The 71,930-nt window shown below is 42.9% G+C and overlaps 4 protein-coding genes across 5 annotated transcripts in view; 2 read left to right on the top strand and 2 right to left on the bottom strand.

Moving 5' to 3' along the window:
- The window catches only part of ttc3 (tetratricopeptide repeat domain 3), a 46,619-nt gene extending 39,779 nt beyond the window's left edge, over positions 1 to 6,840 (top strand). For both annotated transcript variants that reach the window (XM_063202918.1, XM_063202919.1), the window contains exons 38-45: positions 1 to 60; positions 1,061 to 1,145; positions 3,019 to 3,120; positions 3,437 to 3,586; positions 4,357 to 4,506; positions 4,878 to 5,069; positions 5,466 to 5,558; positions 6,261 to 6,840. The exon at positions 1 to 60 is cut by the window's left edge and continues 141 nt beyond it. In XM_063202918.1, the coding sequence (XP_063058988.1) occupies positions 1 to 60; positions 1,061 to 1,145; positions 3,019 to 3,120; positions 3,437 to 3,586; positions 4,357 to 4,506; positions 4,878 to 5,069; positions 5,466 to 5,558; positions 6,261 to 6,374 (946 nt within the window). In that variant the 3' untranslated portion in view covers positions 6,375 to 6,840. The remainder of the gene's footprint in view (positions 61 to 1,060; positions 1,146 to 3,018; positions 3,121 to 3,436; positions 3,587 to 4,356; positions 4,507 to 4,877; positions 5,070 to 5,465; positions 5,559 to 6,260) is intronic.
- A 1,282-nt stretch (positions 6,841 to 8,122) lies between these two features.
- On the bottom strand, positions 8,123 to 15,029 carry vps26c (VPS26 endosomal protein sorting factor C). Its single transcript, XM_063202920.1, has 8 exons — positions 14,898 to 15,029; positions 14,012 to 14,155; positions 13,616 to 13,765; positions 11,963 to 12,043; positions 11,404 to 11,478; positions 11,055 to 11,205; positions 10,311 to 10,463; positions 8,123 to 9,274 (listed from the first exon to the last, which is right to left on the bottom strand). The coding sequence occupies exons 1-8, from the start codon at positions 14,952 to 14,954 to the stop codon at positions 9,192 to 9,194; spliced, it is 894 nt and encodes a 297-aa protein (XP_063058990.1). The 5' UTR covers positions 14,955 to 15,029; the 3' UTR covers positions 8,123 to 9,191.
- Positions 15,030 to 19,965: 4,936 nt separating this feature from the next.
- Positions 19,966 to 65,256, bottom strand: kcnj6 (potassium inwardly rectifying channel subfamily J member 6). Its single transcript, XM_063202917.1, has 4 exons — positions 65,205 to 65,256; positions 36,313 to 36,467; positions 34,482 to 35,263; positions 19,966 to 21,497 (listed from the first exon to the last, which is right to left on the bottom strand). The coding sequence occupies exons 1-4, from the start codon at positions 65,232 to 65,234 to the stop codon at positions 21,130 to 21,132; spliced, it is 1,335 nt and encodes a 444-aa protein (XP_063058987.1). The 5' UTR covers positions 65,235 to 65,256; the 3' UTR covers positions 19,966 to 21,129.
- Positions 65,257 to 70,338: 5,082 nt separating this feature from the next.
- Positions 70,339 to 71,380, top strand: kcnj15 (potassium inwardly rectifying channel subfamily J member 15). Its single transcript, XM_063202378.1, has one exon. The coding sequence runs from the start codon at positions 70,339 to 70,341 to the stop codon at positions 71,356 to 71,358; it is 1,020 nt and encodes a 339-aa protein (XP_063058448.1). The 3' UTR covers positions 71,359 to 71,380.
- The last annotated feature ends 550 nt before the right edge of the window (positions 71,381 to 71,930 follow it).

The raw sequence follows: 71,930 nt of genomic DNA, 5'->3' as shown, positions 1-71,930 counted from the left end.
GAAGAGGTGCGTCTACCGGGGGAAATCCATCCTCAGGCGCATCTCCGAACTCACTTCCAGGTAAACGCTGCTGTGTGTGTGTGTGTGTGTGTGTGTGTGTGTGTGTGTGTGTGTGTGTGTGTGTGAGCCATACAGAGAACAGAGTTGCGCGATTGGAGGACCAGGAATTAAATTGCAGCCCCGCCTTTCAACGAGATAAGGTCGTGCCTAAAGCGGCTGTCTTCCCATAGACTCAACATAGAACCACCACATTAACAGCCAAAAATAAGGACTAACAAACTATACTGCGGGGTAATCACCACGAATATGTAAACTATCAACTGTCTCGGTGGTGATAATCACAACAGTTTTACCACCTGTGATGTTTATCTGAAGTTATTACTACGAACAGCAAGTCTTGTCATATTCCCTGCATTGCATCGCATCGCATTTGCTGTGTGCTACGCCCACTACTAGGCACTAACATTCGCAACGCTGAGCAGTACTGAGAAGCTAAAACAGCTAATTTTGCTAATGAGGAAATCGGCCCTAGCACACAGCGGAGATCGCCTGACTCTGTTCTCTGTATGACTCTGGTGTGTGTGTGTGTGTGTGTGTGTGTGTGTGTGTGTGTGTGTGTTCATTTATTGTACAGGGGTGTCGATTCTGAGTTCAAATTAAAAAAGGAAAAACCAGTCATGAAATTTAATTCCAGCAACCTCTTTTTATGTTTTGATGATTTGTGGTTAGGGAGGCGGACTGTAGATCGCAGGGTTAGAGGTTCGAATCCCGCCCTTACCTCGCGCTACACCTCCATCCATGGCCAAAGTGCCCTTGAGCAAGTCAAAGTATTAATGTACCCCACTGTAACTAATACCCTGTAATATCTGTATATCGCTTTGGATGAAAAAAAGCGTGAGCTAAGCGTTTGTAATGTTGATGTAATTTGATCCTATTGAGCACTTTTAGATCAGCCCGTTAGTGGTGGCCCGTCTGGGTTTTCGCTCTCTGAACTTGTTATACTATACTAAACTTAGGCTGTGTTGATATGTATTCATGGTTATTTGTGTTGTGGCCTCAGGTACCCTGCTTCAGGTCTTGAAAGGCTCATTGACTCGTGGAAAACCTACACGCACGACGCAGAGCAGAAAATTGCCCAAACTCAGGTGTGTGTGTGTGTGTGTGTGTGTTTTCTTCTCCATTTGAAGAACAATTTACCTTAATTTCTTTGTGTCAGCATTGTGTAAATCAGTGTTTCTCAAACTTTTTCAGACCGAGGACCACTTTGTCCCCCCCAAAAATTATCGGGGACCACCTGTCACCTGAATTGGCAGTTGATGGATGCTAATTTGAAACTGCTAATTTTTATGCAGATCACTTACTTTTTATTCACATTATAAGCTTGTCTTATTGTGTTGAAAACATGAAAATGTTACAAATATAGCCTACTGCTAGCTTATCTTGGGAAAAGTAGAAATCCCCTCGCGGACCACCTGAGCTCTGTCGCGGACCACTAGTGGTCCCCGGACCACACTTTGAGAATCACTGGTGTATATGGATGGATATAGATTGGCATTATGCCAGACTTAAACCAGCCTCGAACTACACAACTCTGTGTCTGATTTTGACGTCGGGTTGTGCCACACATATTAAGAGAATCACAACTGTCAATCTAGAAGTTCTAATATCTTATCACTAGTGGTGGGCCGTTATCGGCGTTAACGTGCTGCGATAATGTGAGACTCTTATCGCGCGAGAAAGAAAATATCGCACGTTAATCTATTCTCAAAGTATGGATTTGGGGTTTGGAGATGCGCGTCACCATAGCGTTCGATTGACAGACGCTTTCAGACTGCCCTCCAGTCGCTTCACCTCTCCACCTGTTGCTCAGCAGACCTACTAAATATGAACAGTGTTTGCATGCTGTAAACATTAATCTCTCTGTCGTGGTAGGTGTTGTTTTAGTGCTTTTTCATAAGTGGTAGACTAGAGAGACGTTATTGTTTGAAGTAAAGCAGACATTATTGTGTACCAGCCCGACATAGCCTAGGCTACATTTCCTCACGCATTGCATGGAACACAAACAACAGTCCTGTTCCAGAAATCTTGCCTGTGCCATTATTGCAAAACATTCCGTCCGTGTGATATACATTTTGAAGATTGTCAAACTGAAACTGTCAATATCTACTCTCGCCGAATGTTTGTGTTCTGATCGCGCATTTGCGACTCATGTCAGAGGGTAATACACCTCGCGGTTGTGCGCTTGATATAGCCAAACTCGCGGTCGTCGCGCTTGACTTTTTTTTTTTTTGCAAACTGAATTCATTTGGAGTTGTAACTCCGCTGGCATTCTAACGCAGAGAACAACTGTCAGGTTTAGGCCAAATCGATGTAGGCCAGTGCTTTAGGGTCTAGAACTAGCTCTAGAAATCTAGTAGCCTGGCTCTGACTTTGCTGTACCCGCTGCGCAGCTCCTCCCTCTCTAAAGGAGCCGCTGCCCTTTTTAACAGTCAGTGGCAGATTCTCTCTCTCTCTCTCTCTCTCTCTCTCTCTCTCTCTCTCTCTCTCTCTCTCTCTCTCTCTCTCTCTCTGCCCATTAGAAATGCTGAATTGTTGAGGTCATTTTGTTTAAATAGTTTAAATGTTTGATAGTTTTATCTGTATTTGCCACTACAATTTACAGCACTGTTCATTTTGAAATGTCAGTATATTATGACTATAAATGCTTCCTAACATATTCGAAACACTTTTCAAATATTGCAGTGATTTTTTTTTTCATCACCAAATATCAACCATTTTTTTGATGATGAGATGCATTTTGGAAAAAAGAGATGGACTCTGGTCTAATGCGCCATCTTAAGAAACCCCCTAGGTTTTTTTTCGTCATTATTTCGCTAGCGTGCCTATTCTGAATGACCCATTTTGATATAGATTAATCTAGATTAATCTAGATTAATTTCATAATTACAGTGAGATTAATCTAGATTAAAAAAATTAATCTATGCCCACCCCTAATTATTACTGATTCATGTTCCCCAGACTCAGTTCAGAGAGCTGATTGAAATGGTGAAAAATGGGAGCTCTCTAAGCAGCCTACCTCAGCTGCCTGTGCCCACCTGTCCCCCCACCCCACCTGAACCGGTAAGCAAATGATACCTGAGGATTTTTCTTGCTTCCATACCGTTGACACTGTGTGTGAATCAGCCCCATCTGATTGAGGCATAAAAAATAGCCGTTGTCTAATGTAATGTAATGAAATTAAAACAATCACTTTTTAACCAAATCGACTTACAATCGAGGACATAATCATAGTCAACATTACTAGCAGATACAAAGTGCACAGGATTCCAAGCTCAATGAATATAGGAAATCCATCCATGACATCAGGTACATTGTGTGTCTCTTAACTTGTTCTTTTTTGTTTGTTTGTTTGTGTCTGTTTCTTTTCCCTCTTAAGATTTTGGACCCTCAAATACCAGCACAGCGTTTTGGACCAAGACCAGGCATCTCGCAGCCCCTAAATCCCCAGATGCCGTTCCCCTTCCCGATTCACAACTCTCTTCAGCTGCTTGACACGTTGGACTTCTCAGAGGACCAACGCTCAACGGTACATAAAAGCTTCACGTCTCTCTGTGGTTTGGCTATGCTTCCAACCTGTAAGAGCAACCAGTGACTGACTATAATGACAGTTGGTATTGCTATTACACTTTCATTTGATGGACTATACTACTACGACATTACACAATAGATAAATTAAACCATAAATAGTACAAGAAATGGCAAAATGATCGTTGTATCATGTCATTACACTTGTCATTGAATAGACTTTGCTACCATAGTACTACACTACTACAGCATTACACAATAAATTAATTTAACCATAAATGGTACAAGAAATGGCAAATGTATCTTAATGTCATGTTTTAACACCCTCTAAGGGTGCGTGTTTCGGCTTCGCCTTGGCTCAGACGGTAGGGCACTGCACTGCTACGCAGGGGACCCGGGTTCGATTCTGGCCCAAGGTCATTTCCCAACCCTCCCATATCTCTCTCTCCTTCTCATTTCCTGCCCCATTCTTCACTGTCCAAGTTGGAAACCGTCAAAAATATGTTTTTAACCCATTTTAGCCTATGCCCTTTTTGGAACAGGGTGCCTTCTGTCTATAAAATCCTTAATATCTCAGCCGCCGAAGCACTTACAAACATGAAATAACTTGCATTTAAAAGCTAGGGCCCTCATTTTGCACTTGAATGTGTTCATTCAGCTGAAACATACCCACATTTTTAATAAAAATCCCTAAAATCTCAAGAGTCTGAATGCCACGTATATGTGTCTCCAGGCTAAAATGGGTTAAAGGATGTGTGTTTGTGTGTGCAGGGTCCGAGTGAGTCCTCTAGGCACCAGGCGAGTTCCCATCAAGCACCAGGCTCCCCCATCAGGCCCATCGCCAGGCCCACTCCATCACATTCACACACGCTCACAAACACACCAGCAGCTGCTGTCTCAAGGCCTACCAACAGCTCAGCAGTAAGTACTGAAAGCCACCTGCATTTCATAAAATATGTAACTATCCACTTTTTATTGTTGTTGGTCAATGTTTATATTGTGTTTTAATTCCGAAATAATAAAGTTCACATTGCTCTTTCATTTAATTCAGAAGTGTTTATTACATGATGTTTTCAAAGCGGAATTAGGTTTTATTCTGAATTACGGAGGCTCTTCCCAAGTAGAAATTTCCTGTTCCAATCCTACTCCTACTCCCACTCCCAATTGTGTGTTTTAAATCCTGGAAGAATCTATTTGTTTTTCCCCATGTCGTCTAAGGGATTTTAAAACCAAATGGCTGCCTAGTTTTTCCACCTGAGACTGACTGTGATGGTTCTTGTGGTTATGTTCAGGAGGATCTTCACCCAGCTGTGGGCCAGTCCGGTGTGTTTGGGGCCCAGTCAGCTGTGGGCCAGAGGGCCCCTGGACCTCACCCATCCGCCAGGCAGCCTGGAGGGGCTCAGGCTCAGGCTCAGGCCCAAGCTCAGGCTCCTGTGTGGCAGTGTGAAGCGGCGCAAAGACAGGCCATACGCATGCCCAGAGCGGTAGGTGTTTGGTTTTCTTTCCTTTCTTTCCTTTCTTTCTTTCTTTCTTTCTTTCTTTCTTTCTTTCTTTCTTTCTTTCTTTCTTTCTTCCTTGTCTTTAAAGGTGTTAATATACAGTTGTTGGCTTAGTGTTAATATTGTGGATTATGGTCAAATTGGCTAGAGGCCTACAGGAGGCAAACTTCTAAGTAAAATAAAAAATGGTGGACTATAAACTAATTGTTAAAACCTTTCTTTAACCTCTGGTACATATGAGCAACATTTTGTATCTACTTGCTATTTGTCTCTTGCGTAGATGGATCACCCTTAAAATGTCTAGAAAGTCAGGCAATCACAACACTGATTTATTCTCATTTGAACTTGTAATGTCTAATCCAATTTGTTTTTTCCCCTCAGTTGAATGTAGAGGATCCATGTATAATTTGTCATGAAGAGGTGAAGCCTGAGACCATGTGTGTGCTGGAGTGTCGACATGCATTTCACAATGAGGTATGTGGACTAGTGAGTCATTGTGATTCTGCCTTGTATATGGGTCAAAGACGTCTTAGTCATTCAGTGTTACGGACACCTTCCGCCAACTGTAACTGCAAAAAAACAGCCGAGGCTTTCATGAATTCCCTGTAACAATAAATAAATAAAGAGTCATGTTTTTTACAGTTACAGTCAGCAGAGGGCATCCGTTACACTGAATGACCATGACCTTTAGCACGTCTTTGACACAAGGGGTAAGATTAAACAAATATGGTATCGTGCACTTGTACTGATAATAGTTCAAAACATCTTGCATAAGGAGATGGGCTTACTTACAGAAAGAGTGGAGGGGGGAAATCTGCTTTTACTGGTAGAACCAGTGCTTGGCGTGGCAGTGCATGGCAAAACCTTGGTCTTCTGAAAGCCAGAATGATGCACCTCAGGAAGGCAGAGAGATACGAAAGTTTTTCTCAGCCCTCAATTTAAAAAAACAAAAACAAAACGAGGCCCTGCCGTGGCCATCCAGTAGCGCACTCGCCTTCCATGCGGTTGACCCGGGTTCGGTTCCCGGCTCTGGTCTTTTGCCAACCGCTCCCTGTGTCTCTCCCCATCCGCTTTCAGTCTGTCTCTCATACTGTTCTGTCCATAATAAAGTCTAAAAAGACCCCCCAAAAAAGAGGAAAAAAAAACCTGAAACATATGCTCCATTTCTTTTTGCAGTGCATCCGATCATGGCTGAACACACAGAGTACGTGTCCTACCTGCAGAAAACATGTTCTGCAAGTGGACGAGTTCCCTGGGCTTCCTGTCCGACCGGACCGACCCAACGAGTAGCCTATCGCACCATTCCATGACGCTGGACATGCGTTTCCCTTAAACCACAAACTGGACCACTGTTTACCTTTTTGTTTTAAAGAATGTGTATGTATGTTGCTGTAACACTTCATCATTCCTGCTGTCTATGCAAAAACCAATTCCTTGCCTTGACTCTTTTTTTTTATTGTTTAAATTTGTTTTAATAGGTTCTTGATTTTGTTTTGTTTTTTTAATTGTACGTTTTTCCACAAACGCATGCAATCATTCCAATAATTTAATCAGTTTCACTGGCGCACAGGGTTTACCTCAAAAGCAAAAAAAGAATTAAATCATTCCCAGGTGATGGAAAAGGTTTTTTTTTCCCTTTTGTGTTTACTTGAGTGAGGAAGACGTGCCTGTTACTTGCTGGTATTTTTCATATTGTTACACGGTTCACATTTGGTCAGCTTGCTTGCTGAAAATAAACTTAACGTTTTAAAAAAGACGAACTGCATTGGGTGTTCATGAGACTTCACTTTAGAACAGGGCAGGGGTGGGGAATCTATTGCCTGAGGGCTGTTTACTGCCTGTGTCCGGGCCCCCAATATAATTTTTATGTTATGCAGTTTCACAGGAACTATGACCTGTTTTGTTCTTAGAAATTACATTTGCAATACAAATAAGCTCTATTTTCAGGGGACCTAGCAAAGGTGGGGTCTGATGTTACGGTGGACGAGTCCTTCAATATAGGCCTAAATGCAGAGGGAAATCCTGGTTTGTGTTCATAGTACGACCCTTGGAGGACTTTTGAAATTTGAAGTGGCCCCTTGAATGAAAATGGTTCTCCACTCCTGCTTTAGAACATATCCGGTAAAAAATAAAAAAACAAACCTGTGTAACCAAGCTTGAATTCCAATTACCAGTAATGTGCAAATGATAGAATCGAAATAAACGTGAATGTGTCCTGTTGGTGTTTTTGAAGATGAATTCATAACAATAGGACAAAAACATTGGCACACACTTCAAACAGGAGACTTAAATTAGTTAAGTTCTTAGATTTGGAAGATTTCAGTGTAGGTTTTGCGCTCTAGCCAGTCAGTGATGCTTCCTTTTAGTTGTCGGTAATGTTCACGTAAGAAAATCTTCCCGTTTTAGTTTGTGACACCAACATGACGACTCCACATTTATTAAAATCAGAGGGCAACCAACCATAGGCTGTGCCTCTTTTTGTTTAACAATGTGCCAAGGGGCCAGCCAATGGTTAGAGCCAATGGCTCAATGGTTAGAGTGCTGGCCTTGAGAAGAGTTTTGCAGGGTCAAATCCCACCTTTACCAGCATCTTCATCCATGATGACTGACGTTCCCTTGAGCAAGGCACCTAACCCCATATTGCTCCAGGGACTAACCAATACCCTGTACCTAAATTAAAGTAAGTCGCTTTGGATGAAAGTGTCAGCTGTAACGTAATGAGTGATCATGACCACCACGGCACATGTCCTTAGTCCAGCAGTGGCAGTCAGGCTAGAGGTCGCTCCCTCTGAAATGTTTTTAAGGATGAATTGGGTGGTTGTGATTACTTGCGAGGGAGATTGAGTTGGTAATTAAATACAAGACGGTGTGTTTTTTTCTGTATTTATGTATTGTAGTGTGTGTGCCCTTGGTTCAAAAGCTGAACAGTCAAACATGTTTCGCTTCCTCTCTGCATCCACTGGCTTGTGGCAGGAAATGCTGCGCAGAATGGGTGTTGTGTGTGTCTAGCATTGCAGGAACTTTGAGAGCACCACAACTTCATCTCAAAAAGGTGGAAAAGGTGTTTTAATAGATGAAATAAAATACATATACACAATGTGGTCACAACATGCTAGTCAGCCTGGGTGCTGAAAAGCAACAAAGGCACAGTCCATGGTCCTGGCTGAATCTTTTGATACATGCTCTCCTGCAAGTTAAATACTATAACACACTGAACAGACGGTCCAGTCACTGACAACAAAATTAATTAAATATCTTGCAAAAGCACAGTTCTAATGTCATTTTCTCATTTGCAATTGTATTGGGATGGTGTATGAAAAACAGTCCCTCAAAAGTTGTTGTGGCTAAGCTGACAGCTGGGAAACTATTGTTTTCTCCATAAAGGGGGTGCGGGGCGAGGCCACAAGCACAAGTGGAGGACAGGAGTGTGCATATTGGAGTGCACTCAGTGATGATGCGGTACATATCTGTGCACCAAGAAGATGGGCAAAAAATGTCCATGAAGATTCTCATTTGTCCTGGCCATGGTTGCTTCAAAAGAAGTCAAGTTGAATACAACTTTTCTCATTTGGGCTGCAATTAGATGTCCTGTGTTTTCACTATTTAGAGGATATTCCAAAGTCTTACCAACATCATTACATTCTTTGTAAAACTAAGCGCAACAGTTGATATACTATTTTGGTGAAATCAGATGAAAGGAGACAGTTGGTTTGAATCAATGGTAAATGGAATCAATGTATATAGTCCTGTTGTTTATGACCACCTTCCGCTGTCTGTAGGAGAGAACAATTAGAATACAACCATAGATCCAAGAGCTAATCTGTAATTAAAATGAATTAAATGAGGCATATGGCAATTAAACTGAAAGCTCTCTCTCTCTCTCTCTTCCCCAGCCTGGGATGGGTACCAGTTCATCACTCAGTTCACGCTGCATTTCTTTTTCCTGTTCTCCATCCTACTGTACCATCAGCATCCACCCGCAGTCAATGGGGACTACTGATTCACATCTAACGACTCATTACGATTAACTGACCATCATAATATACACAATTAAATGGCCGTCGTTTTGACACATGAGTGAGGCTGTTTTGCCCATTGGTCGATAAGTCACACTCTGCAGAGTTTGAGGGGGAAGTTCTCAGTGATGAGGTGGTCGTCATGGAGCACAATCACAATATTCACTTCAAACTCTACAGGGAAAGGAGAGAGACATAACGTGTTGATTATTTTCCAGTGATTCTCTATGCCCTCTAGGGGAGTATACCAACAGCCTGGCTAAGCAGTAAACCAGGTTTAAAGGTACACTGTGCAGGAAATGGTCAAAAAAGGTACTGCAACTATGCTGCTCATTGAAACGGGGCTGACAATTTAATTGCCCAATTTGATCTTAACATGAAAGTTTTCTAAATAATAAACAAGTATTTTCTAGTATGGTCCAAGTAGAGTCATTTTTGCAGCTAAAAATGGCTATTTTTGGTAATTCAAAATTGCGGACCATGGAGAAGATCCCCTTTCCATGTATGAAAAGTGCAATTTCATAATGAATACTTAGAATGTGATGGTGGTGGTAAGTATTCATGAAAAAGGTAACATTAGTGAATGGGCAGCATGTATTCTGAAAATAAACAACTACAGTGTCCCTTTAAAGGGAAAGAAGAGAGGCAGACTGTGCAGATTATTTTACAGTGTTATATTTCCAATGATCCTCTAGCTGCCTTTTAACCATCTCTGCTATTACTACTTACAGTGTCTATATATCAAGTTTTACACAGTAGGCCTATATCAATTAATTATACCTGTAATACGTACTACCAATGACACAAAGACTTTCATGTTCATGCAGTGGCATGCACAGACGTTAGCTTTAGCATCACTTAGTCCCTATCTGTGCACCGATGAGTGCGTTCCAATATGCGACCTTGCCTCCTCCGCTTGTGCTTGTCTCCTCGTACCAGGAAGTAATTTGTCATGATGACATCACTGACAACAGCATATTTCAATATCTTGCAAAAGCTCAATTGTAGAGTCTTTTTCTCATTTGCAATTGGGATGGTGAATGAAAAACAGTCCCTCAGAAGTTGTTGTGGCTAGGCTGACAGCTGGGAAACTTTATCGTTTTCTCCACGGAGGAGGGGCCAGGAGGCGGGACGAGGAGACAAGCACAAGTGGAGAAGGCAAGGTCACATATTGTAACGCAGTCCATGTGTTGTTGTTTCTCTAACTTACCGACTTTGAAGTTGGTGGTTTCGAGGGTGGGGCAGGTGAAGAGGCGTGGGAAGACCATGTAGATCGGGATGGGGAGGCCGTGGCACACGTCACCCTCGGCTATCTGGATGTTCTGGATCTCGGTTGCATCTCGTGCGTAGCCCTCAGCACAGCCTGTCATGCATACACAATAATGAACTTCTCAATATTCAGTAGCAGCTCATTTTTAAGATGGCCACATCTGCTGGCTTGTTAAATAGGCAATGACAACAGAATGGCTGTTGTGTGTCTGGCACAAAAATGTTATCCCAAAATTCAAGTGCACCAAAATTGAATTTCCAGATCATCTGTCTCACATGTGTTGTTAACTACGTTTAATGCAAAGTAAAGGACATTTCAGAGATATAAATGTTGATTAAGCAAGGCAGATTACACAACATGATAAAGTAAAACCTTGAACAGTAGTAACCAAAGACTCTAGCCCAAACAATACTCTTTTCTTTTGAGGCATGCAAAATGATGCGCTTAAGCGTCATTGACATCAAGTGAGTCAACTCGTTAAGACACAGCGTTATAAAATTGCTGTTACCAGAATGGCAATGACCAAGTCATAGTGCATTACTAAAGGCCCTGTGTTGTGTCACAGTAGTGTAGAACTACGGTACTTAACTTTTCAATGACTATTTACAGCGTGCCACTGGTGGAACTGCGTACATTAAGGGGTTACCAAACAACCTAAACAAGTCGCTAATCGATGTCTCTCACCGCATGTCTCGACTCTGACGAGCTGCAGCTCGATGCTCTTGATGGGCACAGAGGAGCTCTCCACCACCAGCTCTCCCGTCAGAGGCTGCGTGATCACACAGTTGGTGGCGTGAAGGTTACCCCTTAATAAGAACTTGGGGAGCGACGTCCTCTGGGGTACAGAGAGAGAGAGAGAGAGAGAGAGAGAGAGAGAGAGACCATACGCCAGAGAGACTTGGTATACTTGGGTACTGGTATGCTTGATATGCATGCAATATTTGTGTGCATGACTTCAGAAACAGTACTATGGGGCCATTAAGGCCTATATGAAAGAATTAACAAGCACCATTGGTCAGTAAAGACTTATTACCTCTCGAACATTTTGCAGTGTGTCCGGAGTAATCGTGAAATCTACTGGCGTTGGTAATACTTTTGCTTTCTGTGGCTTTGCGGGTGAAAGACAAAACATGATTATTGCACGATCAACATGATTATTGCACCATATTTTGCATACATGACGTTGGATAGCCCAGTGTTTCTCAACAGGGGTGCCGGGGCACCCTGGGGTGCCGTGGGCCCCCCTCAGGGGTGCTGCAGAAACGTGGATGATAAATAAATTATGTAATATAAATTTACATATTTGTCTAAATTGATAAGTTAATGCTAGTCAGTGGAATCTTTCATCTGCCATTTACGCACAATAAAGTAAATATAGGTCGCCCCAGTAAGCTGCAACTTCAAATGTAGGTCGCATGACGTCTCCAAATGTGTTACTTTTCTAAGCTTGTGTAGTATCGGATGCGATGCCATGTTATGGCTTGTTGGTCTGGGATGCCTTGAAATGTTTCATGAATTGAAAGGGTGACTCGCCTAAAAAAAGGTTGAGAAACACTGGGATAGCCAACACCTTGAACAGATGAAGTACAGACCTGGCAGTGGATCATGAACTCACAGGTCTTGGTTAAGTCCTTGGCCAAGAGGGAGCGCTTCATATCACAGCGTAGTGTGTACTGAAAATTAGCACAACATGAAGAAATGTGAGTGTGCATGTGTTGCGTGGCTTCCAACACATATCAGCTACACTGTAGATTAGAAGAGGTATAAACCATGATGACCACCCGCTCAGTTCAAATTGTGGAAAACGTTCATTCCTTTCACGTTGTTGCAACATTATTGGTGATTACATCACATTGCATTACATTACATTACATTAGTATTTAGCAGACGCCTTTGTTCAAAGCGACTTACAAGGAGCAATTTAAACAAGAACAGGGTAAGGCACAGTGTACAGTTGCAACACTGATAGCATTGTCCTACAAAGAGTAAAGAAGAGGACAATGCATTAAAAAGTAGCAAAAAGTAAACAAAGACCTCAAGGTGCAGTGTACAGTTGCAACACTGACAACATTGTCAAACACAAGGTAATAGAAGCAACATTAAATAATAGGAAGGTCACAAGGCAAATTGGATAATAAGCAAGACATCTAGGCGCAGTGTACAGTTGCAACACTGGCAACAATGTCCAACATACAGTAGTGATAAAGAAAAAATAAGTAACGGATTTAAAAGGATGTTAAAAGCAAATTAGGTACATAAAGATGTTAGGTACATAAGAGATGTTAATAGCAGTGGCTTAAGGAAAGACCTGAGAGACTAAGACTAAGGAAAGAGACTAAAAACTAAAGGCTACAAGGTGAGTAGAATTAGTTATGTTAGAGTGTTAAGCAGGGAAGCTTTCTCGGAAGAGGTGAGTCTTCACTAGCTTCTTGAAGGTTGTGAGGGATGACCCTGCTCTTGTAGCAACTGGTAGCTCATTCCACCATTGAGACACAATGACAGAAAACCGTTTGAACTGGGGTTGCCTTGTGTGAGTAGAGGGCAAGGCTAAACGGTTGGTATTGGAGGAACGCAACGCCCTGGTAGGAACATATGGCTTGAGCATATCCTTTAGGTAAGCCGGAGCAGAACCTGCTTTAATTTTGTAGGCAAGGGTCAGAGCTTTGTGTTGGATTCGGGCAGACACTGGTAGCCAATGCAGGTTGACAAAAAGTGGCGTGACATGCGCCCTTTTGGGTTGGTTGAACACCAGACGCGCCGCCGCATTCTGGACCATTAGTAAGGGTTGAGGGTTGAGACCCTTACTAATGGTCCAATGGTCCAGAATGCGGTGGCGCGTCTGGTGTTCAACCAACCCAAAAGGGCGCATGTCACGCCACTTTTTGCACAGGCTGGAAGACCAATCAAGAGGGAGTTGCAGTAGTCGAGGCGAGAGATGACCAAGGCCTGTACCAGAAGCTGAGTGGCATATTGGGTCAGGTACCGCCTGATCTGTTTTATGATCACACACTCTTCATGTATTTCAGTCTGAATATGGCTTATTTTCTGCTGTATTACTCACAAACGTTTTGATCACTGAATGCACAGTAAAATGTATAGTAAATCCTTGATCAATATTGCGCCGCTGACTGAACCATTTGGGGGACTTCAGCATTCTGAATGTTCAGTTAGTTTGAATGATGTACAGCTGAATGGACAGAGCTAACATACAGTACCATTATTACTAATGCAAATATTTTACTTACCTGGATGTTGACAAAGACTCCATGGTAAGTTTCGTAAAGCAACTTGTTTCCTTTTGCATTGAGAGGAAACTCAAAGGGGATCTCAGTTTTACCACTGGGAACTTTTCCCGGTTTGACAACTTCTATATTGCTGGTAATTAGTTGGATAGGCTGTAAGATCAACATGGCACAAACGTTATGGTGTAATACTCTTGGGAAGAGACTTGGACTTAGACTATAGTAAGACTTTGTGATGTAGCCTACAGTGCATATCAATCAGTGATTCAGTAAAATGAGTGCGAAGTGCACAAGTCGCTAAATAAATCACCATTAAATTAACACATATCAGCATATAAATTGAATCAATATAGATGTATAGCATTTAATATGTAAATTGATTCCATAATCCATACTTGCCTTAACGGAATTGTAGAATGCTTCAAAGACTCCAACACTTTTCGAGCTGAGTTGCAGATTGACAACCCCCTCCATGGTTAGAGATATCCCCTGGTGCTGCACTGCCTCCTTGCTCACGAGCACCACCACTCCAGCCAGTACATCCTGATAGAAGGACATTGCATTGTCAAAGCCAGACAAACACACTGGGTAGATGAGCTGGACATGCAGTGGAAAAGGTAAGGTGACAGTCATGTAGTTTATTCCCACATTGCAAGTGGGAGGTTATGTTCAAAAACAGAAATGGCTTCTTTCTTCTACTATCAATAATATTATGTTGTCCTCTTCTGCCTGACAGTATGCATCATCTTAAAAAAAATAAAAATAATAATAACCCATGACATCACTCCAGACCTTTCTCTGCCTGCTGCTGCGTGTAGCAAAGTTATCCAAAAGCAGGGCACTGGAATTAATTTACATGTTGTTAATAGTAATATGCCTGGAATTAATGTAGATCAGGTCAATGCACTTCCATTAATTGGTGTGACAATTGTATGTAATAAGAATATAGCCTACTATGGTAAGGTGTTTAGAGAAAACTTCACAGGAAAAGTTTCAAAACAAGGCAGTAGACTGCATGTCAACATTCTAATATTATGCCTAGCATAACTATTTCATTATGTGCCAGAATTAAACGTGCCGCTGGCAAATGGCAATTGAAAAAATAATCCATTTAATGAAGCATGAAAGCATATGATTTCAGGGGAGAACGACCCTCCAAATCGTGCTACCCTCCGTGCTTTGACAGCTTAAGTGCTCGTGCTAGGCGACTACTTCAGTGGATATAGGCGCACGGGGCAATATTTTGAAATCTGCTGTCGAACTGCAAGGAAAATGTTCTACTTACCCCTTCATGGTAAACCTTGTTCGCACGCTTAAGCCTAACATCGAGGCTGACACTCATATTTGCAACTTAGAGCGTGCGATTTGCCAAAGAAAGCGACATGCAAAAGAAAATGTATTTTACTGAAGCAGGAATGATCATGTGATCTTCCGCATATGTCACATGACTTATGACACAACACTCCGATGGAAAAGGGGAGAGTTCAATGTGAGGCGTCACTGCGCTGTTCATGTAAACTGTTGTAGGCCTACTGTGGCCCTATTTATTCCGAACAGATACTATTGTATTCTACTTGAAAGCAAGCCGTTTTCAACTGTTCAGTAAACGATGCAGGCATAAGGTCCACACTGCACATTAGGCTACGGCATAAACCAATTAAATTTAAAGGTATCCTACACTGTGCAAGAGTTTTAGTTGTTTATTTCCAGAATTCATGCTACCTATTCACTAATGTTAAATTTTTCATGAATACTTACCACCACCATCAAATTCTAAGTATTCTTTATGACTGGGAACATTGCAATTTTCATACATGAAAAGGGGGATCTTCGTGGTCCGCCATTTTCAATTTCCAGAAATAGATATTTTCAGCTGCAAAAAATGACTTTACTTGGGCCATACAAAAAATCTTTAGTTTGTTACTTAGTAAATGTTCACTTGGCAATAGGTAACCCAGTTTCAATGTGCAGCATAGTGGTGCAACTTTGGTGGTGAGAACAAATTTCCCCTTGGGGACAATAAAAGTCCAAAAGTCTATCTATCTATAGTTGCAGTATCCTTTTTGACCATTTCCTGCACAGTGTACCTTTAAGACTAGAAAAATATTGTGTGTGTCAGGATGCTCTAGCCTACATCCAGTGTGTGTGTGTGTGTGTGTGTGTGTGTGTGTGTGTGTGTGTGTGTGTGTGTGTGTGTGTGTGTGTGTGTGTGTGTTCAACTTGCACATTTTGCTCCTCTGTGTGAGGGCTGGGCTGGGATCCAAAAACCACCTGGGCCTTTTTGCCTTAAACTGGCCACCCACATAGGCTACAAGCTGTTTTAGTGCTATACTATCCTGCTAGACTTAATACATTAGACCGTCGTGAAACAGGTTAGTTTTACCCTGCTCAGTTTTATCCTGCTCAGTGCAAGACGAACCGCAGGTTCAGACATTTGGTTCGTGCGCTTGGCTGAGGAGCCACTGGTGCGATCTGCAGGATTATGACTGATACCCGGGGCCCGCAGGCAGTGGTGTAGTCTACGTAGAACGCGGGTATACGGAGTATACCCACTTCTAAATTTCAGGGATTTCAGTATACCCACTTAAAATGGATTGATCCATTGTTTTAAATAGCACATATTTATACAGTATACCCACTTCAAAAAAATGCTCAAACATACAGTATACCCACCATGAAAAAGTAGACTACACCACTGCCCGCAGGTCTCGGTGAGCAGAGTCATGTGTGACTAGGTTGGGGTGCAGCCAGAAAAGCACTGTAGCCTACCTGTTCTCTTTTTTAATATATACATATTTAGACCTTTTATTATATCTTTATTTTTAACAGGATAGTGGAGGAGAGACAAGAAATGAATGGGAAGAGAGAGACTGGGAAGAATCGGCGAATGTCCCGGACCGGAATCGAACTCGGGTCGCCAGAATAGTAACCCAGTGCCCTACCATTAGGCCCTGGCCCTTTTCTGACACTGCACCGCATGCTCATGACGAACCTGGCCGTGAATAAGATCATTGGGCCACTCCCAGGAATGGGACAGGACCAAAAAAAAAGGCCAGGGCATTTTTGCACACCGCCCTCTAAATACAAGAACCCCAACAGCATCAGGCCCTGAGGGCTGTAGTAGGCCAACTGGGAAGTGCCCTGTATGCCATATTAGGCCAGTTATACACAAGAGCGTGGCATGGCGGCAGCGAGAAGATGCCTGTCTTTCTGCCTAGTCTCGGCCGGTGCGTTCTACTCAGCCTCTCACACTGACCGGTCAGCATGCGCAGTTAGTCCTGTTCAGCATGTAAGGACTGTAGTACCACTAGGAAAAGGTCTGAACTGATAACCTGTTAGGGCATTTTTAGGGGGCGATGCTACTATGTTTGTTTCACTGTTTTGTTTTGTATTTTTGCTTGTTTTTCCCATAGAGACAGGCGCACCACCATTTGGATGTGATGGCCTATTGGGCAAACTTTAACCCCTTAGCGCAGCACTATGGCTCTCTGTAATGTCACAGCAATGTTGTTATGATGTAGTTAAGCATTTTCAGCAAGTGAATAGGGTCGCCGGCGACCCTTGCTGCAGTAAGAGGCTACCGTAGACAATAAATTTAGCAAATTAAAATATCATAGGGAAAAAAACAGGGGGCTGTGTGAGGTGCTGGCTGGTCTCACCAAGAATGCCCTGGTCGCTTCTTGGTCCCAGCCCAGACCTGGCTGGGAAAATGCCCTGTAAGACTACCAAACCAGCCCTAACTGTGAAAATGCCCTGTAAGACTAACCAGCCCTGAAAATGCCCTGTATGCCAGATGACCAGTCCAGCCTTGACAGGGAAAATGCCCTGTATGACAGATTACCAAACCAGCCCTAACTGTGAAAATGCCCTGTAAGACTAACCAGCCCTGAAAATGCCCTGTAAGACTACCAAACTAGCCCTAACTGTGAAAATGCCCTGTATGCCAGATGACCAGTCCAGCCCTGCTCTGTGTATGCCTTTAGCGTAACAGAGTGAACTGACAACAGAGTGCACTTTGGCTTTGACAAGTCCCTTAAACTAAGAATGCTGAGCATAATCTAATATCTTTGTTTCTGTACGTGTAGGCCTATATCTATTCTATCCGTCTGTATTCTATATGCACATACTGTTATTTAAGAGTACAGTATCATTTATTGATCCCGAGGGAAATTTGTCTGAAACTTTGACTGACCTTGGCTAAATGTATTTGCTACCAGTCAGAGCAGGGCTATATTTGTCAGTGGAGTAGTGTAAGTGGTGGAGAGCATTTAACCGTGGCATTTCAGTATGCTACTGCAGACTACATCCTTTTAGTCATAGGCTTGCTATTGGTTTAAGGCAGGTTCAAGTTACTTACACTATTAACACTTCACCCCTTCAGTGCTCATAGGCCCATGCAGTCAGAAATCATTCATCTTAACATCTTTTTTCATATTTTATCCATTTATTTAATTTCACATTATTTATGATAATATAAACTGGCATTAATCCGACATGGTTAAAAGCCATTCATCTGGCGTTCTGGATACTGCTGGACTATTGCCAGTTGACTCTCCTCTATTGCGCCACTAAGGAGATGAAATTGGCTGTAGATAAAAACAAAGTAAAACTCTATCAAATAATTAAAACAGCAACATTTACACCGCCAACCCAAAAGTTTGGAATTTACAAATAGTGGTTTTGTACGTGTATACCTGCATACAGTACATGTAGGCTAAATTTCCAGTAAAACATTTTGTTAAAATAAAACTGAGCTTCAAAACACTTGGTATATAAATCTTGAAATCAGATGTGGTCAGCTCTGTAATTCAGACTGTAATGATTAAGAGATGAGTGGAGACCAATAGTCTGAAGTCGTAATTTCAGAGCCTAGCAAAAATATTCTGTCTGGGATTTATCAGAAAGCAACCCTATTTTGAAACATTTATCACAATTTTGAATAGCAATATAAATTTAAAACATAAATAAAAATGTGTATAATTTCAAATAATTTATTCCAAATTTTATAGATGACGTGTAAATGTAGTTACATAGGCTATAAAACCACAGCTTTCCCCTTCCCCTTCAAATGGCTTTTTAAAAGAAGAAGTACTTTTTGATTTGTTGATCTTACAGACCCTGTAAGAGCACAGTCATAACTGTCCCTTGTGCCCTTGCGCTGTGCAGGACGCCATCTTGGTTCCTGACTGGTTTGCCATCATCACACACCTTTCAAAGACTCATCACAAACATTCAGTGGGCAACCTGACCAGCAGAGATGTATAACGCAGAAGTAGACGTAAAAAAAAAGAAAAGGAAACCCCCTCATTAGGTGGGCCTGCCCTACTCATTAGATACAGTGGCATACCTGGTGTAACAACCCTGTATCATGTAGTGTTGTACCTATCATGAAGTTACTTCTATACACCTCTGCTGCCTAGGTAACTAATTAGTACCAGTGACACTATTCCCAGTGTGTGAGCCAGGTAGATTGTCGATGATTCTCTCATCACAAACTTGATGTTTTGGAGATTTAAGAGCTAGTCCATATTGTGTCCATAAACCATTAGCAAAGAAACTGGAAACTAAATGATTTTATTGTGATACAGTCAGTGCACTTAAGGACATAATTGGGAACATTTCAATGTACTTAAGTTGATGATATATTTCTTCATTTTTCTCCAGATACTGACTGCCATTGAGAACAGAACGTAAGTCCATGCAAAGCAAGTACACAATTATGTAAAGAAGTATAAGAAGTTTGTGAACTTGATGGTGCACAGGACAACTTTCCCCATTCATGTTGCCAGTCAGAATACGACAACTTTCCCCATTCATGTTGCCAGGCAGGCCACAACAGGATGGTCTCCCAATCCAATTTCATAATCGAGATCCTAATTTAAGTTGCCCTGATATAACATAGTATTTATTGTTCAATTCCAGTAGGCCGCTGAATGTCCAAATAGCCTCTACTAGCGATTTTGCTACTGGCAACCAGGGCTCTAAATTAACTTGTTTCATCAACAGCCAAAATGTCTAGTAGATGTTAATCTAACTAGCCAAACACACACTTACTAATGGGTCAAAGCGGCTAGTAAGTTGGTCTTTTCTTTGCCTCGTTGGCTGGTGTTAATTTAGAGCCCGACTGGCAACATTCCTCAAATAAAGTTGCCCTGTGTGTAGGTCAATGTAAAGGAACACACTGTGTTCCTTTACATTGCCTTTGTTTTTATGACCTAGACTCTTTCTTACAACTGTTTTGGAACATTAACAGCTATGCTTTGAATCCATTCATCCATTCAAATGTGTGGAGTTCCTTTAATGGTAGAGGCGTTTGGACCATATGATCAAAAACGCCACACTTGTTATTTGCTTTATATTAAAAAAAATATTCAGAAGGCTACCTGTGAAAAAATTCAAAGAAAAGGCTCATAATAGTCATTCTAAAAACAAAAAAGTATATTGTATGTAAACTCCTATTCAGCCAAACCTTGGAAAGGTAAGGGCCTGGACATGGGCTACTGTTACCTAAAACAATTACGTTTGTAGAACTGTCATTATTATATATACTGTATACACACACACACTCATACACACACACAGAAGAATGTATGTTGCTTTCCCTTTCCACACACGCAATCTCATTCTAACTTAAAGGGCACTGCAGAAATTAAATAAATCAATGGTAGACACTCACAAAAGACTACCGCTTAGGAAAGGGGGGAAAACTGTGATTGTAGAAATCAAAAACATCCCTGTAGGGTTTCAAGCCACTGGTCACAAGACATCTCGGAGCAAGACTTGGCCAGGCATGCAATGCCAAGATCAGACCCTTTCACAAAAGACTGAGAAAGAATTCAGTCGGGCTGACGGACAAGTTTTGCATCCTGCAGAGCGTGTGACTTGTGTGTCTTGTGTCGACTCTGTGAAAGCAATTACTGTATGTACATCCTGCAGAAACGACAACGTGGCGACATGAATTGTATACATGCTTAAATATTCCAGAAAAAAATCCCTAAGAAATGAAAGATTATCACATAAGGCATAAAATATATACAGTACAGACCTGGTCTAAATGGGTTTGTATCAAACGGACTTGTGTCATAATATATTCACACATCTTCAAACAAACTAATATTGAAACATATGTACAAAAATACAAATTCAAATGCCCTAGAATATATATTTATATAAGGTTTTCCTCTTTCAATTAAAAATCTGAAAATAACTTTCTTTTTAGAAATCCTGTTTGAGACCATGCAGTTAGCCCAGACGTCTCTTTGTCCAGGCATCATTTCAGTTATCTTTGGGGCAATACGTGAGGAGGGGGGGGGCAACATATTGAAGTTATTGTATTGTGTGTGTGTGGGGGTGTGTCTGTGCCTTCAAGCCTTGTCAAGGTCTCTTCTCCACTCTAGAGTGGACTCTGAACACTGAAATAAAAGAGTTTGCGAGCGTGTGGACGTGGAGGGGAAAGACCGACGACGACAACAAGGGACATGTTTTTTTTCCCCAGTCCTCCATCAACCACCTCTACTCTACACTTTGGACTCGCTCTCGATGTTGGCAATGTCGCCGTTCCTCTCCGTCTGCTCCATCAGGCTTGTGTGCTCGTCCTTCTCCTTCTCCTCCGCTGGTGGTGGTACGCCACCTCCTCCGTCCGTGTACAGCGCCCCCTGCTGGCTGAGTTTGCTGGCCACGGACCACGTCAGCGGGAGGCGCGCGCGCGCTGTCATCTCGGCCAGCTCGCGGGCGCTACAGCTGGGCGTGTTGGTCTCGTAGATCTCATGGAAGCTGTTGTAGTCCACCTCGTAGAAGCCGTCCTCCAGCGTCAGCACCGGAGTGAAGCGGTAGCCCCACTTGATCTCGCTCGACACGTACGAGCTCCTCGCCTGGCACGTCATACCTACACAAGACACAAAAGCACATGAGCACGGTTACCAGGTATGACTGATCATTTCCGGAGGCGCTGTGGCACAGAACGCAAAGCCCCCCACATTTCGGCTTGCATGCCCACGGGGACCCCGGTTCGAGTCCGGCCGGGGTCACATCCCGATCCCACCCCGTCTCTCTGTCCCACTCGTTTCCTGTCACCATCTCAGACTGTCCTATCAAATAAAGGCATATAACACTAGAACTACCACGGAGGGGTCAATTGACCTTTTTACCTAAAAGACCCACAAGAGGGTCATTTGACCCTTTGGACCCCCTGCGGACACTCCTTTTGTAAAAATGATGTTACTTGTTATATACTAACCTGATTATCATAATTTTGATATGACATCTTCCAAAACGTTCCAAAATATTTTATCCCAATTCCCTAACACTATCTTGAAAATTGAGCAGACTATTCTGCATATGATGACTTATATGGAGAAAATGTGCTGACATGTTTACACTGAGAATCAACCAATTGGGATAGATCAGCAATGTACATTCATTTGAAAATTGTACTAAATGTAAGTTGATTGTGTTAACTGTAGGATACTTGTACATAGCCATTTGCAAGGATGTACTAAATGATTGAGACATGTACAAAAGCATTTGAAATTTGATGAAAGCAATGATAAATGCCATTCTGTTGTGAGGAACTGCAAATTAGTTTTGGGATTTGTCCATGTTTTGAGAATGACATCTCAGTTTCAAGAAATGAGCCAAACCAATGGAGAAAAACTGTAACCCACTGTCCGCCAAACTGTGCTATCTGTCTTTGCTGCTGATATCTTCATGCAAGTTGCTATTTACCTGTAGTGATTTTGGAGGCTGACAGCCCCTCACCCCTCACCCCACACGGCCCCTAACAGCCTCATTACCATAACAAAATGAGTGATTAGTGTATTCGGTAAAAGCCGCCGGGTCAAATGACCCCTCTCTGGTACTTCTAGGTAGGCAGAAAAATCCTGGTAGTTCTAGTGATAAGCCCTTAAAAATATATTTAAAAAAAATAATAAATAACCGATGATTTCCACACAATAAATAAATGCCCAAGTGGCACTTTGAAAGGTGTGTGAAGCGGTAGCCCCACGACACGTACGAGCTCCTCGCCTGGCACGTCATACCTACACAGGACAGACACAGGACACAAAAGCACATGAGCACGGTTGCCAGGTATGACTGATGATTTCCAGCACGATAAATAAATGCCCAACAAGCTGCCTGGAGGCACTACTAAATCACCCAATCTGGCAACTCATAAAGCACATAAAGCAAGAGGAAAGGGAAGGGAGTAAGGGACAGGGGAGAAGGAGCTCATTGAACAAATAAATCCTTTTTCAAAGTGAGGCTTGAGTTCACTCGACACGTCGAGACTCCTCTCCCGACAGGTCATACCTATACAGGACAGAGCGCCATTGGCATTCAGGTCAGTACACAAAGGACATGAAGAGGAATGGGAATATGAGTGGAAAGTACCTGCTGTAAGTCTATAGAGTGAATTGAGTCCTTTTAAAAGAGTGGCATAGAAATAATTAAGACACGCTAGACTAGGTCATACCTACACACAGGACATAAAGGAAACAAGAGGAAAGAGAAGGGGAGGGCGGCTAGGAGGGTTGAGTGCCTCAATGTATTTAATCTAATAGATCCCTTTTCAAAGAGTGACTTGGATATGACTGAGACACAGGATTCTGTACTGTAGCCTACTGTATGTGGCATAGCACTGGAGGTAGCCTTGAGATCTTTTCACGGCCCAAATAACTGTGAATTGGCTCCCACTGAAAGCTGCTGTGAGTGTGGCGTATAAAAAAGTCCAAAGAAGATACTGCCATGGCCCTACCGTGGTGCTAACGGTAGGGCACTCGTCTGCTATGCGGCTGACCCGGGTTCAATTCCGGCCCGGGTCCTTTGCCGACCCTTCCCTGTCTCTCTCCCAACTCGCTTCCTGTCTCTCCTCCACTATCCTGTCTCATAAAAAAACTGAAACTGAAAAGCTTGAAAAGTACTAAAATACAAAAAAAAAACATTAAAAAAAAAGATACTGCCATGGCTGGTTGTTCTCCTGACACCATATTACAAGGAGAAAACTAGATTGCTTTATCTTATCAAGATGGCTCCCAAAACTCCCAGAGCCTGCTCAGTCACACATTCACCCTCTGGGAATATCGGCTTTGACAGGTGTTCAGGGCTGTGAGTAATTGGAAAGATGCTGGGCCTTCCAGAGTATGTAACAAAGGAATTCCACCAAAAATCCTTATACTCATATTCTCTACAAATCCTTTGTATTGGCGCACTGTAAGAACTCTCCTTCCCTCAAGCCAAATACTGCAGAAATTAAATCAATGGTATAACATAGTAGTTGTATAGTAGGCCAATTAGTATTCAAAAGGGGTACAGCTTCAGGTGGAAAAATTATTGTAATAAAAATCAAAGCCTCCCAGTAGGTTTTCAAGACAACGGTAAGATACGTGCGATATCCCCTGGAGCACTCTGAGCTGAGATGACATGCTCAAGAGCCCTTCAGCTACCGAAGGGCTTGTGAGCGATCACTCCAGTTAAATTTATTCCCACTAGATTACAACCTCTTAACTAAGTCCCTAATTAGTGACTCCCACAATAGGCCTACTGGTTTCATCACAATACTTATGCTCGCAGCACTAAACTTACATTGCTCCAGGTACTGTTACCAATACCCTGTACATAAATAACTGTATAAGTCCGTGGCTGATATGGTAGGGCACTCGTCTACTACGTGGCCGACCCTTTGCCGGCCCTTCCCTGTCTCTCTCTCCCAACTCACTTTCTGTCTCTACTTCACTGTCCTGTCTGAAAAAAAAAACAATAAAGGCTTGTAAAGCCCCCTCAAAAAATACTTTAAATGACTGTAAGTCGCCCTGGATAAATCATGTAATGCAATAATAATAATTGTACTCCATAACTGTACTGTACTGTGTGAGGACAATGACAAACGGGAATCACTTTCGCTTCAAATATAAGGGGGCGTTTCATTCAGCCGGGGACGAGGTAATGTGATCACTGTGCATGTAAAACCTCTGGAGTGCAGTTATGGTCTGTCATATGGATGCACTTCCCAGAGAAACCGGTTTACAGTTCGCAGACGCAATTAGTATGATGATAATGGCAGCGGCATCATTGTCACTGTTTCAACGGTCGTCATAATTATGACCATGATTATTGAAAAAAAAACAAAAAACAAAGCTCTTCTTCTTTGCCCTATTAATGTTATTAAGTCTGGAAAAAATAGGTTTACACTACCAGCTCACCAACATGCAATGACATGAACAACGTCTGTTTTCGTAACATTGAGAATTATGTGTTGGTGCTTTAATCCTATTTCTATAATTGCAATAGCTTTCTCCAGGAAACCAGCAGCTCACTGTCCACCATGACATACAGTAGACTACTGTGTTGGACCAAAGGACACAGCATAATTAGCTATGAAATGAATTTAGGAGTCATGGGAACTGTGTATGTGTGTGTATGTGTGTGTGTGTGTGTGTGTGTGTGTGTGTGTGTGTGTGTGTGTGTGTGTGTGTGTGTGTGAGAGAGAGAGAGTGTGTGTGTGTGTGGTGTGTGCGTGTGCGTGTGTGTGTGTGTGTGTGTGTGTGTGTGTGTGTGTGGTGTGTGTGTGTGTGGGTATGTGTGTGTGTGTGTGTGTGTGTGTGTGTGTGTGTGTGTGTGTGTGTGTGTGTGTGTGTGTGTGTGTGTGTGTGTGTGTCTGTGTGTGTGCGTGTGTGTGTGTGTGTGCACGTGTGAGTGTGTGAGAGAGAGATTATTGTCAATGTCTTATTTAAATGTTTTTAGTGAAACTGCACATTGGAGACTGGTCAAACGCAATTTCAAACTTCTGTGCTAACCCTGTTAGATGGATTTTTGACAATAAAGTACACTTGAATTGACATTTTCAGAAAATAAAGGCTATGAATTGTCCAAACATTGTAACGCAGAGATACAGATAGACAGACAGACAGACAGACAGACAGACAGACAGACACACACACACACACACACACACACACACACACACACACACACGCACACGCACACACAGACACACACACACACACAACCTTTCGCATTTTCCCTTGCTGTCCTTGGGAGGCAGAGCAGAGCTGAGCATCAAATACAGTCATAGGAAAAAGTTTTTACACCCTTTAAAATTTCTTAAATTTCATAAAACATGGTCTGATCTTCCCGGAAATCACAAGAAGGAACAACCAAAGTCTGCTTTAACTAATTCAACCTAAAGATTTACAAGTTTTCATATTTTCATTGGCCATAAGATGTAAACATTCACAGGACAGCAAGGCATAAGTAAGTACACCCTTGCATTCAATAGGTTTTAACCCTAAGTTAGTCGCAATAACCTCAACCAGATGTTTAATGTAGTTGCAGATCAGATTAACAAAACAATCTGGATGTATCTGGTCTCCCTCTTCTTTAGAAAACTGCCTCTCGTCAGCAAGGTTTGTGGGATGTCTAGTGCATAGCTTTCTTGACTTCATGCCGTATAATCTCAATTGTTTTTTGTCAGGGCTTTGACTGGGCTATTCCAGAATGTGTATTTCATTATTATGAAGCCATTCTAAAGTCGATTTGCTTCTAAAGTATGGGTTGTTGTCACATTTCAGCACCCATCCTCTTGTGTGCTTCAACTGTGTGACAGACTACCTCACTTTTTTTCTGTAAAATGTCTCGATAAACTTCTGAGTTCATTGCTCCACTGATAATAGCAAACTGAAAAGGGCCTGAGGCAACAAGGTAGCCGCATATAATGATGCTCCCGCCACCATACTCAAAGGTGGAGATGATGTTTTGGTGAAGGTGTGGTTTTCCAGTTCTCCTCCAAACATGACATTGTGTGTTCCCCTGAACAATTCAACTTTGGTTTCAACGTTGGTCTACAGAATATTTTGCAGTAATTCTATGAAGCATATAAATGCTTTTTCGCAAACCTCAAAGGTGCTGCAATTTTTTTTTGGACAGAAACCCCATTCATTTTAGATTGGCAGAATGAATCCCATTTTTAGCTATTCTTTGTTACATCTCCTCTTCTGAGTATGGTGGCGGGAGCGTCATTATATGCGGCTACCTTGCTGCCTCAGGCCCTTGACGGTTTGCTATCTTCATTGGAACAATGAACTCAAGTTTATTGTGATATTTTACAGAAAAAACATGAGGAACTCTGTCACACAGATGAAGCACACAAGAGTACGGGTCCTGAAATGTGACAACAACCCATAATTTAGAAGCAAATCGACTTTAGAATGGCTTCATAATAATGAAATACACATTCTGAAATAGCCCAGTCAAAGCCCTGACAAAAAATAATTGAGATTATATGGCATGAAGTCAAGAAAGCTATGCACTCCAGACATGCCACAAACCTTGCTGACGAGAGGCAGTTCTCTAAAGAAGAGGGAGACAAGATACAAACAGATTGTTTTATTAATCTGATCTGCAACTACAGGACAAGTCTGGTCGATGATATTTCAACTAACTGAGGGTTAAAACCTACTTAATGCAAGGGTGTACTTACTTATGCCCTGCTCTCCTGTGAATGTTATGGCCTTATGACCAATAAAAATATTATAACATGTAAATGTTTGGATGGAATTAATTAAAGCAGACTCTGATTGTTCCTTCTTGAGATTTCCGGGAAGATCAGACCATGTTTTATGATCAATTTTGACAGAAATGTAAGAAATTTCAAAGGGTGTACAAACTTTTTCCTGGGACTGTATATGGGTCTGAAATCTACAAAAATAACACTAACATGACTGGACACATGTTCACGAAAGGGAAAAAAAGAACAACAGAGGAAGAAAAAAAAGAAACCGGTGGTTGCCTGTCTCCTACTCTAACAAAAATAGCATCAGTGTTGCCAGATTGGCCGGTTACCTGCCCAATTGGGCTGCTTGGGATGGCCGTCTGTGGGTGTGCCCATAGTTGTATGCACATAGAAATCAATGCAATTTGTTGAAATTGGACGGAATTTAGCACTTCCTGGCGTTTTTTCAGCACCTTTAGGGCAGGATTTGATCAGACACATCTGGCAACACTGACATCCAGTGAAAGGCTAACAATATTACCATAGCCGGTGGCTGGACAGGGTTGGGCTGGCGTGAGGTTCCTGCCTCTGTTTAGATAACCGTAGTTATGTAACAGCAGTGGGCTTCCCTGTGTCTCGGTCTTCCTATTTTGGCTCTGCCAAACACCCTGCTTTCTGCTTACCCTCACATCACCTCACACACACACACACACATGCACACATTTCAACCATCCGCAGTTCCCATGGTAACACCTCAAACCAACAACACAATGCAACAGTTAAGGCAGTGCATGATAGGCCAGAGTAATATAATCAGAAATATGTCTGTTTTAAATAGAAATGATTTGCTGTCAAATTCCCTGAATTCTTGGATTGGTTGGGGGGGGGGGGGGGGATGTTGCCATCCCCCCACAATGAGAATGGTCAAAAACAGACATCCCTTGAAAATGAGTGAGATCCCCTCATTGACCGTGAGTAAGATGGATACTCATGGAACTCATTCATCCGAAAGTGGTTGGGGCTGCCACGGTGCCTCTCTGAAACTGGCCTGTTCGGGAGAAACATGCTCCAGCGACCATTGAAATCTCTGCAGCTGGGCTACAGGCAAGAAAAGACCAGGTTGGTGCTCGAGCTTCGGGAGTCCAGAGACGAGTCAGTGGGGAAAGCTAACGCCAGGGTCCTAACTGGCCGCAAGTGGAATGCCCAAACAGAGGTCGATCAAGCTGTCAGACGGCTGCAACTAGGGATGCACGATGTCAAAAATGTTGGCCGATACCGATTTCCGATATTGATATTGCGGTTTTGGCCGATAACCGATATTAACCGATACCGATGTTTTTCTTTTCTTTTTTTAAAAAGAGATGACAATGATGCTAACAAACATAATTTTTGAATGTCCTCTTATTTCCAAAAACACTTTTTATCTCCCTGTGATAAAATTAGATAAAAAAGAGAGACACATTAGAAGACAAACATTGAAAGTCACCATCAAGTCCAATCTTTTAGAACCGTAACATATTAAAAAAAACATTGGCGTTAACATCGGCCCAGTTTTACCCATCGGACCGATGTCCAATGTGTTGAGAAATGTCAAATATCGGCCGATACCGATACATCTGCCCGATACATTGTGCATCCCTAGCTGCAACACAAGGAAATCGTGGGAAGAGACCAGGTAGGAAGAGCAGGGCTAGGATGGGGAGATGCACCACGCTTCTGGTCCAAGGCCCGCCGCAAGGACAGGAAGGAGATGGTGGTAGCGGAGGTGACAAGGGAATCTCAAACAGAAACATCAGTTGGGCAGACATGTGGAAGATCCCACAGGCAAGACTCAGCTTCCTTTTATATATATTTTTTTAGGGGCTTTTATGCCTTTATTTGATAGGACAGTCCAAGATGGTGACAGGAAGCGAGTGGGACAGAGAGGCGGGGTGGGATCGGGAAATGACCCCGGCCGGACTCAAACCAGGGTCCCCGTGGACATGCAAGCCCAAATGTGGGGGGCTTAGCGCGCTGCGCCACAGCGCCCCTGGCAAGACTCAGCTTCCTTATCCGCTCAACGTATGACACGCTTCCCTGTCCTCGGAACCTCAGCCAGTGGTTCGGAAAGGAGGAATGTTGTGCACTCTGCAGTGCTCCCAGTGCAAGCCTCCAGCACATCTTGTCAGGCTGCGAAATCGCGCTCTCTCAGGGCCGCTACAGATGGCGTCACGACCAGGTCCTGAGAAAGCTAGACGAGGTACTGGAGGAGTGCAGACAGGGCAGCAGAATACCATCGCCAGCAGAGGACCCTACCATCTTTATTGCGGAAGGAGGAATTGGAAGCATCAGGCAAAAAGGAAAAACAAGGCCAATCACTCCCGGCCAGGAGTGGAGCATGAAGGTTGACTTGGACAGAAAGCTTCAGTTTCCCACAGAGGTCACCACCACATCTCTCCGGCCAGACATAGCGGCTTGGTCTGCAAAGGCAAGAGCGGTAGCTCTCATAGAGCTCAATGTACCATCGGAGGAAGGCATTGAGGCGGCCTCTGAACGGAAAAAGCCCAAGAACTCTGACTTGGCTGCGGAGTGCCGAGAGGCGGGATGGAGGACTTCCATCTATCCAGTGGAGGTTGGATGCCGAGGCTTTATGGCAGGGGTGTCAAACTCAAGCCCGGGGGCCAAATTTGGCCCGCGGAGCCATTTTATTCGGCCCGCGAGATCATTTCAAATGTGTATGGCATACACCATTAATGTATAGCGTAACATGACTTGAACATGAAATTTGCTGTGTCACGGGATGTGCAGACACATTTGAACTAACAAATATGATGGGAAAGAGTGTGTGTGAAATTTAAGTATGAATATGAAGTGCATGTACACACAATTTTAGTCCATTTTTAAAAATAAATGTTGAGTTTGGCCGCGACTTCGTTCCAGATTTTGATTTTGGCCCTCAGTCAATTTGAGTTTGACACCCTTGCTTTATGGGGTTGTCGACCATACGCCTCCTGAAGGATGTGGGAGTCACTGGAGGAAGGCTAAGGAAGGCAACAAAGGAGCTGGCAGAGGAGGCGGAGAAAGGGAGCTTTTGGCTCTGGCTGCGGAGGAAGGACAGGAGCTGGGGGAATAATCACTAACCCCCAGAAAACAGCCGCAGTGACAACATCTATCAGCTGAAGGGGGTGACAGGGAGACGTCCCTGTCACTGCCCCGCCACCCAAGACGTTACGGGATTAAAGGGGCGAAACGTTGATGAACGGTGGTTCCCGGCTGATGACCCTGCAGCTGACCCATGGGCACCAGAGGAGGTGCGACAGGCAGCAATGCCCAGCAGGATATAACACCTTCCTGTACAAATCTCACATTTTCAAAATGTTCTCGGGGGACAAACCCCCAAAAATCTGAATCCATTTCTGACCATCGCCCCTGCTTTGGTTTTACAACTCGACCACTGGCACCGTGAACCCGATTGGTAGTGTGATGAGGGGTTCAGGGGAAATAAATAACAGAGCCACCGACAGGGCGGGGAAATCGGGTCTGTCGTCTTGGGCCTGGGGAAAGATGGGGGCTCAGAACTGGACCACCCTGATATTGTATCTATCTAATGAGTATGGGGTTTCATTTCAGATAGTAAGCCTGTAGCTCATACCATTCAGTACCAGTGTATTGTGAGGAAGAAGTGCTGTGTGCCTGTTTGGGAGTGATAGTGGGGATTAAGGGTGGCATTGTAAGACGGACATATTATGCAGGCCTACTCCATGACTCCTACAGCTATGAAAAAAAATATGATATTCAAAAGTATAAATCTCCTATGCTGCACAGCCAGTTTCCAGGTGCTGGTGAAGCGCAGCCAGAAGTAATCCAGAGAACTGTGGATGAATCACCACATACAGGTGGGCCAGGAATTTCTGATCTTTTATTTTTCTGACAAACAAACTAACAAAGTTCCAGGATGCTGCGTGCAGTGTTTAACATCAGCTATAGTGCACATGTAACCAATGAAATCCTGTAGGAGGGAATACCAAGGGTGAGCGAGAAAATTGCTGTAAGGAGAATGAGACTTGCAGGACACTGCCAAAGGCACCAAGAACTGCCAGCCAGCAAACTGGTGCTGTGGGAAGCGGCGCATGGGTGCCGGTCAAGAGGACGTCCCACACTAACATATGTGGACATACTTAAGAAGGACGCAGGAACCCAGAGTACCAGTGAATTGAAAAGATGTATGGAGAATCGGGATGATTGGAGCAATGATGGAAGGCTCATCTGAGGACGACATAGAGAGGCAAGTGAAACTTGTTGTTCACCAAAATAAAAAAAGTATGATATTCCTTTACCTGTGGCCTCCACAAATTTATATAAATATTGACTGAAATAATCGTGATAATGATTTTTTTTTCATAATCAAGCAGCCCTAAAAGACAGCTCAACTACATAATAACAACATTGCGGTGACATTATTGAGAGCCTTAAGAAACAGATGAAGACTTGGCCATTTCAATGTTGGTGACAACGGTGATGTTATAACAAGGCTCTGTGCCAAGGGGTTAAGTTGTTATGAGTTAGCCTGATTATCATTGACATTCAAATCTCTTCGAGGCTTGGTCTGACCAAGAGCATAACACTTATCCTTTTCCAAACGGCATGGTTGACCCCTCACCCTTGGTTTGCTTATGGTTGTTTGCCTCCCGAAAAAGTGAAAGGAGTTCCCGTATGTTCGGGAACTCAGAAAGTACTTGCATTGCTCTTGACCTGACTAGTTGCAATGCAGAAGGTGTTGCGTCACTAGGAGGGCGCGGCCTGGGTAGTTATGAGTTGTTATGTAGGCTACTTCATAAAGCTATAACAAAAACTTGATATTCCTTTATCTGAGGCATCCACATATTAATATCAATATTGACTGAAAAAATCGTGATTATGATGTCTTTCCATAATCGAGCAGCCCTAAAAGACAAAGGATATTCCTTTACCTGTGGCATTCACATATTGATATCAATAGTAATTGATATAAATAATCGTGATTATGATTTTTTTCCATGATCAAGCAGCCCTAAACTGACATATGAAGAGTTCAGATGCAAAACCCCCTAACTCCATTTCTGAAGACCTGCACTTCTATATTTTTAGAGAACCCTGTTGTTGGTTTGGTTTACATTCATGTACTTGACAACAGAGATGGGACCAAGTCACTAATTTGCAAGTCGCAAGTAAGTCTCAAGTCCTTCCAATCAAGTCCGAGTCAAGTCACAAGTTACGACACATTTGACCAAGTCAAGTCCAAGTCCAAGTCGTGCCAAAGCCAAGTCAAGTCAAGTCCAAGTCCAAGTCGTGCCAAAGCCAAGTCAAGTCCAAGTCCAAGTCTTATTTTTTCCAAGTCATTAACAAGTCACCTTGTATTCTATGTGCAATATTGACAATTACCTTTGGTCATAAATTCATTACCTCTCCACACTGCTTTGCATGTCCCCCTTCGCCAGTCATGTCCCGAAAATCGACCATGGTATACTATTATTTCAGTTTTTTGAGCATGGTTCGGCATTGGTCTTTGGTTTTACTAGGTTTAACTATAAATTGAACCATGGTTTTACTCTGAAAACTAACCATGGTTTTACCACGGTTTATAATTATTCATTAAATTACTTTTATCTTTTATCCAACACATATATTGGTGACAGTCCTTTGAGCAATATGGCGTTAGGTGCCTTGCTCAAGGGCACTTCAATCATGGATGGAGATGTAGGAAGAGGTGTTTAAGGGTGGGATTCAAACCTGCAACTCTGTGATCTCCAGCCCAAATCCCTAACCTTTACAGCACGGCTGCAGACAAGCTTTCATGTTTGTTTGGGTGACCATGCAACCCACACTTGATCATATATATTTTTTAGCATGGTTTTTGACTATGGTTGAAGGTAAATCATTTACTTTTTCTTTCTTTCATGCATTTTTTTCACACAAAAAATGTAAAAAAATATATATATATTCATTGACTTGGAGCACAATTGCAAGTCATTGCAAGCTAAAACTGTCAAGTCGAGTCAAGTCTCAAGTCAATAGCGTACAAGTCGAGTCAAGTCACAAGTCACTCCTAATATTGGCAAGTCAAGTCTCAAGTCGAGTCATTTGTGACTCAAGTCACAAGTCAGTCCGAGTCACAAGTCACAAGTCCACATCTCTGCTTAATAATACATATAAATAGTTATATTACATAAATAACATTTTAAAAATATGCAATTTTGATAGCTTTGTATTAAATAAAAATGAATTAAGATTATTTTCTGAAAAGTTACTTAGGGGGTTTTGCATCTGAACTCTTCATATAGAGATATTCCTCTACAGGTATGGTGCTCCTATACACAGCCAGTGTACAGCTGATGATGAAGTGCAGTCACACAAGTAATCCAGGAATAGGAGAAGAATCACTGCACACTGGTGGACTTAATTTTCCAGCAGCTGTGTTTCTTCTCCTATTCAGAGATATTCCTGTACCTGTGGCATATTACATGTTAATATGAAGACTGAATCTGACATTTGGGAAATAGGACTGCATGAAAACGTCAAGAAATGTAAAAAAAAATCAGTAAAAATGTCAAAAACCATCAAGAAAACATAAAAAACAGTAATATATCCACTTATTGATATGAATATTGACTGAAATAATCGTGAGTATGATTTTTTTATGATTTAAAAAGATATACAATATGATATTCCTTTACCTGTGACATCCACATATTGACATAAATATTGACTGAAATAATTGTGATTATGATTTTTTTTTCCATATTCGAGCACCCCTAAAACCGGCGACATCCAGATATTGTTAGGAATATTGATTAGAATAATCGTGATAATGATTTTTTTTTCTACAATCGAGCAGCCCTAAAACCCGCGACATCCACATATTGATATGAATATTGACTGAAATAATCTTGATTATGATCTTTATTTAACCTGTAGCCTCCACATTTTGATATGAATATTGACTAAAATAATCATGATTATCGGGCTGCTATAGCGCAATGCGCTAAGCCCCCCACATTTGGGCTTTCATGCCCATGGGAACCACGGTAAGAGCCCGGACGGGGTCATTTCCCAATCCTCCCCCATCTCTCTCTCCCACTCTCTTCCTGTCAGCATCTCACACTGTCCTGTCAATTAAGGCATAAAAAGCCCCTAAAAATACATTTTTGAAAAAATAAATAATCGTGATTATTATTTTTTTTCCATAATCGAGCATCCCTAAAACCGGCAACATCCACATATTGATATGAATATTGACTGAAATAATCTTGATTATGATATTTTAAATATTACTATTAATATTTTCAATAAAGGCATAAAAAGCCTCTAAAAAAATATTTTTGAAAAAAGAAATAATCGTGATTATGATTTTATTTATTTTTTTACCTGTGGCCTCCACCATGCCCTCCAGGATGACGACGATCTCCAGCTCGTCCTTGGCCAGGTGTGCCTTGGAGATCTCCCAGAAGGGGCTGTGCTGGTTGATCTCGTGGCAGATGATGAGCGGCGACACCAGGAAGAGGCGGTCGTCGCCCGTGTCGTAGCCCACGTTCATGTCCGTCTGGTTCAGAGGGATGAACTCCCCCTCTTTCGTCTGCTTGGACTTGATCATCTTGGCTCGGATGGAGGCCTCCACGATGTGCGAGTTGCGCAGGTCCCCCACCCGGAACATCAGGCACAGGCGCCCGTCCCGCATGGAGATGACCGCGTGCGTGGAGAACACCAGGGTCTCCGCCCGCTTCTTGGGCTGCGAGATCTTCACGAACATGCAGCCCACCATGAAGGCGTTGACGATAGATCCCAGCACCGACTGCACCAGGAGCAGCAAGATGCCCTCGGGACACTGGTCCGTGATGACCCTGTACCCGTACCCGATGGTCGTCTCGGTCTCTATGGAGAACAAAAAGGCGGACACAAATCCGTTCAGGTTGTCGACGCAGGGAGTCCACTGGTTGTCCCCGATGTGCTCCAGGTCCCCCCGGATGTAGGCGATGAGCCACCACGCGAACCCGAAGAAGAGCCAGGTGACGGTGTAGACCAGCACGAAGATGAAGAGGTTGAACCTCCACTTGAGGTCCACCAGGGTCGTGAAGATGTCCGTCAGGTAGCGGTACGTCTCCCGCACGTTGCCGTGGTGCACGTTGCACTTCCCGTCCTTGCGCACGTACCTGTCGTAAAAAAAAAATAGAAGTAAAGTATATCATTTCTGTTTTCAACTTTAAACTTAAAGTGATACTGTCCCATTTTTGAAAATAAGCTCATATTACAACTCCCCTTGAGTTAAATAATTGAGTTTGACCTTTCCCCTGTACTTTCAATAGTTCTCTGAGTACAGCCGTGCAAATTTTACCTCCAAGCTAACTGTTAACATTGAGTCCTATGAGACCAGTTAGCCACCAGTTAGCCGGTCTCATAGGACTCAATGTTAACTGCTAGCATGGAGGTAAAATTTTCAGTGCCATACCCAGAGAACGGTTGAAAGTACAGGACAAAGGTAAAACTCAATTATTTAACTCAAGGGGAGGCGTAATATGAGCTTATTTCCAAAAATGGGACAGTATCACTTTAAGGCCATGTTGTAGGTTGAAGAAATTAACATTTAAGACAGTTAAGACAGAGAGAGTAGAGAGAGAGAGAGGTTCCATTGGCCCATTGTTTCCGGGTTCCGGGTTCTATCATTGCAAGGGGGAGGGGGGGGAAATCCCCCTTTAGGCATACCTAGGCAGACCTAAGGACTGTTCTATTCAATGCTAGGAGCATTATGACATGCCCTTTTAGGCAGACCGGAACCTGGTCACATTAGGTGCCCATAGAAACCTATTATGTTGGCATATCTCTATATACTTAAAGAATCTCTGGTTAAGATGTGAAGACAAAAGGTGAATAAAGACAAAGAATCACACATGAGAATGGAGACCTTCGCCTTTGGACTCGGAATCAACATTACTATCTGGGACTTTTATTGGCTTTAAAGTTACACAAGGACATTTACATTTCTAAGGAGGGCCTAACAGAAGACTGTCACATGGACTTTGGGGGTGGGATGATAGAACTATAAGAAGCCTTAGAGTCTTAGTAAGTGTTGAGGGGCAAGAAGACATTTTTAAGTTTAAGGGATGGCATTCACCAGGAAAGTCATAACTTCCGGCGTCGATATTATAAAACTGCAGAAATCATCACAAGATGTTCAGTTTTTCTTAATGTTTAGCCCACGTACCTCTGGATCTTCTTCTTCTTTTGTTTTTCGTGGTGGTCCTTCTCCACCAGGTGTTTGGGGAGATCGTCCCTGACATGCTTGGGCAGTTTGGGTTTCCTGATTGCAGCAGGGCTCTCCACATCCTGCTCCATTGGGGCATGTATAAAGATCTCAGCCTGCAAGAGGAGAAAAGAAAAACAAAAAGATACCTGTACAAGTTAGAATTGGGACTCTACGCATCATCCCTCACTCAGCTTGCAGGTGCATCACAGTGGGACAAACATCACTGGAAAGGAGAGGCTGGAGCACACTGCAGCTTAGTTTTCAAGTCTTTATTTTGTGGTGTGTGCGCAAAATAAAGTCTTGAAAACTAAGCTGCAGTGTGCTCCAGCCTCTCCTTTGCATACAACAAGTTAGGTCAGATTGCAACAGTGTGATGGTGCACTTGCTGTGTGATGGGTGGGTAGTTATTATGTGTAAGCAGTTAGGACGTCAGACTTGCAGCCCAAAGGTTGCTGGTTGGACTCCCGACCTGTCAGGTTGGTGGGGGCAGTAATTAGGGCCCGAGCACCGGAGGGTGCGAGGCCCTATTGTTCTTGCTCGGATTATTATTATTGTTATTTCGCTTCTTTTTGCTCGTTGTTCGGGTCGTCTATTTTGTCTGAGAAGCATTTGGTGAGACGCCCTTTGGCACGGTGGTCGGAAATGTGCACCGCTACTCAGAACCAGAATTATAGGTCATCACCCCGAACCCTCTAGCGCCACCAGCAGGCCAACATTTCAGGGACATTTTTGCTTGTAACTTTTGAACCGCTGGGCCGATTATCAAAAACTTGTTATCCCTGGAATCCTTGGGCCGAGACGAATCCAACGACGTCATTTTCCGCCTGGATAGTTTTTCCGCCATTTTGAATTTTGTGAAAATCAATAAAAACGCTACTCCTCCCTCAATTTTTGATCAACCGTTCTGAAAGTCGGTATATAGCATCTCTGGACTGAGCCTCACAAAACTTATCAAGTGGATTTTGCGATAATGTTTTCGTTTGGCCGTGGCAGCCAATCAAAAACGGCCTAAAAGTCGCCTAAAACTCGCCAAACAGGAAGTGAAGTCATATCTTGAGAACCCATTGTCACAATCTTCTGACTGTCTACATTTCTGCCTGTAACTTTTGAACAGCACACTCAATTTTAAATCTAGTGGTACCGTTGAAATCCTTGGGCCAAGACGAATCGAACGATCCCTATGACATTATATCCACCATTATAGAATGTCCGCCATTTTGGATTAAGTCGCCAAACAGGAAGTGACGTCATATCTTGGGAACCCATCGTCAGAGTCTTCTGCAAATTGTAACAGACATTCTTGACCATCCTAGGACCCCCCACAAGAGATATCAGGTCGCTAGCTCAAACACTCTAGCGCCACCAGCAGTTCAAAGTTCAAAGTCACCACCAACCAGCAGGCCAAAGTTATAGCTACATTTCTGCCTGTAACTTTTGAACCTCACGCTCAATTTTAAATCTGGTGGTAGCGTTGAAATCCTTGGGCCAAGACGAATCCAACGAACCCTATGACATCATACACGCATTTTCAGAATGTCCGCCATTTTGGATTTGGTGAAAATCAATAACATGCTCCTAATCCTTCAAATTTGGTCTGATTTTCACAAAACTTGAAACATATGATTTCAGGAGCACTCTGAAGAGATTTGTAAAAGGGTTTTATTACATCTTTTATGGTTTGGCCGTGACAGCCAATCAAAATCCTCCTAACACCCCCAAACAGGAAGTGAAGTCATATCTCAGCAACCCAGAGTAAGAATCTTTTGGAAATTGTCACACACATTCTTGGCAATTCCCACAAGAACTTCCAGGTCCCCATTTCTGCAAAAATGACATGGCATGGTTGTTCAGTATGGCGCATTTACAAATCCAAAAATGTCAGACTCATAGAACCCCCTGCAATCAACATTTCAGCAACATTTGGATCTTAAGTTCAGAGGACTCTCTCTGTGTGTGTGTGTGTGTGTGTGTGTGTGTGTGTGTGTGTGTGTGTGTGTGTGTGTGTGTGTGTGTGTGTGTGTGTGTGTGTGTGTGTGTGTGCGTGTGTGTGTGTGTGTGTGTGCGTGTGTGTGTGTGTGTAAGGGGGAGGGGGGGGTGTCTTTGGGGGGGTGTGGGAGTGCACACCGCATCACATGAGAGAGTGTAAACCAACAGACAAAATGAGTATGTACTTCCAGAGAGCAAGACATTGATCAGGTTGTGTACTAAATAGGTCCCATCCCTATCAATTGTGTGGACTTTGCGAGTGAAGGAAGCAACAGCAGTGCTACTACAATGACACCTTCACCGACCTCATTGTTATGCTTGATTCATTTTTCACAGGTGTAGGTGTATTACAGCAGGGCGATATGTCACGACCCCTGGGCCGTAGGTGCGAGGGCCCGCCAAGGCTGCTCGCAGCTTTAATTAACCATTGCTCTCCCCCATCCACCTCCATGACTGAGGTACCATGAGCATGGTACCGTCCCGCCGCACTGCTCCCTTGGGGCGCCATTGGGGGCTGCTGCCCCCTTGCACGGGTGAGGCATAAATGCAATTTTTGGGTGCAGTGTGCACTTCTGTGCTGTGGAGTGCTGTGTCACAATGACCACGGGAGTTGCAGTTTCCCAGGTGGGCTTTCACTTCACTGCCCTACGGCAATGCACTGCACCAGAAAGGAGCACCAGTTGGGGACCGAAGTTCGAATCTAGCCAACCTCCCTTCTGAGCCATATCTTGTCTACACTTCTAACTGAATAAAGGCCCCAAAATGCACATAAAAATCACCATAAATTGTATATTGAGGTAATATGTTAAATTGAAATCCTTATTTCATTAGAAGAGCATTCATATAGCCACAGCAATAATCCAGTGTGAGACATTATTTACAACATCTCTTCACAAGTCATTTTGTTTTGGCTCTTCCTTTCGCTCCATAAAATGCACACTGTACCTCCAGTGGCACTCTGTAATAGTCAATGAAAAGTTAATTGCCATAGTACTACACTACTATGACATAACGCGGGGCCTTTTGTAAAAAACTAAGACTTGGTCATTGACATTCTGCTAACAGCTAATTTATAACGGTGTGTCTTAACGGGTTAACCCCTTTAAGACACGGCACTATAAATTAGCTGTTACCAGAATGGCAATGACCAAGTCGTGATGTAATACTAAAGGCCCTCTGCACTGTCATAGTACTGTAGTACTACAGTAGTTAAGTTTCAATGTCTATTACAGCATGCCACAGGAGGTACGGCGTGCATTAAGGGGCTACTGAATGAACTTGGAATTATCTAGTACCACCTCTCCCTATTACAATTCCACCGACCAGACCCAAGGGAAGTGTAGATTGGCTCTCTGCCATGGCTTATGCACACACTGCAGACAAGTGGGATCTTAAGACTGACTTAAGAACTTCACCTCTCTGGTTTGTTTATGATAAATGATAGGGGTAGTTTGTCCTTCGGGATCACTGAGTGCTGTTGGTAAGAATAAAACAGAGAACATTTGCTGCAACATCGACCGGAAAATGAACTGTTAGTAACTGTATTTGTGTGTGAGTGTGCATGTGTGTATGCACTTTCTCATTTCCCAACCCTACCCTATCTCTCTCTCTCACCTACTCTCTTCCTGTTACAACCTTCACTTTCCTATGAACAAAGCTTGAAAAACACTGTATACCTTGAACAAAGAACTACAACGAAGAACTAAATTCTCTTTGCCCCGTTCAAATAATGTTGTCTGCCAGATCATTATTCCATCTATGCTGCATTAAAATACCCTGTTCTTCCTGTATATCCTGTAGACAGGGGGGATCTAGCCATTTGGGGCCCTAGGCGAAACATAAACATGGGGGCCCTCAAAAGTCGTTATATAGACATACAATTCTGGGATTTGGTGCTATTCAGGTGTTTTGTCTCATATAGATCTTTGATTACTTTACATATGTGACACAGTAAGATCAAGCCTGCTTTTTTTGCACGTCTAGCACAACTGGTGTGAGAGTTGGGGGCCCCTATGGAGGACACATTTGGCTGGGGCCCTAGGCAATTGCCTAGATTTGCCTAATGGAAAGTCCGCCTCTGACTGTAGAACCAATCAGTTTAATACCCTAATAACTGATTTAGGAGGAGCTCAAATCTATTCATGTAAACATCAAAATAAAGGCCCTACTGGCTCTAACGTTAGAGCGCTGGGCTGCTACGCCGGCGACCTGGGTTCGATTCTATCCTGGGTCCTTTGCTGACCCTTCCCCGTCTCTCTCCCCAAAAAACACTGCCAGTCTCTCTCTCCACTGTCCTGTCACTAATAAAGTCTAAAAAGACCAAACAAAAAACCCATCATGATAAAGAGCTATGACGCCGCCAGTGGAACACTGCAATAGCTGATGTCTTAAAGGGACACTGTGCAGGAAATGGTCAAAAAAGGTACTGCAACTATGCTGCTTATTGAAATTGGGCTGCCTATTGCCAAATTTGATCTTTACATGAAAGTTTACTAAGTATTAAACAAATATTTTCTGGTATGGTCCAAGTACAGTCATTTTTGCAGCTAAAAAAGGCTATTTTTGGAAATTCAAAATGGCGGACCATGGGGATCCCCCCTTATCATGTATGAAAAGTGCAATTTTTCCATTCATAATGAAAACTTGATGAATTTGATGGTGGTGGTAAGGTAACATTAGTGAATGGGCAGCATGAATTCTGGAAATAAACAACTAAAAATCATTATTAACTACCATATAGCACTAGCACTACAATATTATCAGAGCCTTCAAAGCAGTACATTGCACTGTAGGAATAGCTATCCTGGTAAAAGGGGCCAAATCTTAGATGAAATAGAAATAAGTATGAATGAACACAGTTCTTATCAGTTTAGCAGCCATCAGTGTGATTGAATGTAATCTCAGATGGAACGGTTCAGATCTAAAAATACAGTTTAACAGCACCGTGTATCTACCGTGCAAACCAATGACAGTGTCAAATGTCCTTTCAGCACTCCATTCCCACGGGTGGATCTAGTCATTTTGGGGCCCTAGGCGAATTATAAACATGGGCCCCTCAAAAGTCACCAGATAGACACAAAATTCAGTGTTTGGGTGCTATTTCAATGTTTTTTTCTCATATGTCTTCAATGACTTTACATAAGTCTCAAATTAAAGGGATAGTTCGGGATTTTTGACATGAATTTGTATGGCATCCCCATCCCCATTGTAATGCAATGACACTGACTTGACTGACAATGTGACACTGACACTGACACTGACACCTATCAAGCCTACTTTTTTGTGTTTTTACCGCGACTGGTGTGACAGCTGGGGCCCCTATGGAGGACCCCGGACGCCGGGCCCTAGGCAATTGCCTAGGTTTGCCTAATGGAAAGTCCATTCCCAATGACTGATCCCAGTGACAGAGAGTGCCGGCAGTCAGCCAGACCCGAGTTGGGAAATTCAATTATCTTGTCTTGTCTTTGTGCCTCTGCTACTCATCCCTTAGATTGGTGTTTCAATCAGAATATTCCCTCCTGAAGACAACACGTTTACTCACCATAAAGCTGTGACATGCATGTACTGTACTGTACATTACGTTGCATTATCTCTGGAAGTCATCAAATCAGTGGCTTAAGTTGGTCTCCAACTCAAGACCTTCCCACAACGCAGCATAACACACAAGGCCAAAAATAACATTCAGAATCGGCTGTGTCGGTACACATCAAGTCCAACGCTCCCAGACCAATTGACCTCTGCCTTGTCCAACACAACCTAAATTCTATAAATCAATACTCCAATATGTCACTTCATGTGGAACCCCTGTAAAGATTGACTTTTAAAATGATCTCATCCTTAGGACTTCAAACACGTTAAAGGGGTGTGCCACTATTTTGGGGCTTAATACAGTTAAAATCGTTGGCCAGGGTTTATAAAGGTGGTGGAGTGTCTTATTTTTCATGTAAGCCGTTGTCTTGCTTTAAGACAAGTTAAAAGAGGGAGCATGTCGCTAAGCTAGTGAAAGTCAATGGATCCGTGTAGCGTGCTACAATGCTACACGGATCCGTTGACTTTCACTAGCTTAGCGACATATTCTCTCTTTTAACTTGTCTTAAAGCAAGACAACGCTTAACATGAAAAATAAGACACTTTACCACCTTTATAAACCCAAGCCAACGATTTTAACTGTATTAAGCCCCAAAATAGTGGCATATCCCTTTAAAACAACTTTACCTCAACGCGATTCAAAGTCACTTCAACATGTTTACAATTCTTCATTAATTTTACCTCCACATGACCATTTCAATATTTACAGTACTGCGTAAGTTGCCCTGAGCTCAAGTTCTGCTTGCCCAGCCAGACTTGGTGGACATGGGAGAGGTAAACGTATGATGATGATGTATTGACCATTGCACTTTATGTCTGTCCTGTGGTATAGTTGTTGCAGTCTATATTATGTCTTGCTGGCTGCACACCTAATCGCCCCTTTTGGGGACAATAAAATTGAAAAGTTGAAATTGAAGTTGACTAATGATAGGTGGCGGGCGAGTGATGAGTGGGCTGGGCCGTCCATTATCCTGAGATGGCAGAGGTGGCAAATGTATCAGAAATGTGATTATACCCCGGCTGAGACTCAATCGCTTGGAACTGCAATGCTACACCGGCGATCCGGGTTCAATTCTGGCCAGGTCTAAATCTGGTAATTTTCCGAACCTTCCCCATCTCTCTCCTCACTCGTTTCCTGACGCCCTCTAACTGTATTGTCCCAAATAAAGGCACAAAAACCCCTACAAATATCTTTTAAAAAAAAGAAATGTGATTGTGTCACTTCTGTTCCTGAAATACTTTGTAGGCCTTTTTTAGACGTTATTATTGACAGGACAGTTGAGAGAGACAGGGAACGTTTTAGAGGAAAGAGAGAGACAGGGAAGGATTGGCAAATGACCCGGACCGGAATCGAACCCGGGTTGCCATTGTAGAATAGCAGCCCAGTGCCCTACCGTTAGAACCACAGTAGGGCCAGGCCAAAGATATTTATAAACGAACAAGTGGCAACATGTAAATAGTGAAAAATAAGCAGGTTTAAAGGGACACTGTGCAGGAAATGGTCAAAAAGGGTACTGCAACTATGCTGCTCATTGAAACTGTGCTGCCTATTGCCAAATTTGATCTTTACATGAAAGTTTACTAAGTAATAAACTAATATTTTCTAGTATGGTCCAAGTACAGTCATTTTAGTATGAAAATGTATGAAAAGTGCAATTTTTCCATTCATAATGAATACTTAGAATTTGATGGTGGTGGTAAGTATTCATGAAAAGGTAACATTAGTGAATGGGCTGCATGGACTCTGGAAATAAGCAACGAAAAATCTCACACAGTGTCCCTTTAAACTGCAACAGTCGAATGGCAAACTTGCTGCTCTACAGTCACTGCGACCCTTTCCTTGTGTGTTACACATTATACAGTAGGCTCTCTAGAGACGAGGTGTTAATTTAGCCTGTGAAGGTTTTAATTAAAACACAACGTAATGGGTTTTTTACTCTCAACGAGTAATAAGGCTGACATGTTTAGAAACACGAGCCTGGGCCATAGTGTGTGTGTGTGTGTGTGTGTGTGTGTGTGTGTGTGTGTGTGTGTGTGTGTGTGTGTGTGTGTGTGTGTGTGTGTGTGTGTGTGTGTGTGTGTGTGTGTGTGTGTTAGCCTTGGGCTGCCGGTATTGCCTGTGTGATACTGCCTAGTTTGAGCAAGTATTGCGACATGAGCTTAGAAGAACTGAACTAATGAAATGTGAGTGTATCTGTCATTCATCACCTTTTGTGTTTTTATCAAAATTTGGAAAATGACACTAACACTAACGCTTTTTAATTAGAGGCAGAGACAGTCATATAAACTTGAATTCACCAAGTCCTGCAAATATTATACGTGCAACTCATGAGCAAAGTAAGTTAAGCAAAGAACCTGATGCTGATTTGGCTCTCATTTCAAAAGATGTGTTGAGATGAGTGTTGTGTCTGTGTAATGTATGTTTCCACTACATGTTGTAATACAGTGGTTCTCAACCTTTTTTTTAAGAAACGCCCCCTATACCTCATCTTAAGCCTCCTAACACCCCCTTCACCTCATCATAAGCCTGTCAACGCCCCTTAGTATTAAAAAATAAAATGGATTAATGCCCCTCAATGGCAACTAAGCACGCCCCCCCTCTCATCTGTATCCTTCTCAACACCGCCCAGGGTTCTCCGACGCCCCCTGAGGGGGCTGTAGAGCCCCCGTTGAGAAACACTACTGCATTAATACATTAAGTTTGGCGTCTTTCATGTTAAGAGTATTTGGTCTTTCCTGGTTAGTTAGCAACACACAACAGGGTCTCTCTGTGATGATGAAACACTTGGATTGTAAAGGGCCTGGTGGTGAAGCGTTGTAGTAGTGCGTGGCCTTTTCATGACCCCGACAACAGCAGTTTGTTACTGTGGAAACTCCCTGTATAAATAAAAGGACATATGGTTGCATATGGTAGCCAGTGCCACAAAGGGCACAAACGCTATTGTCTTTCACATGCACTGTGTGCAATAGGGGAGTCTATGTAGGGTGCGCATGTATGCAGGCAGGCTGTACACAGAGATGAAGTTCACAGTTCAATTCTGGAAATGTGGTTGCCTTGTTCTCATACTATTCCCTATATTTTTCCATTTTGAATGGATCATGCATTCATGCATCTTAATTCATTTGTAAAATGCGTGTAGCCTACTTACTGTATGAGACCAAATGGAAACGACATTTAAATCCCTCATCTTTATTCATCAATAACAGCAATGCTATATACGTATAATGTATGCATGATCATATGCACAGGGATGCTATATTTAGACTGTTTAAATGCTAAAGTCGTGGAATATTTTTTCCCCAACTCGGGCCTTGTTCAACGTTTAAGCCTGGCTATAATTAGCCACACACAGCATCGTAAATAACAGCTACCAGTTGTTGATGCGGAGGCCTGTGTCACTGCATGAGGCAATCAGTTCATATTAGCAACATGTGCTTCCTCTTCCAATTATGATGGGTGTTTTGTGCAGCCACATTAGTAAAGACCAATGAGGAGGATGAGTGGCTGGACATGAATATATAGTTAGTTATCTATATGTGTATTGGCTGTCTTTTAGATTGAACGAATGACTTGTATGAATGGATAGGATGCTCTTTAAAATAAAAAGAGTTTTTTTATATTTTATTTTAAAAGCCCTTCTAGGGACGGCATTGGGAATTAGCCAAGGCTATAAATGCTATGATGCTATTCTGTAGGGCTTGCATAGTCTACTACATGGTGTGTATCTGTCCCTATCAAATAAACCAAACTGAACTGAACTGATGTCAGAGCTAAGTACAGGACAACATGCTACAATACCATAACTGCTTCATTGTCATTTTAAACACCGAAATTCATTTCGCATGCATCACCAAACAAGACTCACTAAAGAAATTGCTGTTATACAGTGCAGTATTATGGTATTTGCAGCGTCAAGCACTGCATGTGAAAAGGCTGACCCTGGGTTAAATTTCAGCCAGGGACACTTTACATGAGATGAAACAGTTTTTTTCAATTGCTAACAAGCTTTTGTCCAAACCTCAGTGGCATTTGCAAAACTCTTAATACAGTTAGCACACCAAGGGCTTTCCATTGCCATACAGTTGACACATTACATGCCTTTTTCACACAATTAGCAGTCAATTAATGCATTTATTTGTGTATATTTAACAGTGTGTGCTTTCGAGAGGAAAATGAACTGTTTGGCCAATTGTGCTTGGTAGGTGGTAGTCTGTGTTAAGAGTTTAGAAAAAGTATCCAAAGTATGGGTAACCGCTTGTTAGCAATTGAAAAAAACTGTAAGAAAACGTCCATAGACGTGAACAGATGGACTTGCATAAGACTTGCAGAAGATTCACAGTAAGCGTTCGGAGTGCATGCTGTACAACCAAATAAACAAGTGCCGGACTAAACACTAAACACCAAAATTTTTAAAAAAGGAAGACGGTCCGACGCTGTTGCTGCTCCCAGTTTATTGTACACAAAAAGTTTCGACCAGTCTGACCAGCAACTGACGAAGACCAGACCAGGGGTGAATTTCTCAAAACCAAAGTTGCTTACTACATTAGCTACTCAATGCATTTTCCCATTAGCAACTACTGAAGTTGCTAACAGACTAACAACTTCTCTTTTGAGAAACTCACCCCCGACTAGTCGAAACGTTGTGTACAATAAGCCGGGAGCAGCATCAGTGTGCTGAACTTCTTTCGTTTTTATTCAGTTGCAGAAGATTGTCAACATATGCATGGGGACACCAATACAGCAGAGAGAGTAGAGGGAGAGAGGTTCCATTGGCCCATTGTTTCCGGGGTCTATTATTGAAAGGCGAAGGGGGGGAAATCCCCCTTTAGGCAGACCTAGGCAGACCTAAGGACTGTTCTATTCAATGCTAGGAGTATTATGACACGCCCCTTTAGGCAGACCGGAACCTGGTCATGTTAGGTGCCCATAGCAACCTATTACATTGGCATATCTCTATATACTTAAAGAATTTCTGAATCCAGTGTCATGCTGAGGTTGTCCTGGGGGGCAGGGCAGTGTCACCAGCCACCTTTAAATAAACATGTGTGTCATTTTTTTCACAAGATCACTCTGTAAAGCTTTGAAGCCCTTTAGATTATGGCTGTGTATTGGTGATAACTGCTATCTCTGTGTGTGTGTGTGTGTGTGTGTGTGTGTGTGTGTGTGTGTGTGTGTGTGTGTGTGTGTGTGTGTGTGTGTGTGTGTGTGTGTGTGTGTGTGTGTGTGTGTGTGTGTGTGTGTGCGTGCGTGCGTGCGTGTGTGTGTGTGTGTATGTGTGTATGTGTGTGTGAGAGAGAGTGTGAGTGCGTGCGTGCATGCGTGCATGCGTGCGTGCGTGCGCGTGTGTGTGTATGTGTGTGAGATGCAAAAAGGAAAGCAAATAAAATGTTCATTCCAAGACAAAGAGGTTGATTTGCAGAGTGGGTTGTGGGTAAATAGAAACAGATGTACACTCCCAGACACAGCATTCAAATGAACTGGACCCCACGTTATGCATCTGCACTTTGTCCTGACTATAGCCTACTGCCGTGTTTCCCAACCTTCTTTGTCTTGCGTACCCCTTAAAGGGACACTGTGTGAGATTTATAGTTGTTTATTTCCAGAATTCATGCTACCCATTCACTAATGTTAACTTTTTCATGAATAAATTTTACCACCACCATCAAATTCTAAGTATTCATTATGACTGGAAAAATGTCACTTTTCATACATGAAAAGGGTGATCTTCTCCATGGTCTGCCATTTTGAATTTCCAGAAGTAGCAATTTTTAGCTGCAAAATTGACTTTACTTGGGCCATATTTGGGCCTTTCATGAAAAGGTCAAATTTGGCAATATATGACAGTTTCAATGAGCAGCATAGTTGCAGTTCCTTTTTTGACCATTTCCTGCACAGTGTCCCTTACAGTTTTTCTCGATTGGTTTGGCTAATTTCTTGAAACCGAGATGACATTTCTATAAATTTTGGGTCATTTGGCTAAACATTCTTACACTTCTGCACAACAGTTCAGATAACTAGCAAAATGTCATATACCTCCCAAAACAGCTCATTCTTGCATCAGCACTAAACCTTCTCCCACATAAATAGTCAGTACCATAAAAAATGGCATATATCCTTCTCAATTGGTTTGGCTCATTTGCATTCATTTAGTCATTCTGTCAAAATAAACTGGATGGTTCAGCATAACGCCATGGATCCTCATCACTTGCTCATATCACTCAAAAAACAGTTTACCCGTGTGTCGAAAGTAAATTCCTTCCACAGAATGCGTTTGAAAAAATGTCAAGAAATTAGCCAAATAACAGAGGAAACTGTAGTGTACACGGTTGTAAAATTATTTTCTACAAACTAGTAAAGTTACAATACCATCTGGCCTGTTGAACACTGTCATGAATTTACTGTTTACAGTAAAGAAATTCTTAAAATATTATGTCCTTGACAGTTTTGACAATTGTGTAGACTACTTTGCATATGATGACTCAAACAATGAAATCATGCTGACATGTTTTGGAGAGGGCAACCATTAGACTGAGAATTGTCTAATTCGTTTAGATAAGAAAGGTCCATTTATTTGGAAAATGTGCTAAATGTATGCTCAATGTGTCAACTGTAGGGTACTTGTATATAGCCATGTGCTGAGATGTACTAAACAGTTGGAACATGTGCAAAGCATTTGAAATTTGATGAAAGCAATGAAAAATGCCATTCTGTTGTGGGAAATTGTAAGTTGGTTTGGAGATTTGTCCGTGTTGTTTTGAGAATGTCATCTCAGTTTCGAGAAATTAGCCAAACCAATCGAGAAAAACTGTAAGACACGGCATTATAAATGAGCTGTTACCAGAATGGCAATTACCAAGTTGTAATGTATTACTAAAGGCCCCGTGCACTGTCATGATAGTGGTGTAGTACTATAGTAGTTACCTTGCAATGTCTATTACAGCGGGCCTCAGGAGGTACGGCGTACATTAAGGGGCTACGCCATTTTGTCATATGATGACCACCCCCTCACTCATGCTCTATGCCTTGTCCTCTATCCCAATGTCACTAATGTATTTGTTAGAATTACATTTTTCCACGACGTACCCCCTGAGGTGTGCTCACGTACCCCTGCTTGGGAAACACTGGCCTACTGTACGTGCAGTAGGCAAGAGAAACGGCATTTTACATTTTTTAAAGTCTCTGACTGTGACTGTGCCCCTTAATCTTTCTTATTCAAGCCAGAATGGAACACTCAACTTTTTTCGCAGTGTCTCTGTCAAATATTTCAGCATATTGGAGTTGATTTGTCCTAAATTAGTGATGGTGAGTTTATTTGGTGGATAATGACTTGAGAGTAGCTAGTTTGTGCCTTCATTATGTACTGTAATGTAGCCTCATAATGTGTATGGTTCCACCACCAGTTGAGCACTGTGTTATTCTATTAAAGTGATACTGTCCCATTTTTGGAAATACAGTAGGCCTAAGCTCATATTAAACCTTTCCTTGAGTTAAATAGTTGAGTTTTACCTTTCTCCTGTACTTCCAACCGTTCTCTGAGTATGGCAGTGCAAATTTTACCTCCATGCTAGCAGTTAACATTGAGTCCTATGAGACCAGCTGGCGGCTAACTGGTCTCATAGGACTCAATGTTAATTGCTAGCTTGCAGGTTAAATTTGCACAGTCGTACCCAGAGAACGGTTGAAAGTATAGGAGAACGGTAAAACCCTATTATTTAACTCAAGGGGAGGTGTAAAATAAGCTTATTTCCAAAAATGGGACAGTATCACTTTAACTACGAGTCTTCAGTAAGGCATAATGACACTAGCATTGCCTTGCTGGCAAAAACAAAGACTTAAACATGGGTTCTAAATTTTTGTTTCCCCCTGACTGCGCGAAACTAGCTGCGCACAACTCAGCCTCTGATTGTTGGAAACCGCTGTTGGTCAAAAAATTAGCCCACGTGGTTGGCTGCCAGTGTCTTGCCCCTCCTCATAACATCGTGTTTACAAACACTGCAAACCCATGTATAGCAGGTGTTGTGTCTTAAGAGTGTAATATGATTCAGCAGTGTCTATTTCAGTTGGTTTGTTCTGAAATCTGACTAAGTGATAATGATTGTATTGAAGGGGGTGGGGTAGCCTGTTCATGACTCATAGACAGAATGTAATTTAATATGATTGTATCAATGGTCTGCCTCTGTGTAAGTTCCCTCCGCGATGGCCTCGGTGACTCAGCAGTAGTGAGGGCCTTGGGGGGGGGGGGGCAATTCTAGGGGACAGATGTGTAAATATTTGTTAACGCTATTAATTAGTTCTCTCTCACTGACCTAGTGGGCCATCACCTGAGGCCAACATTCACATCAACAGCCTCTCCAACCACACTCCTCCTCTCATTCTTAACTATGGAGACAGCTGTAGCATGTCTTTCATTTTTTTTTTTATTACAGTAAATCATTGTTCTTTGTAAGCATTTGGCAAGACTGATGCAAAATGGCATGCCAATAGCGCAAACTTGACCTGAATTGAACTGAATTGAATTGAAGTAATTTGAATGGAATTGAGTTGAACTTAATTGTAGCCTAATGGTTATGGTGGCTGTGGAGTTGATATTGAGATCAGAGGGTTTGATCGCATGGTTTGAATACCTTATACTACCAGTTGGAAATAATGTGGCTTTTTGGAGCTAAGAGGCCATGCAGGACAAGTGACAGCTATAGCAAGAGACAAGCAGAGTGAAGAGGAGCGAGAGTGACAATCTGACGAAGAGTGGCAGTCCCCTGTAGTGTTTCTGCAGACATAATAGACAGCATATGTCACCTTCATTAGGCTGTTCAGGGGGGTGGGGTTGATCATTTTGTTGACTTTCCTGCAGTAAGTTCAGAGAGAGTAGAGAGAGAGAGAGGTTCCATTGGCCCATTGTTTCCGGGTTCTATTATTGCAAGGGGGAGGGGGGGAAATACCCCTTTAGGCAGACCTAGGCAGACCTAAGGACTGTTCTATTCAATACTAGGAGTATTATGACACACCCCTTTAGGCAGACCAGAACCTGGTCATGTTAGGTGCCCATAGCAACCTATTACATTGGCATATCTCTATATACTTAAAGAATCTCTGGTAAGTTGTTTCTGCAGGTTTGGACTCTTGCTACTCTGCTGGGCCTAACCCTATTGCAGGGTCCGGACAGAGGCGATTCTAGGGTCAGGTGGGGCCCCAAGCGAAGATGCAAAAGAATGAACATTTGCATCAAAATCACCACTACTGTAGTACAGTATGGGCTGTTATTCACTATCTAGGAGCTTGGGGGCCCCAAGCGGCTGCTTGCCTTGCCTGGTGGCAAGATGCTCCTCTGGGTCCGGATACTAGTTTATGCCAACTATTTCATTTTTTTGCTTTTTTTTGGTGTGTGTGGGGGGGTCCCCTTCATTTGGGGCAGGAATTGAGTGGGGGAGAAAGATGGGGGAGAATCGGGAAATTACATCGGGTCGGACAATCGAACGAGTGTCCCTGGTGTAACAGTGATGATTCAGATCTGAGCTAGCCAGCACAGCATGCAAAATGGAAAAAAAAAAACACAAACCAAACTCTTCGAAAGTAAAACGACGTCTGTGGAAACATCAAATTGGAAAAAAGTGCCAAGCTCCCGCATGATAACATCAGTTTCATAATCAACAACTCTAGTCATTGAAATTCAAACCAAAACCCTAGCAGATGCCACATAGCCGTGTCATTGCGCCCTAGCAATGGATGTATAAATGAAAAAATAAAGCCTACTAATATTCATGATTCAGGATTTGAAAAGGCACAGTCCAATGTGTTTGCCAACCTAAATGGACATATTTGCATAGCTGTTGTGTGCAGAGGAGCAGACGCATTGTTTGGGCTTTCCAGTAGCACAGGGGTGCAGTCTCCCAATGACACACGCTATGCTATAAGAGATTCATTGAGGCGATGTGAGCACACAGCTGTTTTGGCATTAGGTACAATATCAGGCATCTTGTCTTTGTTTTGTTTTCTTGTCTTTTTTATGATGTGCGATGGCTTGAATGTGTGCGAAACTGTTTCGTTGAACTGTTGCACTTCTGTGTTTGGGAGCCATTTTTATGCATTTCAGGCTGTGTCATTCTGCTTCTGCTTCTCAATGTGGCTGGTGTAACTGCTCAAATGTGTAGATTTCTTTTTATATTTTGGAGGGCTTTTGCCGTTATTAGACAGGACAGTGAAGACTTCGACAGGAAATCAGTGGGGAGAGAGAGACAGGGAAGGGTCGGCAAAGGACCCGGGCCGGAATCGAACCCGGGTCAGCCGCGTAGCAGACGAGTGCCCTACCGTTAGTAAGACACGTAACCCCACATTGCTCCAGGGACTGTAGTCAATACCCTGTAATCATGGGGGGCGCTAGGGGCCAAAAGTGGAACAGATTCTAAGGGCCCAAGCACTGACAGGGGCCCTTAAGGGGGCCCAAGCACTGACAGGGGCCCTTAAGGGGGCCCAAAATTTGCATCTTTCATGGGGCCAAACATTTCTGGCAGCGCCCCTGCCTGTAATAACTAAGTTGCTTTTGGAAAAAAAGCATTAGATAAGTTTAATGTAATGTAAACTGAGTTGTAGGCTGTGATGAGTTAGGCTATACAACTTCTAATGGAGGAGTTAACTTAGGCTACATCATAGAGGTATAGGCCTATTGAGTGAAATCAAAGTCACAGGGCAGTAGGCTACCATTTGGATTTACCACTGGTCAGTGGTTAGTGTTAGCATACCCCATGTAAACAGATAAAACAAAACTCCTCATAAACCTGTGGTAACATGAAGGCTAACTGCCTCCTTGTAAATCTCTTGTGTTTCCAACTACACAACTACACACTACTCTCTTGTGTTTGGCCTACTAAATAAGTATTTTTACACCACCCTGATTTACTACTCTACTCTACACTACTCTACTCTACACTATGAGCATTAACATGAGATACAGGCCTGCCTACTTCATATGTCACTCTCCATGCAGTCACGGCTGAAATCCTATACTTTATGACATGATGCTAGTGACTGTCTAACGGTTTCATGTCACCGTAATGGCGTGAACATCACTAGGTTTGTGTGGGGGCGTACTCTGACTGTCATGCCAATGTGCCCGGCTCTTTGTTATTATAGCAGTCAGAGCACATGTAAGGTGCCCTGGCTTTGAAGCTATAGGTGCTGACGACCTCTCCTGCGCTGTGTCACAATCACTTGACCACCGGCATGATAATATACATTTCAGGTCAGCAGACATTACCGAATATATGTTTGAACAGGAAGTACCAAAACGGAAATTAAATAGTACGTGCATTGGCAATATATTGCATACGGTATATCAGTTGAACTGTGTGTGTTGTGTGTCAGTCATTCACACACTCAAGGCAATGCCTCAGGGGCGCTGCCAGAAATGTTGGGCCCCATGAAAGATTCAAATTTTGGGCCCCCTTAAGGGCCCCTCTCAGTGCTTAGGCCCCCTTAAGGGCCCCTCTCAGTGCTTGGGCCCTTAGAATCTGTACCACTCCCCCCCCCTAGCGGCCCCCATGCAATGCCTCGTTGTGTCTTTCTCAAGGACACTGCGACCTTGTCCAGTATCTGTTGTTAAAGCACCCTATTGATCTGCTAGCATTGAAGAGGCAACCCTCCCTGTGATTTTTGATGGACTCCTTCACCTCAGAAACTACGGCTAAACTTACTGTGGGAACACCCTGACATACTAACCCAATATAATTTAGCGAAAGGTCCCTTGTGAGATATTTCCAGCTTGCTTTTTATGGAGGGAAAAAAACCCCACTGTCATCCCTCGAAGAAGTTGCTCACAGAAACGTGATAAAGGGTGATGCTTGTATTACGGATTTCAGCCGTGACTGCATAGTGAGTGACATATGAAGTAGGCAGGCCTGTACCTCATGCTTGTATAGCGATGCTGTATAGTCCTGTATAGTTACGGCTACATCATTCTGGTGCTTTTGATTTCAGTTTGGCCTTTCCTTTCCTATTAGCATGGCTAAAGTTTAAGTCCCAATCTCAATTCACCCCTTGGCCCTACCCCTTACCCCTCCCCCTCCGTTTTGTGTAGGGGTAGGGGTATCTCAATAGTCGTTACGGCAGAGGGGTAGGGGTAAGGGCAGGGTGTCTACAAGTTTGACCATGTCAAAATTAAGACATTTTAAGACTTTTCAATACCATTTTCCAAATAAAATTAAGACCAACTCGCGGCGTTTACATGTTTTAGCAAGTCAAAATTAATACATTTTAAGACTTTTCAATACCATTTTCCAAATGAAATTAGGACCAACTCGCAAGATCATACACAGGTTCAAATGAAGCACAAAAACCAATTGGTTATTTACATTAATGTAGCCGTTTGAAAGCACAAAACTATACACAATGAAACTTTACACTAAATAAAATTCAATAATGCGTTCTAAATTACACTACATGGCTACAACTCTCGATTTCCGTCGTGAAGTTCATCACATGGCTGACATAATTATTACTCCCTAAATTAAGCTCCACAAATTTAAGACATTTAGGTTGAAAATTTAAGACAAAATAAGACTTTTCAAGGCCTTATTTGGCGAAAATGAAATTTAAGACTTTTTAAGACTTTTTAAGGACCCGCGGCCACCCTGGGTAAGGGGGAGGCTTTGTAGCCCTCAAAAAGGAGGAGTTCGGACAGGCAGACACCGTTTGGAGGGGTAAGGGGTAGGGGTAGGGGTAGGGGTAGAAAAATAGAGATGGGAAAGGCCCTAAGTCCATTGTCTGTACTGTCTATGGACTGTGTCTGACAACCCCAACACATAAGCTCTGACAGGTGTTCTGTGGACAACGTTGAAAGGATTCATTACAGTTCAGCTTCTGCGTGACATGAAAAGGCCAGCAGAAAGGCAGTCCTGAAATGCCAGTTAAATGTCATTTGTTGCCAATTCATATGCTGCCTATGCCTACAGTATGTGTGACAGTATGTTAATGTGATACATGTCAACAAATTAAGAATTTCTTTATGCAATAACAAAGCAGAGATGACGGATAAGGAGGAGGTGGTTTATAAGGAGATTCTTCCTGAATCAGATGTAAGGGTCTAAGCTATAGATAGGTCTTCCGTAATGTGAGGAGGGGCAAGATGCTAAGCAGCCAACCACGTGAGCGCATTTTTCCAATCAATCAATCAAATCAGAGGCTGAAGAGTTCACAGCCAGCGACTGTTTACAAACAGGAAACCCATGTAGGCCTATCCCATACCAATGTCTAGTATCCAAAGAGGTTGGATATTTAATAAAGAGGACTCGAAACACGCCCACTCAATGCAAAAGCGAGTGCTCAAAATTCGGTCTCCTAAGGGGGCGTTGTCCCTCCTTCTTCTTCTCTTTTCGTGGTGTTTGCACACGACGGGTGCTAGTGCTACCGCCATCTACAGCGCTAAGGGGACTTCATTGATTCTCAACCTCAGGACTCCGAAGGTCTCCTAACCGAAGGTCTCCTAAAGGGGCGTTCACCCGACATAAAGTGGATACCGGAAAAGAAACAAAATGACGCTTCTTGTTAGATCTACTTTCTTTGCTAGTATCTGTCATGCCCCTTTCAGAGACTAGCAAGGGATCAGAATGAATTGAGTTCAATGGGGAAAATGTAAAAAGCCACACCCATTTAGGAAATCCCACTCTGTTGCAACGCAGAACAATATATTTTGGTTACTATATTGATAATATTTGAATAAAGAACCTTGAATTGATGACAGGCAGAACAATTATTTTGGTTACTGTATTGCGAATATTTGAATAAAGTACTTTGCCTTGATGACACGCAGAACAATTATTTTGGTTACTGTATTGAGAATATTTGAATAAATACCTTGCATTGATGACACGCAGAACAATTATTTTGGTTACTGTATTGAGAGTATTTGAATGAAGCATCTAACACTCAACTCTACTACTATTATTGTATTGCTACTTATGTCAGAACAATCCTATTTAATATTTCTGTACCATGGACCATGAGTACCCCCTAACCAATGCTATCTATGTCTTTCCCCCATTCAATTGTCATTATTACATTTTTCCACGTACCCCCTAAGGTGTGCTCGCGTACCCCTAGTGGTACACGTACCCCTGGTTGGGAAACACTGCTGTAAATAATCCTTTTCCTGTGGCCTCAAAGTCTTAGCATTCAAAAGCAGTTTTCCTGGCAGAAGCTCGGTGATTCAACAGCTTGTTCAGATGTCCGTTCTGATACAATGCTCTTTACATAACTTAGATAACCGTCAACACAGTTATGTACACCTTCAACTACAGAGAGAGGGCTGTATAGTCATGGTAGTGAGAGGGGCAAGTCCACAAACGGCTTCACCTACACACATGCTGTATATTTCCAGATAAACCCCGGAACAAATTTGTGTCTGCCTTTCTGTCCATCATCAGAATCAGTGTGCCAGAAAAGGTTCACCCCTGCACGACCCCTACGTGAGAGACAAACTTCACACAATCACTCGCCTTGTGAGGACAAGTGTGAGTGTTCGCACTGCGAGAAGTGTGAGTGTTCGCATGTACTAGAGGTATGCTAATGTGTACATCTGTACCGTACTGCAGTGTTTCTCAAAGTGGGGCGTAAGCCCCCTTGGGGGGCGCGGAGGCATCACAGGGGGGGCGTGTGGCGTGTGACATCTGATTTTGGGGTTTTTCACCCCCCAAAGAAAATATTTCCTGTCTTGCCAACAAGTCAATACGTTTTAAGCATTATATACGTAATTATGAACATTATATTATTAAATGTCATATAGGAAATGAACACACATCTGCATTCCACTGCAGTCCATCTTTGTTGGGGGGCTCGGAAGCATCCAGACCTTCCGAGGGGGGGAATGATGGGAAAAGTTAGAGAACCACTGCCGTACTGTATGTGTATTGTACTGTGTGTGGTCCTGGACAATGTAGCCTCATAAGGTGCGCTGTACCACCAGGTTTAAAACTTCATTTCTTGGGGGTGCTGTGGCGCAGCGCGCTAAGCCCCCCACATTTGGGCTCGCATTCCCACCTACGGGGACCCCGGTTCGAGTCCGGTCTCTCTGTCCCATTCGCTTCCTGTCACCATCTTTAACTGTCCTGTCAAATAAAGGCATAAAAGCCCCTAAAAATATATATATTAACTATAAACACTTCTTTGGTTGGTTGCCTTTCTAGGTCATAGAGGCTACAGTATATAGGTATTATATCGGAGCATTATGGTCACATGCTTTTGCTTATCAAGCATTTGTAGAAGATGACAAAAAAAAAAACTTAAAATAGAAAAGGAACTTTCAAAAAGGGCATTTTTTTGTCCAGAGGGGCAAGGGGGCAGGAGCATTAGCTTAAGGAAGAAAAATCCGCACTCACAAACTGCGTCTCATTATTTATTTATATTACCACCATGTCCAAAAAGCAAACGCGTTTCGGCTATCAAGCCTTCATCAGTGCGTGGTGTGAGTGTGGATTTTTCTTCCTTAAGTTGGTACATTTTATCGCGCACCCAAAGACTTTAGTTTTTCCAAGAAGTTGAGCGCGTCCTTTGCCAAAACTTGAAGGCAGGAGTATTAGCACCACTGTGCACATCTGTGCAGGCCTACTGTATGCTGCAGTCAAGGAAACCTGGTATAGGCCCTGCCGTGGCCTAACGGTAGGGCACTGGGTTACTACCCCGGCGAGTTCAATTCCGACCCAATTCATTTGGTGATCCTTTCCCGTCTCTCTCTCTCCCCCCACTCATTTCCTGTCCCTCCTCCACTGTCCTGTCAAAAATAAAGGTGAAAAAGCCCTACAAAAGAAAGCTTGATGTAGAATAACCATCTCCTGTCGCTGTATGTGTTCATTAAAGGCGTGCAGCAGAGATAGGTAGCTTTGCCCAATGGACAAAAAATGCCCTTTTTGACAGTTCTTTTTTTATTTTAAGTTTTCTTGTGGCACAAAGTTCTATGGTCCATGTTGACACAATCATCTACAAATGCTTGGCAATCAAAAGCATATGACAATAATGCCCTGATAGAATATATATCCACTACAACAGTGATACTCACTATATTTTCCTCAAGAGCCACATTAGGAGAAAAAAATCAGGAGGAGAGTCGCATGGAGCGCAACACCCCCCCCCCCCCTTACTTTTCAGGGCCTTTCTTTTTTTTTTTTGGGAGGGGGGGGGGTTGGAATTACATCATGATAGTGTTGGCCTCATTACTACAACCTAGTAAGGCTGCCGGAAATTCCACATGCCCCCTGTCCCACCCTTCAACACCTGCTCCCCAAAATGTCTGTTCACGCCACTGGTGTATACATTAACTTGATGCATGACTAGATTTTCAACAGCTTCATGTTACCCATTTGGACAACGTGCGGTCCACAAGGGAGCTCAGAGCATTCTCTTTTCAGGCATTTCAAGTCGGTAAAAGCAACTGTGGCAAGCAACATCTCACTGTGAAATCGAGGAGTCCTCCAATAAGTCGTCTGTTGATTTTCCTCCAAGGGCTACAGCTGAGCAATGCTCTCATTAAATCTTAAACAGGTTGCTCTACCTGTGCCTGCAGGACTCCTGCAATTAAGCTGAACAGAACAGCGTGGAGACACACAGAGAGAGTTGAAGGAAGCAACATGCCTGCAAGGTCACTGTCAGAAACCTCTCTACTAAAACACTCACACAACTTAATCATGTCTCGGCATCTTCAAGTCAAGTCAAGTCAAGTCAAGTCACCTTTATTGTCAATTTCTTTACATGCGCTGGTCATACAAAGAATTTGTGAAATTACGTTTCTTACTTCCCCTGCAGACATAGACATAGACTTTAGGTGTGGACATAGACAATTAGACACAGACAGTAAGCATACATTCCACCTAGAGTAGGCCTACCTATACAATACCCAGAGGTGGAAAGAGTACAGAAAATGCGTACTCAAGTAAAAGTATCTTTACTTTGCCTAAATTCTACTCAAGTACAAGTAAAAGTACCTATCTAAAAATCTACTCAAGTAAAAGTAAAAAGTACTTCACTTAAAATGTAATTTGAGTAAAAAGTACTTAGTTACTTTTAATTAGCTTTCCTCTTGAGAATGTCATGTTTATTTTTCTTGAATATCGTCCTCCATAACCTCTATCTCTTGCTTGGCACCAGCCATCATCCAATACATTGATACAAGATAGTAAAATAGTGGAAATGCTGTGTGCCATCCTGCACAATCTTTCATTTCTGGCGGATTGTGGCATTATTGTGCACGGCATTTTGTCTCTCAGTCAATTGTTTTTTTACTCAGTACTCAGGCCAGGTTCCAGTGTAATTGAGTAAAGTACTTGGGTCAAAATGTACTCAAGTACAAGTAAAAGTATTAATTTAAAAATGTACTTAAAAAGTACAAAGTATTCATAAAAGCTACTCAAGTACAATATTGAGTAAAAGTAATAAGTTACTTTTCCACCCCTGACAATACCCATACAGACATATAAAGTGCAAGACTGGACAACAGCAGACATACATAGATATCTGCTGGATCTTTGCCTGACCGAGCCAGACGGGCATCATCAAAAGTGCCACCATTGTGTTTTTAATGTAATCAATCTTCAGAGGAAACATCCAGTTCGCTGTTCCAAAGCAGAAGATTGTTATATTGCTCATTGAATGTTTGTATGTATGTGGCTAGTGAGCTTTCAGCAGTAGCACACATCAGTGCAACGACAGACAGAGCCACTATAGGTTTTTTTTTTCATTTTTAGTGGACTATCTAAAAAGCATATTCATTGCGGCATCTCATCCTCCAATTACTAATTAATTTATGGGTATTAGATGCCGTTCCGCCACCTGATGTCTGAGCCAATAGAAAACCCCCGCCTTTGACCCATGCATTGATTTTTTTTTAACGTTTTCATGTCTGTTCATGTTTTCTTATTATATTCCATTTTAATGATGGAGGTGTTGGTGATAGATTTGTTGGTTGGTTGAACATTTAACACTAAACTCACTGATTAATAAACTGATACTCAGAGGTTTTTCACATGACAGCTTATCTCATTGGGCAGCTTTGTTGAATTCTATCACAAATAGAATTGTTTATCTTTGACATTTTCATAAATGGCAGATGTCTTCCCCGTGTGAAGTGATATGGGTTATTTTGCTGTGCTCCTGATATAGGCCTATGCAAAGTGCCTTTAATGTGACAGAGGTATTCCTGTTCGTCCCCCTCGGGGATGCGAACCTGCCACCTCGTCAACTGCAACGGTCCGGAAATGGGAGACAAAGTATGATACCGCTGGACTAAAGGACCAGTACCCCAGCCCCAGGCATCGACACTGTATGAGGCTTTGGGAGGGAGGTTTACTAATGTTCTTCACCAACTCTGCTAGTTGGCCTCCGTTCCACTCTCCCCCCTAAACCTCACTCCCATCCGGGTCAACGGCACCACTGTGACAGAGGTGCTCCTGCACAGTTCATCCCCCTTGGGCCACGAGCCTGCCACCTCGTCAAATACATCGGTTCGGCAATGGGAGTCGCAGTAAGAGCGCGCTGAGCTAAAGGGCCGGTCCGATAGCCCAACACAACCGGACTCTATTGAGGCTTCGGGAGGGAGGTTTACGAACGTTCCACGCCACACTCTGCTAGTTGGCCTCCGTTACATATGCAAGGCGGCTTTTACAGTGAGAGATTTAAAAAATAATAATGTTTTAAATATATATTTAGTGGGTTTTATGCCTTTATTTCACAGGACAGTCGAAGATGGTGACAGGAAGCGAATGGGACAGAGAGACAGGGGAGGATCGGGAAATGACCCCGGCCGGACTCGAACCGGGGTCCCCATGGGTGGGCATGCAAGCCCAAATGTGGGGGGCTTAGCGCGCTGTGCCACAGCACCCCCGAGAGATTTTTTACTGCAAGTATTCTACAAGCACGTACTGTATGCACACTTACATAAACACATATTTGATGGTTTCAGCTTAATTAATTTGACACAAACAGCGTAGGTTGCAGTCAGGCATTAACCTTGTGGGAAATTGTGTTGGTTGCATGTACGCACGTACATTCCAGCTAACATGTTTCTTTCCTGCAGTCCCTGACAAGATGTGGATCGTCAGAATTATGACAAATTATACACATACTGCACCTAAACAACCTTCAGACATAGATAGCACATACACAAGGATCCTGAAGTTGTGAGTCAAATGTGCCTTATTGTATTGACCAATTTATCCCCTGTTCAGTTCCACTGAACGTGCAAGTACAGTATAAAATCAAACTGAACTAATATTCTGTCTTTAAACTGAGCTATACATTTCTTTCTGGCAAGACTAATTAAAATATTTTGACGTTGAAAGACTTAAAAGAGGCCCTGTCATGGCCAACCGGTAGGGCACTTCCCTGCACTTCCCAGCTGACCTTTGCCAACCCCTCCCCGTCTCTCTCCCAATTCACTTCCTGTCCACCTCTCACTCTGTCCTATCAAATAAAGCCAAAAAAGACAAAAAAAAATAAAATAATAAATAATGGTTGTTCAGAACATCCAAGTAGCAATACCCAGAGCTCTCTTAATTTCCCCCTTGCCAAGCAGCACTGTATTTCTCAGCCTGACAAGGTAGCTCACATCAAATTAGCTGCTGTGCTGTGTGCCACAATGCATAAGCCAGGTGCAGTGTAAAGGGGATGGGGCGGCATCACGGGTACTCTCACAAGCAGCCTCTACACACAATAGGAAAATTCTAGCATGAATCAGAGCAACAGACTTGTTCACCATAGCACCACCATTTCCACCTCCAGTAGGCAGCACAGTCATGTTAAACCGTCCCAGGAACTATTCAAGCTAATGTAGGCCTATTCAAGTGATTTGTCAAACCAAATTAGGGAAAATAGCAAATAAGTTTTAATTTGCCCTTGCTGAACTGTGTTCAGAATTGAAATGCCATTTGTCAGCGCTATGGTATTGCAAAATGTTCTGGGTTGTGCAATGCCATCAAAACATACCTTACATTATAAAGGTCAACATAGTGTATTTAATGGGATTGGGCTATAGGCCTACGTGACTGCTAAGTAGCCTGTGTAGCCTAATTCATGTGTGTAACCTCGGGAGTTGAAATAACAACAGATTTGTCTAAAGTCAAAAATGTCAAAAAGACAACCATCCTGGTCACATGATATCATCAACCCTTGGGCATCTTTTGTTTGTTCTTTTTTTTTTTTACGGCACGACGACCCTGACCTGAGACTACCCTAACCCCCATAGAACCCCTATAGCGCTGTCCATGGTGCTGGCCGAGGATTCTACAGAGCGTGCAGCTAGAGGTGCTAAACTCGAATCTTTGAGGCGTCCGGATTGATTGGATCATTCCAAGTAGTGTACCCGGATTAGACGGATCAATCGGATCACACGGATCTATTTAAAATAAATATAAATAAATAAAAATAATGTATTTTTTAAAACGTTTCTGCCGTTAAGTAGCTATGCGCCTCGCCTTTGTTGTTCCAATTATCAATTCACGTTGATAAATCAAAGAGTAAGACAGTTTGATCAACAAAACTCACTTTATGAATGTAACAGTTCCTAAACTCATGCTGCGATCCGACCCACCTGGGTCTCCTCACTAAACATGTTCCACAACTCGAACAGCCTTTGGCAGCAGTGAAACGGCATGTTCCTGATTTTGCAATACATAGTGTGTGTTTGTGTTTGTATTTAAGAAGACTAAACGTCAAACATTTGGGAGCAGAAGTCTAGTTGAGCAGGGACAGTCAGGAGGCGAGCAGATGACCACTCGCTTCCGCTGCCGAGTTGCCTTGCGACTCACACACTCGTGGCAAAAACGAAACTTAAGCGTTGATCCGATCCGTAGGGGATTCGCTGCTACCAACAACTCAGTCAGGATTCGTCTCACCGAGTCGCCGAGGGCGCCGCTGCTGAGTGACTCGGACGAGGGGAGTGACAGCAGCAGTGGCTTTAAAGACTATAGCCTACGCTGTAACGCAGTGAGTGATAGTAGAGTCATGTCTGTAGACTATAATTTCCCTAAGAGTAGCCTACAGACTGAGATGTTAAAGCGTTGGCAGAGCACTATTAACATTAAAATGTAGACCTCAACAGAGTCAGAAGCACACGCATAGGGAGCGGGGATCCGCGACTCAAACACTCAATTGGCCACAACGTAGGCTGGACGGATCAAACAGGCTCGATGAATGACGAGGCGGGAGTTGGTTCAGTTTTACTCAGTGAGTGTTCGTGACTGAACAGCATAGGCTACTAGGGAGATTAGAGAATGGCTGTTGTAGTCAACTAAAGAGGATATATTCCGGTTTCACAATTTCTCGCGCTGTAACTGCCATTTTGTTGACATATTAATGAAATGCCGTCTGACCCGCCTTTGGCGGATCAATGCACGACAGCCATCCGGTCTGTTCGGATGAGGTCTTTACCCGGATCTCCAACCGGATCCTCCGGGTTTTTTATCATCTCTACGTGCGGCGCGCGCTCTCGAATCGTTGGTGATGACCTGACAGTGGCACATTTCCTGGTTTTACCTCTTGCCTTTATCACGCCCCCAGCCCCACTGAGCAAGACATGGGATATGCCATGGCTCAATACATCACCAAACACCTTCAACACATCACTAAACTGTTCTGTTCTGTATTTTAAAACGTTCGATATCTAGTGGCCACAATGGCACAACATCCACAACCAAATTGATGGAGTTTGAGCTTATGTATAGCCTAATGAAGGAAGAAATAAGCACATTTCATTTCAAGTCTTGAAATCACGTTGCATTTTTTGTCGTTTAGCCTAGGCCTACTCTATAACCGTAAATATCATATAATCAGTCACAGATGCTGATCGAATCAATTGTAGGGAAACAACTCAAGGGACCCACACAAGCGAGCGCCTGGCCCTTGATTGAGTGGACCTGTCCCGCTAGCAACCTCATGATGCACATCAGTTACATGTTAAGTATGTCATGCATTGACCCAGGTAGCAAAAAATACATCAACAGTCAGAACATTACACCTCGGCCTCACACGACCCTATACTGAAGTCCAGTATCGCAGTCAGCTACTCACCATGGTCTGCACACTGTAGACTGAAGTAGATACAGTGTGCTTTCTCCCTCTTGGTAGAACCTGCTGCTGGCCAAATGGGGTTTACGCATTTCTGTGTTCGAATCCGGCTAAATCAGAACAGTCTTTTTTAAGACCTGACGTGGACTAAGAGGTGGGCTAGAAGCCAACATTTGTCAGCCCGAACTTGCACAGCAAAAAAAAAAAACATGTGCAGACCTACAAGTTGTACGGTAGCCTAAATCAGTTCACAGAAAAAGACCCATGTCCTCTCACATTGAAACGACATCTATGAGTGTTTTTTCTCCCCTCAGGGGATCCAAAAACGTAGGTCAGCAGGTTTTATTTTTACTGTGTGCGTCACTCTATGTTGCGCTTATATCCAGAAATCGAGCCGTGCTCCTCCACCAAGAAAGCTACACTCACACACTTCATGATTTTTGATGGAAGATCTCGCGGTCGCCATGGAGATGGCTGGTGCTCTTCCCCAGAGCACAACAGATGTCACATCGTTAGCTTATACCCTACATTACAAAACCGCCACATATGGCGTTTATTTGGTCAGTGTATTTACATGAAGGCTAAATGAGTGACCTAAACATCATAGGCGTAGGAGAGAACGCACAGGGGACCTGAGAGAATGCTCAGGCGCAAAAATAGTCTCCGGAGGCGCGTCGTGAATTAGGCTGTGGGGAACAGGCTACATTGCCTGATCTGATGAAATTGATGGAACTGCTCACGCGCGATGATGCCGGGCCAAATGGAAATTACGCTTGTTTTAATGAGAAAAATAAAATAAAAAATCAAGGGACGTGGACCTTAGAGAGGATTGTTGAGGGATCCGTACTTTCACCTGGCTGTTCCAGACGGCTATTTAAATGCAATGGGGGCTGTTAGTCTAATTGGGGTATAACCCGAGGAAGAAAATCGAAAAAATGACGATTTAAGATTACTGGGAAGATTGTTGGGCCTATCAGTTGACCACACTAGCTCAGTCAACCCCTCTGGCCAAATAAATGTGGGGCATTAAACAGCTTATCCAGATGATTTAAAAACTTGGCGTATAGCTGATTATAGACTATGCAACAACAAGCTGTCTCCCATCACATTATGTAACATAGGTTACTTTTTCATTCACCTCTTAGTCTTGGTATCCATATTTGCTGAACAAAATGAGCCATGGTCTTAAACCTTGACGAGTGTGAAAATGACAGATGGGTTTTAGAGTTTCCCCTACCTGATAATGAGACACCGCGCTTTCATTCATCCATGGTTTCCAGTTAGTTTCGAAATTCCATGCTGTTAAATACAATGTTGTTCAGTGTGACGAATGTAGTAATGTGGATGTAATAATTCCCCCTTCATATCGTGGAAAAATCCATCTAATGTCATCCTGTCATGTCCTCCTTTGTTGAGAAGGGAGAGAGGGTGGGAGGACTGGTGAGGAGACGAGACGCGTGCATGAGCGAGCGAGAGAGCGAGGCAGGGTGGGGGGAGTCGAATCTCGCGCAGGTGGTGATTATGAAGACGCTGAAAGTCAGTCGAAGAATCCGACAACATAAACACTCGATTGAATGCTTGCCCTTTCTTTTTCATAACCAGGCTACAAGTAGGCTAGCCTATAGTTACGTGTCTTCTTTGACATTTCTGTGGTAGGCTATTGTGAGGGAGCGGTCTTAATTTGTATTTCAGGGGGCATTATTAGGCTGTATAGTGACTATAATTAGCCTTCTCTGAATGGTATATTTCAGTTTTTTTATTTGGAGCCATTGTATTATATGCCATAACCCCGCAAATGTAGCCTACATACAGCCTAAAACAAAGTGGAGTGAAATGTGCCCAAAATGCGCCGTCGGCGTCTTCCAATCAGAAAACTTCACACACAGCTGAGCTAGCACATGATGCTACTGGCTTCGCCTTCACTGTTGTGATGAGGGAATAATGTCCTTCTTTGGTCACTTACAAACGTTGCCATGTGGTGGCGCCACAGGAGCCTAAAAATCTGCGCACGCCATGGAAAACAGCGTCACAAAAACAGGATTTCAGGAGTTTGGTGTGTGTTATAGCTTTTTTATTTTTTATTTTACTCCCCTAGCTATTCACTATGGCCATTTAAAGATTTACTTCACATCAATTTATCTCTATTGGGGATTTGACCTATTTTGGGGTTCCTAACCTACACTCTGCACAAAACAGGCTGTCCTCTGTCCACACTGTACAGGGTTAAATAGGCCTATATAGGTTGGATTTTATCTTGACTTGTGCCCTGTGTGATAACAATTAGCAAAAGGGACTGACTTTGCCTTCCCGTAGCCTAACAAACTCCTCTGCACAAAAGCCATGCTACAATGCCTATTCATACGCATCCATTAAGAGCAAGGCATGAATGAATAATAATCTTAACATGTGTAGTCCTATTTATAGGATATAGGCAGGCCACTTCATACAAGAAGGCCAGAGCTGTTATGCAAAATGTGCATTATTAACACAGTCACAGGTGTACTGTATGTAGGCCTCAGGGCTGTGGACAACTTTGGCCGGGCCCAGGACAGAGTCATCTGAAAGCCGCCCCCCCCCCTCAGCCCAATAGATACAATGTAATGAGGAGCCCAATTCTGCACCCCCTCTCTCCCTGGGCCAGGGACAAATGTCCCCTTTGTCCCCCCCCCCCTGTTGGTAGGCACCCCTGGCAGGTCTACAGTATTTAAAGCCACCAGGAGCAGTACTGGAGAATATTCTTGTGTGGGAGAGGAGGGTTTCTGGTTTGGGAATCCATTGGCCTGTTAACCCATGGGTGTAATTTTAAGGGGGGACATGTCCACACCACTTTCCAGATAAACCTAGCTTGTCCCTACCATTCTTTCACAAATATAATGCAAAAACAGCATATCCGGACCATTTGCGATTGAAATGTCCCCACCACTTTTCAAGCCAAACCTACACCTTTGTGTTAACCCCTCATGATCATGTCAGTACAGAGGGATTTGAACTGTTGACATTTGTAGCATCAAACTAATAATGAAAAATAAACAACAACAACAACATCAACAACAACAACAACAACAACAACAAAACAGAGAAAATACATCGACACAAACATCAGAATAAAGCACAAGTTCATCTCATTTCAAAACATCTCGTGGTTAGTTTCATTGACGCTCAAATGCCAATTTACCATGTTCAAATTTTAAACAAGGTCCTTCTTGGGTTATAAAACCTTGTGACCTGCTGTTACAGTATGTGAGCTGTATCTAATGATCTAAAGTGGACAAAGTAAGAAGGCAATTGGCCATTTTGTTTCAGAAGTGGCATGTCATTCGTTTCTTAATCCCACACCTGACTCTAAACGCAGACGTAGGTTTTATCTGCTTGTTTGTCATGGAATAGGCCTATTAACCATGTTGCACATTAAAGGAAGGAATGTGCTGCTTGATAACCATAAACTTTATGAGCCCAAAGCTTCTCAGCCGGCATCATTTATTAACTTCTCTGGCAAACGTGTAACTTTCCACCATGCGTAAGAAGGGACTGTCATTTTAGAGTGCAATGCATTAAGTGACAATAACATAAATAAAGAAATTCATGAAATACCGGTAAGTGAAACTATGACAATCTGGAGTCAAGCAGAAAATATGGTGTTGAAGACGCGACTTCCTTTCTTACCCTATATTAAAGGAATGCAACATGTGCATGTGATTATTGTTTATTTTTATTGTTCCCCATTACAATTCTTTGCGGGAAATGAAATAGTCATAATACTTTGGCGTGAACCCAAGATTTTTCTCATGCTAAACACAATAGATTTCACAATGGCAGTGCTCTGGCCATCAGACAATATGTAACTGAGGTCACCTTTACTGAGTTCATAGACAAAGAGATACTGTAAGCCTACTTTGACAGAATCCTGTGACTGTGTTTAAATTAAAGCCAAAGCATTGCATTTAGTGTTGCATGCAATTTGAATCAACTTCATGTCATAAATTATAATGTAAATATATACAGTAGTATGTATTTTTATCATTATTATCAAAACAATAAATAGTAAATTGTATATTACTATTATGCTGATTACCTGGTACAGTCACAATGAAATGACCCTGAACACTATTTGTTGAAAAGGCTAATCCAAACTCGGAACTTCAAATCCAATTGAAATTCGCAGTGAATAAAACTTTCACTAAGTGCTTTCTGAACACGAGCTTAATCCCAAACACATCACAGGTGAGAGCTTCCTTGGCCAGAGGACAGTAAATCAGGGCATGTGTATCCAGTGACAACAATCCCCTGGCGAGAGAAGAAAGGGACAACAACACCATAAAAAAACAAGGTGTACTTCTTAACAACAATGGCTTTGGCCCCTCGCTTACCAAAAAGAAAGGAGAACAGGAGAAGAGGAGGAGAAAAGGAGGAGGGGTTGAACAGGAAACCCGACGGGCAGGTAGAGGGACACACAGGACGGTGCTTTCCTCAAGGGGCCTTTCTCCCGTTACACCTGCGCTGCCCATTAGCTGTCCTCAATAACTCTAGACTAAAGTCCAATTCAAACTTCACTAAGAGAGAGAGTGTTGACTTGTGGCGAGTCCTAATTTCAGTGTATCCAGAAGACAACACATTACAGACGCTGTGAGGAAATCCAAAATCAAAAGGTAAGTCCCTAAAATCACAGAAGTGAACTGTTTTGAATTTAAACTGTTAGATTGATAAAGGGGTTATGCAACTGATGAGTGATCTTATCTGAGGCTTTTAGTTTTAAAAAAGTGCTTAAAGTGTGTGTGTGTGTGTGTGTGTGTGTGTGTGTGTGTGTGTGTGTGTGTGTGTGTGTGTGTGTGTGTGTGTGTGTGTGTGTGTGTTATAGTGTATATCTGTAGTCTACTGTAGGCTATATCAAGTGTTCAGTAAGTGAACCACTGAATTGCTGTAACTTAGATACTTTTTGCGTCACTGACCTTCTTTACAATTTAACCTTAAGACAGCAACTGTTTACTGGCAAACAGACTTCTCTAATGTTTGAATTTTTAAACAAGACTTTAGATTTAGCAAATGATTAAAGAGGCATCTGAGAACTGAAAACTGCATTTTTAAAATAATGACTGGCAAAAAAATGTTTTGTCTTTTGGACCTTATTAGTGACAGGACAGTTTGAGAAAGAGACAGGGAAGGGTCGGCAAAGGACCTGGGCCGGAATCAAACCCAGGTCAGTCACATAGCAGACGAGTGCCCTACCATTAAGCCTTGGCAGGGCCAACCCCATAGACTGATGGGGCTGATGGGCTGATTACTGATACAAGCTTTTCATATTGTGCAAACATTGGCATTTTTAGGGCCCAAGCACTGAATTGAATCAATTTGCCATCTGAAATACTGATGCTTGAAAAACTGATGTAAGGTTTAGTTGTGGGTGTGGCTTAGAGACTATGTTCTGTTTATAATAACATGATGACATCCGCAAGCCCATACTGGCATGGTGTCAGGAGTATTGAAGTATTATCAGAGATTCTTTAAGTATATAGAGATATGCCAATGTAATAGGTTGCTATGGGCACATAACATGACCAGGTTACGGTCTGCCTAAAGGGGCGTGTCATAATACTCCTAGCATTGAATAGAACAGTCCTTAGGTCTGCCTAGGTCTGCCTAAAGGGGGATTTACCCACCCCCCCCTCCCCCTTGCAATAATAGAACCCGGAAACAGTGGGCCAATGGAACCTCTCTCTCTCTACTCTCTCTGGTATTATTACTATACATTGAGTAGACTGTACACAGAGTAGTAGTCCTTTCAAATCAAATGTTGGTTTCGTGTCAGGTGTTTTCAAACTCAAATCTCAAGAGCCTGAATGCAGCGTCTACCGTATGTCGCTCCAGGCGCCTAGGAGGTCAATGCAGCGTACAGTATACGCAACATTAGGCTTAAATCAAGTCAAGTCAAGTCAAGTGTACTTTATCATCAAACATCTATGTAACAGGGTTAAAGGGACACTGTGGGAGATTTTTAGTTTTTTATTTCCAGAATTCATGCTGCCCATTCACTAATGTTACCTTTTGCATGAATACTTACCACCACCATCAAATTCTAATTAATCATTATGACTGGAAAAATTGCACTTTTCATACATGAAAAGGGGGATCTTCTCCATGGTCCGTCATTTTGAATTTCCAAAAATAGCCATTTTTAGCTGCAAAAATGACTGTACTTGGACCATACTAGAAAATATTTGTTTATTACTTAGTAAACTTTCATGTAAAGATCAAATTTGGCAATAGGCAGCCCAGTTTCAATGAGCAGCATAGTTGCAGTACCTTTTTTGACCATTTCCTGCACAGTGTCCCTTTAAATCTATGTAAATGATATATATATTTTTTGCCATTGCAGGATGACCGCAAAGAAGGCCTACGTGCGTCGGCTGGTGTCCAAGGACGGCCACAACCGCGTGAAGATCGAGAACGTGGAGGGCATGGTGAAGCTCTACCTGCACGACATCTGGACCACCGTGGTGGACATGAAGTGGCGCTACAAGCTGACGCTCTTCGCCTCCACCTTCGTCCTGACCTGGTTCATCTTCGGCGTGCTCTTCTACCTCATCGGCATGGCCAACGGCGACCTGGAGGAGGACCTGCCCCTCAACCACACGCTGTGCGTGATGAACGTCCAGTCGCTGACGGGCGCCTACCTCTTCTCGCTGGAGTCGCAGACCACCATCGGCTACGGTTTCCGCTACATCTCCGAGGAGTGCCCCGTGGCCATCTTCACGCTGGTGGCGCAGCTGGTCATCACGGGCCTGGCCGAGATCTTTGTGACGGGCGCGCTGCTGGCCAAGCTGGCGCGGCCCAAGAAGAGGGCCGAGACCATCAAGTTCAGCCAGTCGGCCGTGGTGTGCAAGCACGAGGGCAAGCTGTGCCTGATGCTGCGCGTGGCCAACATGCGCAAGAGCCTGCTGATCCAGTGCCACCTGACGGGCAAGCTGCTCTTCCCCTACGTCACGCAGGAAGGGGAGAAGACGCAGATCCAGCAGGCCAACGTGGAGTTCCAGCTGGACAGCAGCGGGGAGTGTCCCTTCCTCAGCCTGCCCCTCACCTTCTACCACGTGCTGGACCACAGCAGTCCCATGGCGGGCCTCACCGCCGACAACCTCCAGACCAGAGACTTCGAGCTGCTGGTGACGCTCAACGCCACCATGGAGTCGACGGCGGCCACCTGCCAGACCCGCACGTCCTACGTGCCGCAGGAGATCATGTGGGGCTACGAGTTTAAGCACTTGCTCTTCACCACCCCCAGGGGGCGCTACGTTGCCGACTTTAACTTCTTTGATAAAGTGCAACTCTGCAATGACTCCACCATGCTCAGCAATAACACGGAGAAGCTTCAGCTAGAACAGGAGTATCGTAAGGAGTAAATGAAGAGTTTCGTTGCGAACAGGGGCGTCAGCTGACCTAATGCTGTACAGGGGCACCATAGGGCACCGAGAGATAATGCAAGTGTGGAAGCAGCAAACAAAGTTTTTTTGCCGTTATTTATTTTTAAAAGCTTGTAAATTAATTATATTATTGCAAGTAAGTGCATGTGCGCTATTTTGTTCCCTTTCTGTGGATTACTCCATACGCTAAACGAGTTAAATTCCAAGGCAATACGTTTTTTGCGTGTGTGTGTGAAACTCATACCAGAGCACAGCAAATCAATACCCAGGCACGTGCCCCTGTAAAACAGATCTGGCGATGCCCCTGGTTGTGAACTGACGTATCCATCATTTTTAACTTTTGCATTTTATTATTGGAAATGACTTCTCATAAGTTCTATCATTTATGTGCGAATTCTTGCCATTCAAATATTTTGAGAACAAACTTTTTAAACCCATATAAAATGCATTTTGCAATGCAATGCAATGGAATGCCCAATACAAAAATGTAATTTTCCCAAAATATTCCAAAATGGATATACGTCATTTTGAAGAAAAGCTCTTTAAATGCA

This window comes from Engraulis encrasicolus, chromosome 7 (genome assembly GCF_034702125.1).
Source record: "Engraulis encrasicolus isolate BLACKSEA-1 chromosome 7, IST_EnEncr_1.0, whole genome shotgun sequence".
Taxonomy (NCBI): Eukaryota; Metazoa; Chordata; class Actinopteri; order Clupeiformes; family Engraulidae; genus Engraulis; species Engraulis encrasicolus.
This window is presented reverse-complemented; position numbering and strand designations above follow the sequence as displayed.

Coding starts and splice junctions, on each gene's coding strand:
- vps26c (XM_063202920.1), bottom strand. CDS start 14,954: ATGAGTGTCAGCCTCGATGTTAGGCTTAAGCGTGCGAACAAGGTTTAC. Junction 14,156..14,897: donor ACAAGGTTTACCATGAAGGG/GTAAGTAGAACA, acceptor TCCTTCTATCAG/GATGTACTGGCTGGAGTGGT. Junction 10,464..11,054: donor CGTCAGAGTCGAGACATGCG/GTGAGAGACATC, acceptor TATGCATGACAG/GCTGTGCTGAGGGCTACGCA.
- kcnj15 (XM_063202378.1), top strand. CDS start 70,339: ATGACCGCAAAGAAGGCCTACGTGCGTCGGCTGGTGTCCAAGGACGGC.
- kcnj6 (XM_063202917.1), bottom strand. CDS start 65,234: ATGAATGAAAGCGCGGTGTCTCATTATCAG. Junction 36,468..65,204: donor GCGCGGTGTCTCATTATCAG/GTAGGGGAAACT, acceptor CTCCTCTTGCAG/GCTGAGATCTTTATACATGC. Junction 21,498..34,481: donor GGGCATGGTGGAGGCCACAG/GTAAAAAAATAA, acceptor TGTCTTGTGTAG/GTATGACGTGCCAGGCGAGG.